This window comes from Cnephaeus nilssonii, assembly GCF_951640355.1.
Source record: "Cnephaeus nilssonii genome assembly, chromosome: 8".
Classification (NCBI taxonomy): domain Eukaryota; kingdom Metazoa; phylum Chordata; class Mammalia; order Chiroptera; family Vespertilionidae; genus Cnephaeus; species Cnephaeus nilssonii.
In genome coordinates, this window is record NC_137079.1 from 49,859,584 (window position 1) to 49,931,672 (window position 72,089).

The window sequence follows — 72,089 nt, forward strand, 5'->3', positions numbered from 1 at the left end:
GGGATCTACATTGCATAACCATCAATATGCTGGGACATGCTAGCTCTCCACCCTGGGTGACCTTCTGTACCGAGCCTATCATTTCTACTGTGTTCTTGTCTGTCTAATTGCCTACTGTGTCAGTTATATGTTAACATTTTTTATAGCCTTAGAGAAATTTAGAAATAATTTCTTTCTTATGATAAATGGAGCCCTGCTCAGGTTAATACATCTAGACTACTGGTAGATTCAATTAATTAAACTAATTGCTGTGAGTAGTGATATAAAATATGCATTTTCTATAAGGAAACATACATGTGCACACACAAAAGCAAGAGTGGCTTGTCAAAGTAGCCCTTATATTGAACTTATTTAGTGTATTTTCTACTCACTAAAAAAATACTTATTTTTTAATCTGCTTTCCTCCATCATAGGAAAACATGGAAAACCAGTTGCTTCTTGTACCACCTGTATGACTACAAGCATATCCAAGAGGTATTTTAAAAATCCACTGTGCTTGTCTGCAATTCACAGTGATAGAATATTTCAGTTAATAGTTAATTATATGAAAACCTTAAAAATAACACAAAAACATTTACCACTCTCCATTCTCTATCCTTGGTATATATATATATATATACACACACACACACACTAAGTGGCCAGATTATTATGATCTCTGAACGCATAATAATCTGGCCACTCAGTGTATATCCTATATATAATAAAAGGCTAATATGCAAATTGTCCTCTCAACCAGCAGTTCGACCAGCAGGTAGGCTGGCCAACTGCCCATGTCCCCTCCCCCTGGCCAGGCTGGCCGGACCCCACCCATGCACGAATTCATGCACCGGGCCTCTAATATATATATATTATACCTCACAATATTCAAAGGCAGTTTTAAATTCTAAGCAGCAAATAGGAATGGCATCAAAATTTGGAATCATAAAATGTATTTCCAAAATAACTCCCTCCCTGTGGCAAACATTGTCATCCAAGTTCATTTATATTGGACTAGTTTTTCTCCTTCATCCACTATGTTTATTAATACAAAATTATTTCCTGATTCCTTAGTGCCAGATTCTTATCTGAGTGCTAGGGATACAAGAAAGATAAAGAGAATAAAAACAAAACAACAAGAAACAGAAACAACCAATGTTGTTGGAGTTTAAATTCTCGAACTTGTACTCTATTGCCTAAACTTGACAGTTCTTTCTATGTACTGTCTTTGTTAAATGCTACCTCATTTCTGCCCTAGCTGGTTTGGCTCAGTGGATAGAGTGTCAGCCTGCGGACTGAAGGGTCCTGGGTTTGATTCCGGTCAAGGGTACATGCCCAGGTTTCGGGCTTGATCCCCAGTATGGGGTGTGCAGGAGGCAGCCACTTAATCCCCAGTATGGGGCATGCAGGAGGCAGCCATTCAATGATTCTCTCTTATCGTTGATGTTTCCATCTCTCTCTTCCTCTCCCTTCCTCTCTGAAATCAATAAAAATATATATATTTTTTAAAAAATGCTATCTCATTTCCTTTTCTACCATCTCTCTATTTCACACTTGAGTTACTGAAATCCCAGTCCAAGCAGTGTTCTTTCCACTGTTTTTCCGTTTTGTAGCCAGTCTACCCTCTTCTACAAAAGTTACATTTTCTAAAAGAAATTTTAATTATGTCAGAACCCTGCTCAAAAACTTTTAATTGCTCCCCAAGTGTGTGGAAATTCCCCAACATTGCTTTAAGGCTTTTCATTTAAAAAAAAATAATTTGATTGTCCAGAGTGTTCTGTAAATTACACCACAATAATATTATTAATACTAATGTTAAGCAGCACTGCTTCTTGCTTTTAGTCTGTCCCTGGGATCTATAGCTTTCATGCCCTGCCTGCTACTGTACATCAGAATTTCTCATTTTTTCCTGTCAAAGTTTTGAACATTTTGAAGCATTGTGGACACAACTTATTCCATAATAGCTTTCCCATCCCCAGTGTAATATTTCTTCTTTCATTTGTCTTCTCACAAACTCCCTTTGCATTTTTATAAGGGGTCTCCCAGTTATTTTTTTTTAAATATCTACTTTACTACATACTTTTAGATTTTAGCATTCATGGATGAGAAAAAGAACTTGGAAGCAGAGGAAATAGCCTCTTAATTCTTACTTCATCACTTATTGGGTAATCTTGAAAATTTTAACATTTCTATCACTCATTTTCTTTTTTTTATATATTTTATTGATTTTTTACAGAGAGGGATAGAGAGTTAGAAACATCGATGAGAGAGAAACATCAATCAGCTGCCTCCTGCACACCTCCTACTAGGGATATGCCAGTAACCAAGGTACATGACCTTGACCGGAATCGAACCTGGGACCTTTCAGTCCGCAGGCCAACACTCTATCCATTGAGCCAAACCAGTTAGGGCTACCACTCATTTTCTTACTGCAAAGAAAAAGTAAATTTCTTTGTAGAAATCATGCATATAGAAGTCAACAAGGTATTTGTATCCACATGTAGACTACAGTTTTAGAAATAATGGCTGTATACACTAGGAGAATAGACACAGTCCTGGGATTTTTCATGGCTGTATAACAGTGCCTGGCTTATATAAGGTATGCAGTAATCTTCGTACAGTGTATCTATTTCTAATAATGCTGATTTCCAATGTACATCATGACTACAAAATGTTGAGTATTGAAATAAAACCTGGAGATTTCAAGTACAAATCTACATAAAATTTGGAATCTAGATTCTTGTAAACAGAGAGTTTTGTTTTGATTAATTTTTCTCCATTTCTCCTTCAGGTTCTCCCTTCCTAGGAAGGGGTGTGTTTATATTAATCCAGGAAAAATAAGTAAGCTATATCATAATGCATTGTCTATTGACTAAACCAGTGGTCGGCAAACTGTGGCTTGTGAGCCACATGCGGCTCGTGAGCCGCGGTTTGCCGCTCTGTTGACTAATGAGTTTGCCGACCACTGGACTAAACTATTGAGTATATTTTATTACTGATGTCCTGTAATCATTCCTCATTATTGTCTTTCAAAAAATTAGCTGCAATGAAAGCTTTAAGGAGATATTACTGTAGGTAAATTTCATATTTAAAAAAAAAATCTTATTTTTCAGGGACCAACAATCCTGCAATTTAAATGTAGAGATTAACTTTATGACACATTTTCTTTTACCTCATAAAATGAAAGTGTCCAAATCCAAAGGAAATAAGACTTTGAGTATAGACAAATGTTAATTAATATAGAAGTTCAACTTACTATAATATTACTTTATGTTACTTTACTGATTTCCACTGTGCATAATGTGTAGTATTTTCAGGGAGAGTTAAGAGAATTAACTTTTTTTTTTTTTTTTTGGAAAAAGAAAGCAATGTTCTAATAATATCTACAAAAATGTTGTAGTTGCACTTGTAAACATTCACAATTTTGAATGCAAACTACTAGAAAAGATAATTTAGCACAGTTCCTGGTAACACATAATTCTCAAAAAATGTGTTTAAGAGTTCAGTCAAAATTTCAATATTGAATATTTATATATGAAGTTTATCTCTCTCTAGAATACCACACACATATAGAGGATAATTCTAAAATTCTGCCAATTCTGTTAAGATATTTTGAACTTTTCACCTTCTATCTATGTATATAAAAACCTAAGTGACCGTTATGATGGGTCGACCCAATGACTGGTCGACTGGTCATTATGACATGCACTGACCACCAGGGGGCAAATGCTGAACACACGAGCTGCCCCCTGGTGGTCAGTGCGCTCCCACAGCCAACCTCCTGCAGCTGGCCAACCTCCCATGGTTTCCCCACCCACCCACCCCTTCCCCCCCTCCCTCCCCCCCCCCCCCCCCCGGGCCGGCCGGCCTCTATCAGCCCCAGCCAGGACTGGGCGAGACAGCCCCGATTGGCCCCAATCATGGGACAAGCCAAGGAACCCCACCTATGCACGAATTTGTGCACCGGGCTTCTAGTTTAAATAAGATTCCCACAATTATTTGAATTTTAACCATTATGAATTTTGATATAGATTTAGGCTGAACCTGTCCAAATTTACAAAAATAAAATCCAAAGTTTTTAGTGGAGAAAATTGACAATTTTCTAACATCTTAATGTTCATTGAATTGAATAATTGTGACCAAAATTACTTTTTTGTTAAGTTTTGTTTTAAAAAAATATTATTAGCTATATTCATGTAGCTTGAGTCAGAGACATCTGAAATTTCAAACAAAACACTCCAAAAATCCTAGAAAATCTTAAGTTTGAATAGTTAAATGCTAGTAAATTATTTTTAAGCCTGATCCATCAATTGGTGAAGTCATACCTGCTTACACATTATTCCTGTAACTAGAATCAAGTAATTATTTGCAGTCACTTCATGTATGAATTAAAAATAGAAGAAGAGAAAGAGAAGAATGAACACTTTTTCTCGTGTCTCGGAGAAACTACTCTTTCACTTAGATAATTAGTTGATTCCCAGATAGTAGTTAACTTAGCATGAGGTCCAGTCACAATTACTACGATTATTTCTGTTTTCAATAATCATTTTTTGACTACCAAACACACCACATTCTCAATCAATTGAATTCTCTATGAGTAAAACAAAGACAAAATGTGCACATGAACCATGATTCCTAAGATAAATAATGAATTCAAATAAATAAATAGAAATAGTGTTTTCTTTAATTGTTTTAGTGATAGCAGTAATCAAGCTACTCAAACTTTTAGCAAAGATAAATTCTAATAGGAGATGGAAAAATTTAGAGATATCTAGATAGTATGGTTTCAATGATATGTATTGATATGAATATGATTAACAGACTAATTAAAATAAAAATAATTCAAAGTGATCAATCTTCAAATCAATATTTGTTTAATATTTTAAATGTAAATATGTTGGCAACATTTCAAGATTAAAGTGATAAGAAACTATAAATTTATATCCCAGTATATTGAAATTATCTAGTTTTTTTGTATATATTTCTTTATCCAGATAGCTTGTGTATTGAGAGTAATTAATGACTAGCTCTATTTTATTGTTCTTTAATATGCATTGCTTGTAGAGTGTCTCCTTGACACTTTATGAATATTAATCTAATAAGACAAGACCTATTCACTCACTTGCTTATTAAAAAGAAAGAATATAAAATCTGGCCACTCTTTTAAAAGGTCAACCAAAATTGTCCAGTTTCTAACAAGGACTACTGTCAGTTGTCAAGAAGTCACACATGTAATGTTCCTGGTTACTTTACCCTACAATGACCTCACTTCCCAGTTGAATATAAAGACCTGCATGTTTTAACAATAAGAGCAACAAAACAGACCTTATACTTGCATTATGATTCTGCTTTGTAAAATGTATTGATTTTTATCAATGCTTATTTCCAATGAACATCATGACTACAAAATGCTGGGTATTAAAATAAAACATGAAGGTTTCAAGACCAAATCTACATAAAATGTGAAATTTAGATGCCTGTCACTGACTTGTCACATATATAATATATCACATATATAATATATTGCTTTACATGGTTTGCTACCCTTTGGTGGCTGTCTTCTCATTTTCAGAAGGCATTTCAATCCCTGCCAGTTTTTTTTCTTTGCTTACTGGTCTCTTTGCCTACAGGACACTAGTTTGTGATATTTCACAAATACAACTATTCCTTCTTGTCAACAAAATCTGTCTGCTGCTGTCATTTCATAGGCATAAATATTCTGCTTAAAAGCCAGCTGAAAAAAAAGTTCATATAAAAATTCTCTATCTCACACAACAAAAACAATATACTGTGTGATTTCATAGTATTATTAAATAATTAGAAATCCACTCACAATCCAGGTCAGTTACTAAGGCAGGTTGCTTTATTGATGACTTGACTAAGTCATTAGATAGTAAGGATGTCCAATTGAAGTTAATGTTCCCTAACTATAAATGTCCATAGCCATGATGAGGCAAAACCTTGTTTGAATGGATGCTTAATAACATATCCTTCATTTATAAATTAAATTAATATTTTTAAAAATCCATTTTAAGATTATAGTATATGTTATACTTAGATGTATTAGTATGAACAGAAAAAAAATCACACAAATTGTTCATAGTGTGCTTTTGAAAGATAAAGATACCTATTGCAAATGTCCAAATTGCCCTATTGGAATCTACATATCCTATATAATAAAAGCCTAATATGCTAAGTGTCTGGATGACAGGTCCGCCGTTCAACCAACCAAAGCATAATATGCTAATGATATGCTAAGGACACTCAACTGCTCACTATGATGTGCACTGACCATCAGGGGGAAGACAGTCAACTAGTTGCTTTCACATGCACTGACCACCAGGGGACAGACACTCCGACTGGTAGGTTAGCTTGCTGCTGGGGTCCGGCCGATCAAGACTGAGCAAGATGGGCCGGACATGTCCTGAAGGCCTTCTTCGGTCCCTCCCTGGCTGGCCAACCTCCTGTATCCCTCCCTTGCCCTGATTATGCACTGGTGGGGTCCCTTGGCCTGACCTGTGCTCTCTTGCAATTCGGAACCCCTCAGGCAATGTCAGAGAGCCAGTTTTGGCTGGATCCTGCAGGCCAGGCCGAGGGACCCCACTGGTGCACGAATTCATGCACCGTGCCTCTAGTAGCTACATAATATGTTGTGGCTATGCTTTTGACATTGCCAGTGTATCTTCAAGGACATACATTACTTTACTTGGTCACCAATGAAATTTTCAATAAAACCTCAGCATTTCAAATACAAAATAAAAGTTAATTCCACATGCATTTATTCATATGTGTTTTTGCAACTAATAAACTGGACTAAATGCAAAATTGTGAATTGATTATGAAATAAACAACAATGAATTTACAAATGTATTGTTTTAAAACATTACATCCATAATCCCTTTTTAAGTTGAAGCTTTCTAATATAAATATAACTATAAAACATACTTTTATAACTATTGACAAATATAATGTAATCAAAAATGGCCCATAAGTATTTATTATACTGTGTGAATATTACAGAGGACCATATGTGACAATATTCGAAATAATTCAAAAATCTAAGTGACCAGGAACTGTAATTCAGCTGAATTAGATTATTAAATTCTGCTTTCTCCAAATGTAAAGGCACAAGGGCTTTCTCCAATTCTAAAAAGGTAATTGTGCCTTTCAAGGACTACAGAAGGAATTCAAGGTAAGATTGGGTGAATACGGAGGAGTGGAGATAAAAATCCTGTAGAGGAATATTCAGCTCAGGGACTAAGGTTAGAGCAGCAGCTGCAGGTAGTAGAGAATAAAATGAGACTTCTGAAGACAACACATCTTAAGCTAACCAATATTCCCCATTTCTTTCCTTCTACTAACGCTTTCTCCTGCCACTGTTCTTTACTTATGATCAGTTTCTTTCCTCCAAATCTATCAAATAATGGAATAGAGTTACAACTACACAGTGTCTCCCCCACCTAAAACAAATCTACATTCTATGTATCTATCTATCTATCATCTATCTATCTATCATCATCTACCTACCTACCTAATGTTGGTAGTGTTAGGAAAAAAGAGATACAGTTAAATGTTTGCCTTTTCTTCTTCAACTATCAGCCTCTCTTTGCATATAGACAGAGTAGGAAAAACAAACAGCACACACATATTCATACACACACACACACACACTCACACACACACACACTAAATTCTGAATGCATGGACTAAAATCTAACAAAAAACAAACAGACAAATAAAAACCACTTACACGACACAAGAAAATATTAAAGAAATATTATCACAGAAACAAAACCCAGAACTTTGCTTTCACATTTGGGGCACTCTCTAGGAAGTGTGAATGAAGAAATGGAGCAGGCGCTGGAAAGCTCCAGGCATGCATTGAGTCCTAGGGCTGGTGAAAACAAACGATAGGAATAGTTCCCTTCTCCAGTTCTTTCTCTTTACTCTCCCCCCCAGTTAACTCCATTTTACCACCAATGGCTCCGTCTTGTACCAACACAAGGAGTCTGTGAGTGCATAGGAGGTAAAAGAAGATTCCTTGGTTGCAGGTTCCCTGCCCCTGATCAGAGTGTGTGCAGGAGGCAATCAATGGATGTGTCTCTCTCACATCGATGTTTCTATTTCTCCCTCTCCCTTCCACTCTCTCTAAAAATTGGTGGACAAATAGCCTTGGGTGAGGATTTAAAAAACAACAACTGGCCGAAACTGGTTTGGCTCAGTGGATAGAGGGTCTGTCTGCGGACTGAAGGGTCCAGGTTCAATTCCGGTCAGGGGCATGTACATTGGTTGTGGGCACATCCCGGTAGGGGGTGTGCAGGAGGCAGCTGGTCGATGTTTCTCTCTCATCAATGTTTCTAGCTCTCTGTCCCTCTCCCTTCCTCTCTGTGAAAAATCAATAAAATATATTTAAAACAACAACAACAACAACAACAACAACTGAACTGAGGTGTCTCTTCTTAGGTGGCTATTTCAAAGTAAAATCATTGAGTGATTGTTGAAATTGTCAGCTTACATATTTCATAGTTAGTGTTGTTTTAAAAATCCACTATACAAATGAATAGTCATTTGTAACTCAAACTTAACTAATTTTAGGAGGTTAGGGGAATAAAAATACCAGAAAAGGACAGAGGGAAAAAGCACACAAATAAATTATTCTTGCATAATATAAAATGCAACTTTCACTTGTACATGATACCTTTCCTATTATTTCTTTAAGTATTATTTTAGGCTTCAAGAGTATGCAAAACAATGAAATTAAATAAAACATAAAATGTCTAACTTTTCAAAATTTTAGTTTTACTAGTACACACATGAATAAAATAAAGTAGAAAAACCATGCTTCCAATAAATGATTTTTCAATTTCCATAAGGACTTTCAGATCATCATATAAATCTTGTAATAAAGATAGGCTCTGCATTAAACAAAATATCAAGAAAAAGGAAAACCAAAATAGTACATAGCAAGTAGGGCACTGGAATGTAAAACAGGGGGGAAAAAAGACCTATATTTTATACACTGAATCATAATCCGCATAAAGTATAAAGTAAAACAAATAATGATCCAGAATTATATAATAAGGGATATTTTGGATACTTAAATATTATAAGCATTTCTCTTTTTAGTAAGTAGTAGAGAAAATACGACGTTCAAATAAATAATTACTCCAAGGAAGAATGTCAAAAATAATCTTGCTGTGACACACTGGAAATGTATCAAACTAGGCAAAACAAAGAGAATCGCAAGGCTAATTCAGTCAGTATTTCACATGGTTTTGCTTTTTTGTCTTTATCTCAATTACATGGCACCTAGTTATACATTATTTATGAAAAGGATAAAAGAGATTTTTAAAAATCTCTCTTTAAGGCAGACATGCATTGACTATATTTACTCACTGTAAACCTTGTCCATTTTCTTTCTGGACTCAAACTATTGTTTGAAATATTAGTATATTTGGCAATGAAATGTGATGATGAGTACATATCGCTGAGATTTTGCTTAGCATCCCATAAATCACATAACAAGCACACATGCAGTTAACAAGGTATAGGCCTCCACTGCAGCATTAGTGAGCCTCACTCTGCCTTGAGAACATGACCAGCGAAGATGAAGATTCTATCTCCTAGATCTTAGTGTTGTTTTCTGTGAGTGATTGAAAGGATAAAAGGCTTGCTGAAAGATTGTGCTGCCCCTTCCTTCAAACTTGCAGCATGTTCTTGTGTGTGCAGCTTATAATGAAAATGTTCACGACGGCTCACAAAATGTAAAAGAAAAAGGAAAGAGGGTGGAACAAGCAACCCCTCCTGTGAAACTTGCATAACGCAAACACGTTCACACATATCATCACCTGAAAACCGTGCTGAAAGGAAACAGTTTGCTTCTTCCGCTCTCTTTCATCTGCAGACACAAAAGGTAAGTTTAGTGCACCAGTTTAAATGTACTGACCATGCAAATTCCTCTGTTGTTTATCCAGTGGAGTGTTTTAGGACATTTTAAAGATACTAATGGCTTTTTAGATGTTGAAAATATAAGGATTATCTATTCACTTTATGATACGTAGATCATCTTATAGGAAATATACTAAATGCAGAGTTTGGGTTTTCTTTTTAACAAAACCCAATTGTAAGGCCAAAAGCATTTTTGTGGCTTAGATTATACTTAAAAAGATAAGCACAAAAATTGTCGATTTTATTGAGGAAAGAATCACATAATCATATTACTACTGAAGAGCTATGATTTTACTTAATAAGCTATTTAAATTAGAATCAGAAAGGAACTTTTAAAGGAAAGAATTACTTATTCATTTCAACATAGCTTTCACAAAATAGCATTATATCTGTGATGATAGAAATAAAAGATTCCAACTTACTAGTAAATAAATTATAACTGAAGAGTATAGTACCAATTTTACTTATTTGTAATTTATTAAGCAAATATACATAATTGCCATATCAGTCAATTAATAGAAAAAAACTGTGTATAACTTTTTAAAAAAATTTTAAAATACTAGACTAATATCAGAATAACTTTTGTTGCATATATGGAAAAACTAACTATTGTAAGTGCAGCCTTTATTTTTTTCATTTAATATATCACATGAAAAATTGGGCAAATGCAGTTTAAACCAAAGTTTTTTTAAAAAAAACTTTGACACAATAAAAATAATTAGACTATTTTTATCACTTTTCTTGATTAAGTCCCATCTGTACTCTCAATTTTTCCCCCATGATGGAAAGTATAAACCAGAAGAACCAAGATGGTGGTGTAGGTAAATGCAGTACTTGCTGTCTCCTACAACCACATCAAAATTACAACTAAAATACAGAACAACCATCATTTAAAGCCATCTGAATCTGGCTGAATTGAAGCCCAACTAAAGAAATAAAGAAGAAATCATATCAAAACTGACAGGAGGGGCCGAGGCACAAAACGGGTTGGTCTGACACCCATATGTAGCTTTTTTTTTTTTTTTTTTTTTTTAAATCAGGAGAGATATCTAGGCTGTGGAGGCCTCCCATGAGGAGAAAGGGGTCGGAGCCCCACACCAGACCTCTCAGCCCAAGCTTCCAGTGCTGTGAAGGGAAGCCCTCCCCCCTCTCCCCCGCCCCCCGCCATAACTTCAGGCTATAAAAACCAGTGGGGATTGTAGCTGAGTGAGGCTGCTGGAGAGCCAGACAGTTCCTCTTAAAGAGTCTGCACACGGACTTACTTGGACTCGCTCCCTCTGAGCTCCAGCTCTGGAGCAGCAGCTTGCGGGGGATCCAGGGACATAGAGATGAATTGGATTGTCTGGCATTGGAGCAAGAACTCAGGGCAGCTTTCTTCCAGACAAGGGTGCTCAAAGCCATCCTTATTTCTATGCTGGACCTCCCCTGCCACAGAGATGACTGACTGAGTCTCAATCGACCTGGCTCACACTGTTTTCTCCACCCTGGTGATTCCCTGAGATCCTGCCCCACCCAATTTGCAGCCCCACCCAAGCTATTTGTAGCAGCTTTTCCATATGAAATGACCTGCCCTGGCTCAGGCTTCAGACTTTCCTAAAATCTCTCAAACAAGTAGCAGCTGGCATCAGAGTGCCCCATGCCACTCACTAGCAACAGCCTTCCATGCTTCACAGCTAGGCCTCTCATGGGCACTTCCAAGCCCAAGACAAGTATCAGCCATCTGCAGATCGCTCTATAGGTCCTGACAAATGGCCCCAGAAAGGGCACAGGCAGTGGTTGACTTTACACCTCTGGCAGGGGGTGGGGGGCGCGCTAGGGGGTGCCTCAGAGCCAGTGCTCCTGGTGGACAGCTTCAGACCACACCATATTGCAACTCTACACATTCATGAGTGACACACTCAAGGGGCAGACTCAGTGAGCACAAAGCCCCACAGAAGTAAGTCCTGCTTCAAAGGGGTGTCTTCTACACAGCAGCTCTTCTGCTATAGTCTCAGCTGGTCCTCACAGCCAGTTGGCCTAAAAGTCAATTCCTCCCAGGGACGCCAACAGCAATAAAAACTCAACTACAATAGGACAGTGCACACAGTCCACACAGGGGCACACCTTGAGTGCCCACTTCAGGTGACTGGGGAAGCTGAGTCATTGGGTCCTACAGGACATCTACTACAAAGGCCACTCTACCAATTCCAGGAGACATAGCAGCTCTACCTAATACACAAAAACAAACACAGGGAAGCAGCCAAAATTCAGTGACAAAAGAACATATCACAAATAAAAGAACAGAAGAAATCTCCAGGAAAAGAACTAAGTGAAATGGAAGCAAGTAAACTACTAGATACAGAGTTCAAACCAATGGTTATAAGGATGCTCAAGGATCATAATGAGAGCTTCAAGGGACTTAGTGAGAATTTCAAGGGAATTGTTAAGAACATCAAAGACATGAAAAAGCACCAGTCAGAAATGAAGGATACACTAACTGAAATGAAGAATAATTTACAGGGACTCAATAGTAGGGTAGAGGATGGTAAGAATCAAATCAATGATTGGGAATATGAAGAAGCAAAAACACCCAATCAGAAGAGCAAAAAGAAAAAAGAATCCAAAATATGAAGATAGTGTAAGGAACCTCTGGGACAACTTCAAGAGTACCAATATTCAAATTGTGGGGAAGGAGAATAGAGAGAGCAAGATATTGAAAAGCTGTTTGAAGGAATAATGACAGAAAACTTCCCCTACCTGGTGAAATAAATAGGCTTACAAGTCCAGGAAGTTCAAAGACTCCCAAACAAGAGAAACCCAAGAGGCCCATCCCAAGACAAATGATAATTAAAATGCAAAGGGTTAAAGACAAGGAGAGAATCTGAAAAGCAGCAAGAAAAAAGCAGCTAGTTACCTACAAGGGAGTGCCCATACTATTGTCAGATGACTTCTCAACAGAAACTTTGCAGGCTAAAGGAGAGTGGCAGGAAATATTTAAAATGAACAATAGCAAGGACCTACAACCAAGATTACTCTACCCAGCAAAGCTATCATTTAGAATTGAAGGTCAGATAAAGATCTTCATAGATAGAAAAAATCTAAAGGGGTTCATCACCACCAAACCAGTATTACATGAAATGTTGAAGGTCATTGTTGAAGAATAAGAATAAAAGAATAAGAATAAGAATGAGAAATAATGAGAAGAAGGAGAAGAAGAAGAAGAAGAAGAAGAAGAAGAAGAAGAAGAAGAAGAAGAAGAAGAAGAAGAAGAACCAAAAATCCTATATAATAAAAGCCTAATATGCAAATCAACCAAAAGGTGGAATGACCGGTGGAACAACCAGTAGCTATGATGTGCACTGACCACCAGAGGGCAGACGCTCAATGCAGGAGCTTCCCCCAGCCAGCAGGCCCCAAGCCAGCCAAGGTGGGTGCCAGTGGGGACCCCCCAATTGTCCCGCCAGTCACCCCATAGAGAGAGGCGACTGGCAGCAGTGGTGGGGCAATCAGGGGGCAGGGCCGGCTGGTGAGCAGGCGGCACCAGGCCAGCCAAGGGAGGTGCCAGCGGGAGCACCCCCCCACCCCCCGATTGCTCCGCCAGTCTCCCCACAGATCAGCCCTGATCACTGGACAGGCCTAGGAACCCTATCCATGCATGAATTTCGTGCATCGGGCCTCTAGCATGAACAATAAAATGGCAATAAATACATATCTATCAACAATTGAGTCTAAAAATCAAAATAAATGAACAAGAAATCTAATGAGCAAAATAAACTGATGAATAAAATAGAACCAGAGTCATGAAAACATGTAACAAACTGATGAATCTCAGAGAGAAGCGGGGAGGGGCTGGAAGAGATTAACCAAAGAACCTATATGCATACATGCAATACATAAGGAAATAAACAATAGGGTGGTGAAATCCTGGAGTGCGGTTGGAACCCGGTGAAGGGGGACTTGGGGGAAGGAAAAGGGGACATCTATAATACTTTCAACAATAAACACTTTTATAAGAGTATGTTCTAAACATTAAAAAAAAAAGAAAATATAAACCACAAAAAGACAGGTGACTTATTCTCTTAGGTGACTATGTTTGTTTTCTACCTGATTGCTAGTTTGACAGTCCCCACCCCCCCTCCTCCCAATAAGAGAAGTGGGCTAATTTGCATAAATTCTGTCCTTGATGCTGAGTTTGGGTTTTTGTTCCACATCTCCTACTATCACTGTTGTCACAGAAACTGGGATTTCATAGGTAGGAGTATGCTTAATAGCTTTGAAATCATTTTTATCTCCAAGGCACTTTCATCATAATATCATTCTCATGAAGCACAATGTGGAGAACTAATTAACATTTTACAAAGAATGAATTAGAAACAACATCATTGTAAACTTTCTTAGTTGAATTGCAAGTTAAAAAGAAAGCCAAAATTGAGACAATAAGTCTGTAAGGGAGGTATGATTTATCTACTTCATAGTTATTCTAGGTTAAGACCAATCAGATTCAGCCAATTCCTAATGTTGTGAGCAACTAGAAAAATGTAAATATAAACATTTTCAGAACTCAAAGTAATGCAAATCAACTATGTTAAGAGTAATCACAATGCACAGCATTTCACTGAATTAAAATTGTCAATGTGTAAAAAGATCAATAATCAATTTAAAATATCTTTGCTTTCCATTTACAGATAGATCCCATACCCTTATACTCCATTTGATTTAGTAACCAACTATGTCTGGCTCATTGCATTACAAAAATTATCAAACAAAAATGCTATTTTATATGCAGTATATGAAAGGAATAGAATAATCTTGACATAGGGATAAGTAAATATCCATGAATTACATTAAATTAAAACAATAGAAACTATAATAATATGCTATGAAATGTAGCCTAACAATAATGTAAAAACATGAATGGTTCCTAGGAATAATTCATTATATAGCAACTTTTATACCAAAATTCTATATCCCTTGGGAAAATTAAAAATTAAGGGAAAAATGTGAGATCCCTCCAAATCCTAGTTAATACATATTGCCACTCCAGTTATAAAACAATGATACTACAAAAATATGAGAACATATATATGCCATATATATAGATAGTACACATACATCCAATGCAACATTTCCAGATGATAAGACCTACATAGAGTTTCAGCAACAGAATTATTCTAAGGATAATATCTAGCAACAGCAGTACCAACATGATCCACTTGAAGAAAATCACCTCAAATGCAATTTTTATCCAATACTTCTAATATTTCAACTATGAATCTAATAGCAATGTTGCAACAGGTTATGATGTAGTGGGATTAAAAATTAATTTAAAGTTATTAATCCAAAAATTTAATGTGATTATCATATTTATAAATTTTTTAATTTACTACCTAATAGACACTAAATTTAGAATTCCTTAAAAGTACTTTAAGGTTTATTATTTTAAAAATTACCTTAGTTTGATCATAACCACATCCTTATGTTCCTTTGTTTTATTGTAGCCCCATTCCATCCACATGGGAAATTTTTTGTTTCATAGAAACATTTTCAAATGGAGAGATAGCTAATATATAAATATAATAAATTGGTAGCAAAATTAAACCAAACATTACTCTTCCCATTGCAATATTTACAAATTTGTCATAGCTGTGGTGTAGGATATGAATAATAATTGTCTAATATAATTTTTTCGCCATTCTGAAGTAAAATTTCAAATAGGTTATCATATATGTCAGATATTGGCATTAGTCAAAATATGTAAATACAAAGAGTATGTGAAAATATATACTGCTAATTGAGTCACCAATACACCTAGAGATCATTTAGGTTGACATTTGCTACACAAACATATATTTTTTCTAAATATTTTAAAATAAATATTATTTATTTTCTTAATCTATGTTTATCTTCATTCTCTGGCATTGTAAGTAATGTTGCTTATATTCATACTACATATAATATACTACATTTTAATGTAATTTTATTTTTAAAAAATCGGCAAATAGAAATTAAACCATATAAAGTTAAATACAATATCTGCACATTGTTTAACTTTCATATAAATAGTCAATTCTGTTAATAGCTATGTGCACATTATAAAATGTGCACAATATATTATATTATGTAATATTTCATCAATATGATAACCTTTATTTTTTCAATTATTTGTCTAAATGTTATCTTTTTTCCAATTCAATAAAAACATGTAATTTAAACAATAGATATCCATACCTACATTCCCACTTAAAAAGCAGGTAAATAGAAACCTGCATATCAGTATTGTTTATAGAATCACAGTGCAGAAGTTTAAAAAGATTAAAATTATTCTTAAAATGATTCATTATTTCTTTTAAAAAGTATTCACTATATTCGAGCATATGATAAAATGGTTCTAACATCCAACATATATGATAGGCTTTATATTTCTAACTTATGGATTCATTTAAAATATAACTGATCTGAATTAATTTTAGTTAAATTTAATTTGAATGCACAAATAAATAGCTACATCAAATTTATGTCAGTCCATGTCTTGTTTTAAATAAAAAATAGTGATTTTATTTTTACATAATAAATAGCAATTCAAATTTTTAAAATGAACATTATTAAGAGGAAACTAATTTTGTATTAAGAAATGAGAGAAAATAGTGGGGAAAAAAGTTTTTTTCCCCAAATACAAAAATTTACTTTCATTTTGATTATGCTAAGTATTTTGTAAAGGTGCCTCTTTGATTCTATTCCTCATAATAACACATAAAGTTAATACTCATAAAATGAAATACATTTTCAAATGTATCATCATATATCTATTGAAATATTTTGATAATATTGATATATCTTATGAAACAGTTCTTTACTATATTTAGTGACTATGAAAGTATATTATTTTACAAACAAAGCATAATATCAATGCATCTTAATGTTTTAATATTATACATTTAATATAAAATGGGTCTTTATTTTAGAAAAAAATTATGAATTTGCAAAAAATAGCTAAGTATTTAATTCAAAAAGTTTATCTTCATTCTCTGGCATTGTAAGTAATGTTGCTTATATTCATACTACATATAATAGACTACATTTTAATGTAATTTTATTTTTAAAAAATCTGCAAATAGAAATTATGTAGTTGTATCCCAATATTCTTTAGTGGGCAAAAATAGTGTCTGAACAGAATTTTGAAAAATATTAATATTAAATATAATGTTGAGTATTTAAAATATGTGACTACAATGTTAAACAGCTTTACATTCTCAACTTATAAACTCTCTAGAATAATGAAGTGACAATAAGAAGTAATTACTTCATTCTCCAAATTTTCATCAAGGTTAAAATAAAGGAAATTTCTATGGAGAGAAGAAATTTATATTTTGGTATCAAAAAAGCTTAAAAACTTCTAAAATCGTGCTGTTGGAGGTTCATAAGTGAAATTCTACAGCCACTTCACTTAAAGCTCTTGTTCTGGGTAAATATTCATATATAAATATATATGATGTATATTAATAATTATCTGTTTTATTTATGACATTATCAATTTTACCTCAAATATGAAGATAAATAGAACTTTAACAATAAATAAAAGTAGCTAAAATATAATCGATGTATAGAAAAGCTTAGAAAAATATGTCAACATATATCCAAAATAATACTCTATTCTATAGTCACGGTACCTTATGACTAAATGCAATGATATTTCAAAATATTAAAACTCTCCCAATGAAATATACATGAGCCAGCCCCAGAGAAAAATGTGTCCTTGTATAGGAAACTGCCCTGAGGAATGTACTATTCCTTCTGGATTACGTTTTCCCTGGAGGTAACATTCTCATTTAAAGGATGAACTGATTTTCTCACACCCAGGGGAAAGCATACAGTGCCCAGAAAAGCTTTCTAAATAGATAAACACCTCACTAGGCTTAAAACACCAGAAACATATCTGTGCAATGCCTGTAAATTTCACCAGTATCTTGAGTAAGGCAGGCTCTGAACAATAATATTAGTGAAAAACAACAATCATTACTCCTCTTAATTATTAAAAACTTTGTCAATTGTACCAACACAACAAAATAGAATTTTATGTCTAAGTGCTCAAGTTTTCTTTCTATTTTTTTTTATCTCAACTTTTTTTAGATAAGTGGACTAAAATTGGAGCCATTTAAAAAATATTTCCTGTGTCTATTATGAATACTAGAGGCCCGGTACACGACATTCATGCACTCGTGGGGGCGGGAGCGTCCCTCAGCCCAGCCTGAACCCTCTCGCAGTCTGGGAGCCCTCAGGGGATGTCCAACTGATGGCTTAGGCCCATTCCCCACAGGCCCATGCCGGCAGTCGGACATCCTTAGCGCTGCTGTGGAGGCGGGAGAGGCTCCGGCTACCACTGCTGCACTTGCCAGCCATGAGCCCAGCTTCTGGCTGAGTGCAGCTCCCCCTGGGTGAGTGTACTGACCACCAGGGGGCAGCTCCTGCATCGAGTGTCTATCCCCTGGTGGTCAGTGCACATCACAATAACTGGTTGTTCTGCCATTCAGTTGATTTGCATATTAGCCTTTTATTATATAGTATATTTAAAATTCACTAGTAGCATATATATTTGTACACCAAGGCACTGAAGAGTCACCTTAGATTCTTACTGATACTTTAGACATCCTTAAAGTTTATGCCAAGGTAAATGGTGTGATAGACAACTTAGGATATAATTTACACTGAATTTACCTCAGTTGGTTGCCATCTATAAATGCGTGTTTGTTAATTCATTAGGGGAGTGCCTACTAAGTCCAAGGTATAGTTCTAGGATCTGATAAGAACAGCCACTATCCCAAATATCTCTTTTTCCTGTTATACCTTTATTCAGATGAATTTTGGCAAGTCAATTAAAAAGAAAAATTACCATCAAAATAATTCTGGGTTGATTAATTCTCTGTTGCACAAATAGGAACACATTTATATACAACAATGTAAATGTTGAGAGATGATATTAATAAGACTTTTTTATTAGGTATGAATGTCAGCTTACTAGAATTTCAATATCATTCAAGACATTATTGTAATGTACTTGAGTTTGTTTTCTTCTTAATAGAAAAGGTAATGATTTAATTATAGTGTTTATAGTGAATTTGTTGTTGCTACCACTTAAAATTCTGAACATTAGAGATCCTTATTTATAACAATCTATGAAGATTCATTTAAGCGTTAGAGGGGTTATTCAGATTGTTACTGAGACTAGAAAATAGCATTTGCAGTGATATTAAAATCTATTAAGACAGAAATAATTTCATTCTTAAATTAACCACCAAATTTAAAGCACCAGATAAAAGAAAATTAGAAACTACCTATATTATTAATAATTAAGTGGGAGAGCAATTGCTAAATTTAGAATATTAAAATTATAAATGCTACATCACATATTTAATCTACCTTCTGTAACTAATTCTGAAATAAAATAAGCCAAGAACCCTTAAATATTGTATATAATAGAATATTGATATATTTTCTGTATTTTATTATTATATCTTAGCTAATATAAAACAAATGTGCCAAACATTATTTGAATTAAAACCAACATAATGAAAATTGCCTCATACATAATCTCAAAATGTGTTCAAAGCAAGCAAAATAAGCCAATGTGAAACAACTACCATTAGTACAAAAATAGCACTCAATTTTTTGAGAAATAAATCCTGATCATATATTTTAGAACTATACTGCAATCACATGCAATCATTTCAAAGGGTAAAAAATGAAGTCAATAAAACTACACTAAGTTCTTTCTTTTTTTAAAGAAGTTGTACATCTAAACTTACAAACAAAGTATCTATAAATGGCCACTTAATTTTGAAAACAACAAACTGTTAATGGAGAAATTGAAAAATACATTTCAAACTATGACCGGCTTTCACAGGTATATAGTGTAAAGAACAATAATTAATTATCATGTTGTTAATTTTTGGAATCACAATTGATATAAGCCCAGTAGAAAAAATGGAAATATAAATTATTTAAGCCCTTCATTTAATTAGGCATTGTATTAATTTTTAAAAATTGAAAATAAGACAAAGTCACAAAAAATTGCAAAAGGACACATCATCTATAATGAAAAAAGAAATATAATTTGGAGTTTTAGAACTATCCTTCTGTCTTGTTCCTATTTGGCTACCATTTGTTATAAAATGACAGTAAATAATATACAACTATTTTGTTATTTCAGGCCCAGCTTATCAATAAAGCAAATCACCAGTAAAAATAAAAATCCAATTTATAATATATTTATATAGCAAAGCTAATTCACATTTTGTTAGAAAATTAATAAAGAAGATGAAATCCAAATTTTTTTATAAAGTGTGTCAGTCTCAAAAAAATGAAAAAAAATCTTTAAAAGTAAACAAGTTGATTTGGACAGTTTGGGAATCTCATTTTATTCTCTCTTAACTTCCTCTAGATATATATCAATTTACTTCCTCTAGATATACATCAAATTACAGCTTATCACTAATAGTGTCAGCAATACTAAAAAATATCTTCCTTCTACTCAGTATTTCATTCTAAGACACTAAAAAAATAGTCTTGGCCATTCTGTTTCTTCCTTGTAAAAAAAAAAACCAACATGGTGCTAAGTTTATTGGATAAGATTTTCCAAGTTACATCTTCCATCTTGGAAGCAATCTCATATTTGATGTTTGACACACTTTCATTGAATTGACCTTTTGCACTGTTTTCAAATACATCCGCAGTTAGACATTTGGAGAAAAACTTCTGTTGTTAGCTGTGATTATAATTTTCCTTCTGTAATAACATACTTCTTCAGTTACTATTGTAGCTGCCTTAGGGTGGCCAGGGGCCTGTGGGAGTCAGGGCAATTTACAATGTCTTTTCTGGGAGACTTCAAGTCACTACAATCTTTAACACTTACATTCACATTTTTAATAGAATACTCATTTATAGTAAACCAGTTTCCTCTGGCTGTAAAGTCATTCATTCTTAATTTTTCCTATATTAACTTTGATTTCTTCATAATATAATCCTACATAGAATTTGCTACTTCAGCTATTATATATAAAGCATTGAGAAACTGAGCTCCTAGAGAACAAGGCCTGAAAATCCATCATTATGGTATATACATTTTAATATCAGAGGAACAAATTTTATGTAAACATGGTTGAAAATGCAAAAGCCCTCATGGTTCAGCAGATAATATGATATGAAGCTGCTAGATTAAGACAATATGGAGGGTGCTTATCCAACCTATAGGCATTCAAATTCAAATTTATTTCCATAAAAGGAAATAAAATTGTTCTGATTAAATAAAACACAGATTTCTCAGAATTTAGCTGTGGATCACCACTTGGCGAGCATTGCTTTAGTATTTATAAGCACACAGTAGAGTTATTTTGTAAAGTATATGAGCTATCCAGTCTTTTCAGCTTTATATTTAGATGCCATGTATTAAAGATGATTATTAATGAGTGATGAGTTCATAGTGACAATTTCATATCCACATCCTCACACTCACATTAAGTTGTGCTTACATAGTATTTGGATTGTTACACTAGGAATGACGTAGGAAAATCATATTTTCATTTAACAATATAAATGGAAATATATTAACAGCTTCTTTTCAATATTTGGGGAAGAAAAACTACTGGAGGTGCAAGAATCAAGCATAATAAAGATCATTTTTAATGTTTAAAATTAGACACAGGGCTTTTAAATGAAAGTGTAAGCCCAAGCTATAATGTCCAACATGACTCAAGCATCCTATGCAAAAAAAAAAAAAAATCAACAAAAACTTCCCTCAGATAAAAATTCTTAAATGAAGAAAGAGTGCACTTTTAACTTAATATTCAATAGATTATCCAAGCCATATGGAACTAGCCATTTCATAAAATGTATAATGTTATACAAAGACACTTTCTAAATGATTTTCAAAATACACAGTTTTGTTAACTTTGGAGAAGGTATTTTAAATATAGAATCCAAGTACTCAATATCCACCTTTCACTTTTTATTCTCATTAAAATTTGTAATGATATACCTAATTTTCACCTAAGACATAACCAGAAACAAAATATAGCATTGTACAGAATGAATGAGTTTAAAGTATAATACGGTGAATGATTTTGAATATTCTCTGACATATATGAGTAATTTACGGATCTGAATTTTCACATTTGTAGTCACCTATGTAAATATGCTAGTCACTAACTTTAAAATTGGGGGATAATTAAAAAATTGAGGGAACTGTTTCAGTGAAATGAAATTTAATTTATAATTTAACAAGTGCTAGTTCATAACTGTTTATTTTAATATTTGCTACCTTGATGCCAAACAAATAAGAAAAACATGAAGAAAAAATATTATGTGTATTAGTGTACTTTAAGGGGACATTAGCAAGGACAGAGTTAAGTAATACAAAGAAAAACATGCTCTGTGAACTTTATACACTTGGGAGTGGAGATAAAGTCAATATTAAAACTCAGGATTTAAACACATGTAATAGAACTTTTCCCATTATTATTAGAACTTTTGAATGTGCAACACCCTTTTGACTTTGGAGTTAAATAGAGCAAAAAAGTCTAGTATTATACTGTTAAAAAGCACGATTTTCTACAGATAATTTTTATAGATATATCATTACAGCTAAAATATATTAGTTTAGTCAAGGAATCATTTTTACATAAACATTTTATATTTAGTATGTAAGTTTTTAGTCTACATGCACCTGACGAACCTCTCATAAATAAAGCATGCTAGTCGAAGTCTGACAAAGAACTTTGCAAATGAAGTAACATGGGGTTACTGCCACCCTTCCTGTTTTATGTAAATAGGCATGTACCTAATTAGAAGTTGCATTTATACACAAATTTTGATTTCAATATCCAATATTGTTTTGTTTTTAATGAACCATACAATAAGATTCTTTTAAAAATGTGTTATTTGGAAACAGTAAAAATCATTACCAGTGGTAGAAATAAATTGTTAAGAAACTTCAAAATATGCATATTCCAAAATACTGAAAAGTAATTGTATTTTGCTCTTGCATATGTATGACTGAATGTCAAAGTAATACAATTAAATTTGAATTGAGTTTATTTCATGATATTTTGAAATATTTCTTAACATGCAATGATCTGTAAAGAAATTTGTCAAAAGTAGACCAAGATATTAATGAGCCTTCAATTCAATAAAGCCACCATTCCATTTCTGCATGTTAAATTAAAAAAGAAAATCCTTAAAGTCTGGCAGGTGTGACTCAGTGGTTGAGCATTGACCTATGAACCAAGAGTCACCAGTTCAATTCCCCCTCAAGATACATGCCCAGATTGCAGGCATGGATCCATCCCCAGGAGGGGCCATGCAGGAGGCAGCTGTTTGATGTTTCTCTCTCATTGATGTTTCTATCTCTCTATCCTTCTCCCTTCCTCTCTCTCTCAAATCAATAAAAACATATTTTAAAAATCCTGGAAAACATTGTTTCATAGTTTATACTTTTAGAAACATATAATTTTATTTTATAGTACAACTATATAATATTCCTTCATTTCACTGATAGAGATACCTAATTAAGAAAAAAAACAAACACCTCTTTGGAAGACTTCCATTCAACCTATCACTAACAATATTACTTTTCTTCTATAGGATCAATTTCTTAATGTTTAACAAAAATGTATCTGATGTACTTAAAATTATGCAATGTATCATTACATTTTTATCTTAATAGTAAATAAAAAATGAGAAAATCAAATCATATTATATTTGCTTTAAATCAATTCTCTATGAAATGTATGTTTTGATTGTCAAAAGCTTTTTAATAAGAAATAATTTAAGTCATTCTTAAACTTAAGGGTAAATATTATTCTTTTAAAATACGGGTACAAAAGCTATTCATTAAAAAAATTGTTAATTGATTTTTAGAAATAAAGGGAGAGGGAGAGAGAGAAACATCGATATGAGAATGAAGCATTGATCTGTTGCTTCCTGCCTGCCCCCTACCAGGAATCAAGCCCACCACCTGGACATGAGCTTGAATCCAACTGGCAACCTTTTGGTTCATGGGAGGACACTCAACCAACTGAGCCACACTGGCCAGGGCCAAAAGCTATTCATTTTATAATACTGGTACAATTACCATGAAAAACATATGACCTGTGTTTGTAAGTCAAATGATCTGCTATAAACAGAGGAAGAAAATCGTATTATATTATTGTCACAATCAAATATACTGCATACCATTATTTTCTTTATCCCAGCCTAACCCATAGAAAGTATAACTTAAAATAATTGTAAAAATTTAAATATAGCCCTGGCTGGTTTGCTCAGTGGTTAGAGTATGGGCCTGTGGACCAAAGGTTTGCAGGTTCAATTCCCAGTCAAGGGCACATTCCTTAGTTGCAGGTTCCCTAGCCCCAGTATTGGCATGGGCAGGAGACAACCAATCAATGTGTCCCTCGCAGATCGATCTTTCTCTCTCTCTCTTCCCCCCTCCTCTCTCCCTTCCACTTTCTCTAGAAATAAATGGAAAACATATCCTCCCCTCCAGTGAGAATTATTATATATATGTATATATATGTATATATATATATACATTTTAATATATATGCATATATATTAAAATGTATATATATACACATTTTAATATGTGTGTGTGTATATATATATATATATATATATATATATATATATAAAACACTAGATGAAAAGTATGAAATACTCTCTTTGATAATAGATATGTCACATACATGCTACATATAATGAGGGAAATATATATAATATTTATAGAAAGGTATTAAATTAATAATAAAATGCACAGTTGCCAAATGTAATATTAATTACATAAGGTTCCTTTGAATATAGATGATAATTATTTTTATGCACATGACTAATGGCAATCCAACTACTTTGATTTTATTGTCATATATTTGTATTTGAAAAAATGTAGAGGACTTAAAAGGGTTTGAGGAACATTATCCATAAGTTAGTTAATTCAACAATAGTTTAATTACCACTTTCCCAACATTTTATTCCTTTAGAAATAATTAAATGTTCCTTTGTTCTAGCATTTAGATTGGTTTTTATTGTTTTTAGTTCTTTCTCAGTGTAAAATTTACCCTTAAAATTAATTATAGCAAATATTTTGCCACCCCTGAAAATATTTCAATTTGGAGGCATCTGAAAAGTACAAATGGGTATTTCCAAAAAAAAAATTAGAAGCCTATTTGTGGTCTGCTTTATTTTCCTTAGTTTGGAGTTATGTGACTTTGGAAACAATCTATTGAGCTCTTGAAATTAAGTAGCCAGATTTTGGCATTTCAAACAAGGACTGAACTATTCTCACTCTTTCCCTTGACCTACTGAAAAATAATGAAGAGAAAGCATAAGAAGAGGGAAGGAGGAAGGAAAGGGGAAGATCTAAAAAAAAAAAAGAAGAAGAAAGAAAAGAGGAAGTAAAAATGTTAGATTATGGAAATAAAACTACATATATTTAATGTGAATCATTTGTTAACAACATAACTTAGTAACAAGACTAGAACTAATGATATAGGGCAAGAAACTGGTATATTAGATTAAGGTCTTAAATTCTAACTTTTTCTGCAATATGTGCAGATGTTTTCATTATCCAATAGTTTGATTTTCTTAATTGATACTGAGGGAGCAGTAGTGGACTGACTTGGATATCCAGGACATTCACCAAAATTTTCCACCTCACATATTTAAAGGTGATACTCTTGCCTAAAAAAAAGATGTGTTCCAAGTATGATATTTATGCTAAAGTTGATTAACTCATCAGGTTTGGCTGTAAATGATTTTGACTATTAGCATACAAATTATCCACATTTATACAGAATATATTTATTTTCTCTGAAATAATTTAACTATTTACACTATAATCATTCATAGATAAAAATAAGATTTTATGATATCTACCTAGAAATATATCTGTATGAGATTACACAACATATAAAATAGAACAAGAACGAAAACTAAGCTTAGTTTGCATCCAAATTTTAACTGATGCCTGAAACATTACATATGTTGTTCTCCAAAATTCTATGAAGAGAGTGTATGCAGGGACTATTACTCCAATCATATACCACTGATATGCCCAATTTATCCAGTGAACATTCTTGAAAAACAAAAATAAAATATTTAAAACCACACAACTTACGTTCTATTGTATATGTTACTGTATTGGCAGGAAACCATGTAAAGAGAAAAAAATAATTCGTTTTTAATTTTATCCAAGTTTCATGATTGTACATTTAAAAATTTTTTTCAAGTATATTAGAGAAATTATGTTTACTTTATCTTCTTAATACATTTGGTAAATATAATTTAGAAGTTAGAAGTAACCTCTTTTCATAAATCATATAATTATTTTTGAGATTTAAAATAACGCTGGGCACCTTAGGATCAATAGAGGTATAAATAAACCAACTAAAAAGAGGGTATGTGACAAGATTATATACTATAGTGCTAGTTTGAAATATTATTTTGTAAATCTTTGAAATGCATCACAGAATTTTTTGCAAGTTACATCTTTAATTTCATGTAATTCTTATTTCCTATTTTATGCATTAATTAAGAGAAAAACACCTAGTTACATGGAGGTTTCCACTTTGCATTTTATAATTTATACAACCCCACCATATCTACATATACTAATATTGAGGAAGTGATTTTAACACTTTTAAAAGAAAAATAACTCCCATAATGAAGATAAATTAATTACAGCTTCAACTGTGAAAGCAAATGCTGCTACTTATATTTCTTTTTTAATCCTGAATTTAATGTGGCGGAGGTAGATGAAAAGTAAGATACATTTTTAATTTTTCATGATATCACATGGCATCATTAATCTTGTTACTTTCCCTTTGAAAAGAATTTGGAAAGGAACATGTTGCACAGAATGGGGATAGTTTACTTCACTTGGCCAATGTAATATATATATATATATATATATATATATATATATATATATATATATATATATATATATAATTTCCTCGGTAAAACTATTATCACCTGTTCAACCTGAATCCAAGCAGTTACTGTCAATTTACTCATGGGTGAATGCTGCCTCTTTGTGGCAGAATGCCATGGAAAATGCTCCTTAAACATAGAGTTCATGAACAGTCCTTGATATTGCACACATTTCAGGTGAGATTATGGGAAGACCCACCAATAGCAATGAAGCACAAAGTTCTTTAAGTTTTAGGCTAATTCAAACATTTCCTTCCCTTAAATATGAATCTCAGTTCACTGGCAAACCTTACTCAGCGGTGGACGGCTTATACCTGCCAACATTATGAACATTTAGGACATGGATAAACTGGAGATAAAGTATCCTTCATAATTATTGAAGGTAATTTTATGCAAGTAAAATTATGAAACTATGGAAACCTGTAGACTGAATAAGTAATATTGACATGACAAAAACACACAATATTGGAAGAAAAATGAATAGGCAATATATTACTTACCATGCTCCATGTATTAGATGAATACTTCAATAAGGAAAAGAAGTATACAATTAAAATTTCATTAATAAACACTTTAAATGACATATTTAGAGAAACATAATTCTGTGAACCGCCATAGGTGTAATAACATCTATATATATTTTTTAATTTGATAATTAGGTTTTTTTTTGTCCTAAATTGTTAATAATGGAGGTTCAGTCACTCACACATAGCTAATTCTTTTGCACTTTAAGTAATCATTACTTCAATTCCTCATATTTGACATAGTTATCAAGTGTTTATTCAGAAACTATTTAAAAAATTACATGTGCTGGGATACATATAAGACTGTAACAACAATAGCCCCATCTTACAGAGATCCTGTTTGTGGTTATCATCATTGCTTGCTGCCCAGAGGGATAAAGACATTGTATAGGGATTTGTACAGTCCATCATTTGGTCTTCTGAGGTGCTAGAACACGTGGATCTGTACAAATGCAACGGTGTTTGGTTAAACAATCAAAAATCGGCTACAATAGTAGTCAAATCAATACATCATTTTGGTTGACTAATAAAAAATACTTTGAAATCTTCTCTAATAAAACCCAAAACTTGCACCTGATTCTCACCCAAATGGCCCAATTAATTGCCCTAATATTTTAATATATATTGGGATACAATCAGTTATTTTTTTTAAATTACCGATCCAATTGGGTGGGTTGCACTGGCTTTAAAACTTTGTCATTAAGTTCTCCATATTTTGAGTGGTTTAAAATGCCTTCCTGATATCACTTCAATTTTGGAAATGCAGCTTCTAATATAGTGCGACACCTCTGTGGAAATCATAGGCTAAATAGTGAAGGAAAGAGAAATGCTAAATGTGCATATAAAAATAGGTGCTACAATAAAATATTTGTATATTTCATCAATAAGTTATTTTGACTAATCAATTATGGATCATATAGCTCTGTAATTTTAATGATTTGTCCACATCTATGGTGATCCTTTCAAGATCACAATACTTTTGTTTTTTAATTCAAATGTCCAGAATGCATACAAACACATCCTTTTAAAAGAAAGAAAAGGAATGAGAGAGGAGGGGGCAAGGAAGCAGAGAGAGGAAGGGGAAGGGAGAGAGAGGAAAAGAAGAGAATGAACTTTCTATTAAAGTTGGGGTGTGCTAATCTCTCCACAAAAGCCATTGAGACCCACCCGCGGCTTAAAGGGGAAGAAGGGGAGGGGAGAAGGGAGCAAAAGAGGAAAGAGTAGAATCTACGCGCTGCCACCTTCCACCATTCTTAGCACTTCCAACCACTAGGAAAACGACTGCTACCTTTAATATAAGTCACCCGTGCGTCCAATTGCCTTCCCCCAAACCCCTACTCCTCTCCTCCCCCACACGCAAGAGAGAGTGATGTGCCCTGTTTACACAAACGTTTCCCCACGTGTAAAATGAAAAGGAAAGTGCACACCCTTCCAGTATCTTCCGCCGAAGCTAAGAATCCCGTGCCAAGGCACTTCACTCTAAACGTCGAAACAACAGAATTAATCAAATAGGTTCGCCGCGTGTACCGGCTTGCTCGTTTGTTTTTTTGAATGCAAAAGCTCCCAGGGAGTTTCTCTCTGCTTTTCAGAACTGGCTAAAGGTGGTTTGTTTTTCCAGCACTTCGAGGTAGTCCGGCTCAACGTTTAGTTTTGCTTTTAACTCCAGATACTCGTTCCGGTTGGGTTCTACAAAGACGGCGCTGGGGGGGCTGTAAAGCACCGGTTCCCGCAGCCTGCCGTCCCCGGCCCCCGGGTGCAAATACTGGTGGGGGCGCCTCAGGTCATAGTTGGGGGAGAACGTGTAAGCAGCCGGGCTGCACGGGAATTTGGGGTATTCCGGGAGGCTACTGCCGGCGGGGGTGGTGGAGCAGCGTTTGTCTGGTTCTAAGATGCCCCGGTAAAAGCGGTCGGCGTCCTGCACCGGGGACAACAGGTCCTCCCGGGGCTCGATGGTGCTGACGCTGTAGGCCGGGCTCCGCAAGTGGTGGCCTTCCCGCCTCTCCTCCTCCGCCGGCTGCAGCTGCAGCTGCGGCGGGGGCTGCGGTTGGGGCGGCGGCGGCGGCGGCGGCGGCGGCTGCTGCTGCTGCTGCTGCTGCTGCTGCAGGTGGTGGTTGCCGCTGTAGGTGACCTTGAGCTCGTGCAGGTCTTTGTAATCCTCCACGGAGTTGCCCTCTCGGGAGCGGTAGATGGGGTTTTTGCACATGTGGCCCAGGGGATGGGGGATGTACTCGTACACGTGGCCCGCGGGCGTCTTCACCTTGGGCAGCGAGGGCCCGCGGTGGTGCACGTGCGCGTGGGGGTGGCCGCCCGCGCCGCCGCCGCCGCCGCCGCCGCCGTACACGCTGTACTGCATGTTGAAGGAGCTCACGTCGGAGTTGTTGGTGCTGGTGTGGTCGCTCTGGTTCTTCTTCCTGCGCTTCATCACCAGCACAAAGAGCCCGGCGGCCACGAAGACAGACATGATGAAAACCAGCAGCAGGCTGAGGATCAGCACCGACAAGGGCACGGAGGACGCCCCTCCGCCCGCGCCCAGGCCCGCGGGGCCCCCGGTGCCGTTCAGCCGCACGGTGGGGGTCACCGCGCTGGTTCTGGAGGGGACCTGGATGGAGGAGGGCGTGGGCGTGGAAACCACCACGTCGGAGTAGTCTGGGCACAGCAGCTCCGACTTAATGGAGCGCATGTCTGTCTCGGCGAAATTCTTGGGCGCCTTGCAGATGACTTCGTCCACCAGGACGCCCACTTTGAGCTGCTCGACCCACAGCTTCATGCCCACCACGTCGCAGGTGCAATCCCACGGGTTGTCGTGCAGGTCGATCTGGAGGAGGGACTTCAGCTGGTCCAGGACTCCGCTCACGGGCAAGGAGGTGAAGTGGTTGCTCCTCAGGTTCAGCCTGAGGAGGGTCAGGCTGGAGAAGACGCCGGAGGGCATGGTCTGCAGGAGGTTGTTGTTCAGAAAGAGCAGCTGGAGGTTTGGGACCGGGTCGAACGTCCCAGGCTGAATCTCACGAATGAGGTTGTATTGGAGGAAGAGATACTGCAGGCTCTGCAGGCCATAGAACAGCTCCGGGCTCAGCCTCTCAATCCTGTTGCCGTTGAGGTACAGGCGCCTCAGGTTGGTGAGGTCTCCAAAGGCGTGGTCCTGGATCACGGAGATGCGGTTGTTGCCCAGGTGCAGGAGGTCCAGCCCCGTGGCCTCCAGGAAGTCGCTCCTGCGCACCGCCGCGATGTAGTTCTCCGTCAGATACATTTTCTTGGGGTTGTAGGGCTTGGGCTGCAGCTCTGCGATGCTCTCGATCTTTCGCTCCTGGCAGTTGACGTTGAGGCCCAGATCGGAGATCTGCAGGTTGCAGTAGCACTGGGTGGGGCACTCCAAAGGCACGGGGGATTTGGTCTGGTAGGCGATGCTGGGGCCGGAGTTGCTGTAGCTCAGGTCTTTGAATGGCTGCCTAGAGGTGGGGCGCACCCTGGGCTTGTTGGGTTGGCGTGTCCCCTTAGGGGTTTTCAAGGGAGGTTTGTAAACAGCAGAGGAAGAAGTGGCCACGGAGTTCACCGAAGCTGGGGTGGTGTGTAAGTACCCCGTGGTGCTCAAAGGCGTCTGGGGCCTCATCTCGTAGTCTGAAATAAGTTTCCGGGGGCAAAGTTCCTGCTTGGACACTTCGTCCAAGTCCCGCCCATGTAAGCGGAAGGGCGTCTCGCAAACCACATCCCCCACCAGGGCCGAGTAGGAGATGCTGTCCAGCCAGTCCTTCAGGGAGATGAGCTCGCAGGAGCAGTTCCAGGGGTTTTCTTCCAGCTGTAACTCCACAACTTTATCCATGTGCTGCAGCAGCCCCACGTAGGGCAGGAGTTTCAGCCGGTTCCCCCGCAGGTCCAAGTGCGTTAAGGGCACAAAACGGAACAGGTTGTTGGGTAAACTGGACAAGAGATTGTCATTGAGGATAAGCACCTGCAACAAATGCAGTTTCCCGAAAGCATTGGGTTCGATGACGCTGATGTAATTATAATCGACCTGTAGGTACTCCAGGCTCTCCAAGCCAAGGAATATATCATCTCGCAGAAGTTCCAGCTTATTGTTGTTCAAATGCAGTCTCCTTAGACCCCTAAGCCCATGGAAAGCCCCGGTCTCAATGTCCTGGATAACGTTGCTGCCCAGATGCAAAATCGAAGCCCCGGTGTAATTGACAAACTCGTTGGGATAGAGACGGTTCAGAAGGTTTCCCGACAGCAAGAGGTGGTAGACTGGGAAACGGGGAGGGCTGATTTCAGAGAGGCTGATGATCCCTCGGTTTTCACAGCTCACAGTCAAAATGCCGTCCTTCTCCTCACAAGGACAGGCATTGTCACAGATTTCCCCATAATAATCGATGGTTTCTGCACACGAAAGGACGAGAGATGTTAGAGCAAATGCTAGAGTCTGCAGCATCCAGCTATGCATTTTCCTGTGCAGGTCCTGTTCCAAAGTTACCAGGGGGCAGCTAGTGTGCATTTTACCTCCTGCAGGGGAGAGAGGAAAAAGGAAACAACAGGATATGACAAGAATTTAAGGGATCACTCAGAAAGTCTCTTTTCCCTTATACTATTTCTCTGAAATGCAGTGGGGGAGGGGGCGGGGGGGACTATGAATGACACCTCCTCTCCAACATGGACATTTCCAGGCTTCATTAAAATCTGACAGTCATTTTGATTTAAATGTTGATTTCATTTCCTAATGAGTACAACAGGAAATGCTGCTCTTTACCAGACCAGGGCAGGTTAGATAATGTCCCATGTTAGTGTGCTTCCTAGCCCCCTCCCCCCCCTTTTCAAAGCCAACCCATAAGTATACATAAAATGGCTGTCAGTTCAGTTTCGTGGCTCTAATTTAAGAGAAGAAAAAAAAAGCACCATTTTACAACGTTCCCCACCTCACCGATACCCAGCCACTCTGCCCTTCTTTCAGAACCTCTTCAGTTCACAGTGCACAGTGAAGGTCTCCCATCTCCACAGAAAGGCGGGGAGCCACAAGATGACAAAGGTGGGAACCTAAAGAATACTTTTCAGAGTCATAAAGGATGTGAGACGATGCATCAAAAGGACCCCAAAAGAAGCTCTTAAACCCCCAATTGTCTGCGGGAGCTTTCGTGGAGAGAAAGGAGAGCGTGCTGGCGGCTTTGATGGTGGACTTCACGACCCGAGCTATTAGGCACATCAGCATCCTAATTGCATGCACGGTGCCACTTAACAGAGCTTCTCAGAGAGCGCCCTGCATCCACTTCTCATTGATCATGTCAGCGACGACGCTACCAAACCGCATCCCTAAGCCACTGAAATAGTTCTGCACCGTGGGTTGCAAAGAGCTCTGCGAAGGCATCCGCAATCCCAGAACACCTCCCCATACCTGGAGTTTAAAGAGGACATTCCAACTGCTTACCCGGAATCAGCTAAAAGTAAACCAAGGGCCAGCGCCCCCCTCCCGCCCTTACCTGGGGCTACACATCTGATTGCCATGGTATACAAAATTAACCCTATTGAATTAGCAAGATTTGGACTGAACTACGACAGTGCCAACATCCCCATTTTTTGGAGTTGCTTACTACATTTAATTGTCAATGCTTTACCCCCGTCCCCCCGTCCCCCCCCCCTTGGGAAAAGGGCACTTGGGGCTGATTAAAGACAAAATAGAAAGGAGGGAAGAACAGCAAGTGACATAGGTCAGTGCTTACACATCCGAGTCTCATTTCCCCAAGGAATCAATCTGATCCCCTCCCCCTTTTCTTCTTCCTTGCTTTCTTTTTGTCCCCTTAAAGGCTTCCTTCGACTTCCTACTTCGACTCGACAGCAGTACTCATAAAAGAAAGGACATAAATGGAGCGGGTGTGTGAATGTGTGTGAGTGCGTGCTGCGCTGGGTGGAGGGAGGGGGCGTTCGGTGGAAACCCGCTGCTGGGGGAACCAGTGCCTCTCCTTCGGTCACCCGCGCCTTTGCCACACCACCACCGAAGTCGGAGGTCCAATCGCAACCCAAGACTATAAAGCCAAGACGTTTCGGAGTCATGCGTTCAAGAATGGAGATGTCGGTTCGGATGCCCGAGCCGGATCCAGCCCAGGTTATTACGAGCCCCCCGCATTCACACGCACAGGTGCGAGGGTGCCTGCGAACCATTCACGTGTGGCCACCCAGACGTGGAGAGAAGAATCGGAATCACAGGGCACAGATACTCGCAAGTATCCCCGACCTCCCAACGCAACGGCAGACACGTCCCGGCTTGAAAGCCGAAGAAAAAACACCCCCCACTAGGAAAGCAAAATGTTTACCTTGAAATTTCGGTTCTCCGCTGGATCAAATCTGCACCTCCATTCAGCCCGGGTTGGGTCCCCTCCCCCTCCCTCGCCCTCCCTCCCGGCGCCTTCCCGCCCCCGTTCACCTCCCACCCCTTCTGACAGCCCGCGGCGAATGGTGTCCAGCCGGTGTGAAACTCGAGCGTCCACAACTTTAATTCAGTTCTGGTTAGCCAGGGTCGAAGAGCTTCCTCTCACCCCGCTCCCTTTCTCCTCCTGCTTGCCGGCCAAGGAGCCCCACAATTTGAGAAAATAAAGTTGAATGAGCGGGGAAGGCTGGCATTCTGACACGGGAACGCACCTTCGATGTAAATTCGCGGGTGCGCTGCACATTCTCAGAGGATCAGATTTTTTTTTTTCCATTTGGAGGGCGGGGGCGGGGGCGGGGGCGGGGGGGTGCTGTGTTTGCTTTCCCCCCAAAGAATTGAGACCGCGGATCATCGCCCTGCACATCCCCCTCAAGCAGCTCTGGAGCCTCGCGGGCTGGAGCCCAGCGCCCAGGCCGGCCCCGCCGTTCCGGGCACAGCTGTTCCCACGGCGGCCCCGAGGCAGAGGCGCCCGGAGTTCCAAGACGAGAGGCTCCCCCTCCCCCACCCCGCCCCAAAGCTAAGGAAGGAGAAGGGGAGGAAGGAGGGGAGGGAGGGAGAGGGAGGGAGAAAAAAAAAAAGCCACCCCGTCGCCACACACACACACACACACACACACACACACACACGAGCCTCTTTTGCAAAGTAATCGGCCGACTTACCCCGTCTCACATCTCCAGGGCCCCCTCATGGCAGCCACCCTTTAAAAAAATAAAATACCTCTTTGGGGTGTGCGCTGGGTTTCTCCAGCCTAAAAGGGGCGAGTTGGCGCCGAGGAGTGCGGTCCGCGCGGCCAGAGGAGAGGCGCCCGAACGCCGCCAGCCCGGGGCCGCCGCCGCGGTGGCGACCGCGGGCTCCGGGGCTCCCCAAACGGCTCTCCCGGTCGCTCTCCGCAGTAGTCGGAGCGGGCCGGGGGGGGGGGGGGGTGGGTAGAGGGGGGCGATCGCGAGCAGCGGGCCGGGGAGGGAGGGGGAGGGGGCGGCAGAGGACCGCTGTAGAGGCGCCGCGCGGTAGGGGCGGTGAACAGGGGCCGGGCGGGGCGGGGAGGGAGCTGGGGGAGGAGGTGCGGGGGGGGGGGGGGGCGCGCGGAGAAGGCTGCCTGGCCCCGCCGACACCTCCAACGTGACGGTCAGCCCCGCGGACCGCTCGCACCCGCTCACACTCACGTTCACTCGCACACCAAGACTCCCAATCGCGCCACACCGCGATCGCGGGGTCCCCCCGTATCCTTCACCGCACGCCCCGGGCGGGTACTTACAGTTGCCATCTGCATCGGGGGCAACTTTCTTCCAGCCAGCCGCCGCCGCCCCCTCCAGCCGCCTAGGGCTCCTCGCACCCTCCGGCCAGGGTTCGCGCCGGCCGGCCCGCCCCTCCCCCCTCGGCTCTCCTCCGGAGCGTCTTCACCACATTCCCCCCTGGTCAGTGGCGCACGCTCGGGGACGAGCCGGAGGGAGCGGGGCGCGGGGGTGTGCATGCATCGCCCGCCTTCTTCTTGCAGCGCACGCTGTACATGGTAGTGAGGGGGCGAGTGAAGGTGGCACCGGCCCTCCAGCTGCTCCCCCGGCGGCTGCGGCTTCCTGCACGGTCCTCGCCCCCCCCCCCCTCTCCCCACCCTGCGTAGTCTTCCCACCCCCCTGCGTAGAGGCGACCACCGCGCCGGGATGCTGCCGCCGCTCTCCGCGCGCTGAGCCCGCTGCAGCCGCCGCCGCCGCGGTCCCCACTTAGTATTTGTTCGGCTCCCGCATCCTCTTGGCGGTTTCAGCGCTTCCGTTGGGTGCAGGGTATTTTATATATATATATTTATATATTTTTTTCCTATCCCTTTCCCCGATGCAGCACACGATCGATCGTCATTATTTGGAACTCTCTATCTCCGACATCCTTTGGGTGGTCTGGGGGGACAGGAACAGTCCTTGTTCTACGCCGGTGGCGTGTCCCGGCAGCCCGGCGACTCTAAAAAAAAAACACAAAAAAACTCAGAGAAAGTCGCGTCTTCCCTCCCGGGCGCCGAGGAGGTGGCAGCGCGGTGAGCATCGCCGGGGTCTCGGAGACGCCTGCTCCGGGGCGGGCGCAGGGCCCCGTCCAGAGCGCTTGTTTATGGTCGCGCGGCCGGTGCGAGCCAAGCTGCAGCAGACATGGTGGGCCCTCGGCAAAGCGGTAGCTCCGTGGCCGGTAGGTGGCAGCCGAGGGCGGAGGCGTCCCCGGCGGGGCTCGGGCCGGCGCGCGACCGGAGCCCCCCTTGGATGTCACATTTGCAGGAGACAGAGGAGTCTTGGACCATGTGCGTACCACGAACGCGGGACTGTGCAATCCTCGGATTGGGAAAGGGAGGAGGGAAAAGAACCCCGACAGCGCCAGGCTCGTCGGCGGTCGGTACGGACGGATCCCAGCCCGGTGCTGAGCGCCTGCCTCCCCCCTGCCGTTCAGAATAACGCAGCCCCTGCTGCTGTCTCCTGTACACACTGTAAAGGACCCCGGAAGAGGGAGTGGTTCATCCTAGCTGCAAACAAGGGCGCTAGATTTTTATTTTTTTTTAATTTTTTTTTAAGAATTACGTTTTATAGGTATGTGTGGGCGATACAAGGGAATAGCAACTACTTTCAGAGAAAATATTTCTGAATTTAGTTGGTGTGTGCTAAAAAGCTGGAAACCCCTAAGTACATGCAGTATCGATAGGAAGCGAGTTTCTTGAAGAGTCACCTGCTAAACTCCACTAGATTCATCTCTACAGTAAGTATTCCTGGCTCTTTCCGTGAAACTAGACACCACCCTCCCCAAAAGGGGGTCTTTATATCCATAAGGAGTGCATTTCCAGTGTTAGTAATATTAAACCTGCAATCCATCCCAGGCATAGAAAAAAAAAAAAAGTTGATCATAAGTAGCCCAATGCAAGCTGTGTTTTTTCGTAATTGGGTAGTTTTACCATTTAAGTATGTTTAATCCATTTTACTTTGGAATGAATTATGTAGTATCTTTTGCAATTATCTTAACCCTGATATCGTCTCCTCCTTGGTTACATTTTGGATAAAATTGTGGTTTTGAAATCCTGATTAAATATAAGATTAATCTGGAGTCTGATGTATAAAGCCACAAACGTATCTTCCCACATCCTCTGGAGGTGATGAACATTGCAGTCTCCTGAGGTTTTGCAATATTCTTGAAATTTCTTCTGACAATGTTCTGCAAATATTTTTAAGTTAAGCCATACATACTTTGTTGGGAACAATTTTGTTTATTTTGTTAAAATTCGGGACATGCAGGAAAGAGAGAAAAGAAGTAATCCATAATATCAGGTAATGAAAATAAAATCTTCTAATACAACTTCTTGTTAAATTTAGAAACCTTTGGCCTAGGTGTGCTAGCCACTTGCTATAGCTACATTGTATAAACAGGCAACTTAAACTGCACTCATAAAAGGCTTGTTACTAGAAGAGTATCACCTTGAGATACTCTTCTGTCTTTAATAATAGTGCATTTAGTAATATGGTCCCATTGCATTATCTTCTAACATGATTGAAATGTTTTAGAAAATTGATTTTTAAAGTATTAAGTCACTTTTATATTTTCAAAATGAAAGTTTTAAAATGTCATAGTTTTAAAATTACATATAAGTTACAGTTAGACACTTTTGGGATATAAATATTGTTCTATGACAGACATAATTTTCAATGTTGATAAACAATAGGATTTCTGAAAAGGTAAAAATGCCTTAACCAATTATTGGACTTATTTTTAGTTCATTATTTTATGACTTACCAAAATCTTCACAGCTGCAATAAAATATCAAATTTTAGTCCAATTTATGGTTTTGTATTTTTATTTTAAATATTTATTATTCTAATTAAAATAAATTTTGTTGCACTAAAAAGTATTAAACATGTTTGCAATTAAATTAGGTTAAGTTTTGTTAGAAAACTGACACTGAAACTATTTCAGTTTACTCCTTGTGGTTCAAATAAATAAATGATGTCAACTTTCTATCATTAAGTCAATATTAAGGATAGCCTGCGAAGCCACTATTACAATTTCCCACTAGGTGTCTCTATAGGCTCCTCTGCAGGAAAGGGAATTTTGAGAAAATACTCTGATATGAAGAGACCACAGAAGAACTTTGGGGCTGGGGGCTGGGGGTGGGCATCATAGAAATAAGGAAAAGCCTCATTTACTAGTCTGTAGACTCCTGTTTTCTTTGAATATTGACTATTGCCTCAAAATGAAATACATGAATCGTATAACAGTGACAAAATCTGAGGCTTTAACCACAAGAATAAACATTATCTATGTTTCTGTCCATACTGAACAGTATACAGTCCTATGATATGTGTACTTGCTTTCATACAATACTCAAATAAATGCACCTGATCACATAAACACATTTGGAAACCATAAAATGAAATGATTGATCAAATATAGCTCTCCAAAATTAAAGTCATTAATACTAAATTAAACATTATTTGATTGAGTTGGATGTGAAAAGCTGAGAATCATTGTCCAAATGTTTATGCATATATTTATGTATGTTATAATTAGTTCATGATGTAGTGGCATCATAAATGCATTTCATACATGGACATAATTTGATTCCTGCATATTAAAATTTAAATTAAACCACAATTAGCTTATTTGTCACTTGAAATTGAAATATGTGAAATCATATTTATTATTACCTGGAATTATTGTTTTGGTGTTTATGGTTCTTTGGAGGAATTCTTATGTTATATACATTTCTTAAAATATATTACATTTGTGTTACACTGTGTGGTTTGTTTAGAATATTAAAATAGTTAAGAATTATAGTTTCTCATGAAGCAAACTAACAGATTATAAACAAGGATATTCTTTGGCAATAATTTTGAAATTTCATAAGAACTAATCAACATCATTGAAATTTAAATCCAGTAGACCTTGGATTTCTTTTTGTTAGTCTAATTGGTGAGATGAGATTATAGAATTTCAATGCTAGATTCCTCATTCCTCTAAAATTAGCTCTATTAGGTTACATTTATGATAGTAATAGCTACGAAATCCATAAAATATTTATTAAGTGACAGTTTTTTCAGAACTAAATTATATTTTTATTGACTTTGACATTGAAGTTATATATACCACATATTCATAAAGGGAGAAAAGTTTCTTCTGGATGGTAAAACATGAGTTATCATTTATAATTGTTTCTCCATGCAACTGCTAAATTAAATAACCATATAGCATATGTTTTTGCTCAGTCTGACACATTTGGAATTATAACAATCAAATATTTAATGCAATGATGTTTATTAAATCCAAAATGATCATTATAGACTTAATTAGTTATTTCCAGGCTTAGAGTATGTTCTCAGAGGCATAAGAGGAAGATGTGCATAAAATAGTCAATTCTCTTCCTTACTTCATACAGTTCCTTGTAAACACATCCTGATATTCTTCTGCCAGAATTACGTTTTTTTTAGTGTGTTTTTAAAAAAATATATTTTATTGATTTTTTTACAGAGAGGAAAGGAGAGGGATAGAGTTAGAAACATCGATGAGAGAGAAACATCGATCAGCCGCCTCCTGCACACCCCCCACCGGGGATGTGCCCGCAACCAAGGTACATGCCTCAGACCAGAATCGAACCCGGCACCCTCCAGTCCGCAGGCCAATGCTCTATCCACTGAGTCAAACCGGTTTCGGCCAGAATTATGTTTTAAAACATTCTCTTTGGAGGAACAATTGGACATATCTACCAAAATTTAAAATGCACATGTCTTTTGAACAATTATATTTTCAGAAAGTAGTCTACAGGTGTACTAAAAAGTGCACAAAACAATATGTAAGAAGGTAGTCATTCTAACAGTGGTTTGCATTTGTAATTGGCTAAGAACAGCATCTACACCTTGAGATACTCTTCTGTCTTTAATAATAGTGCATTTAGTAATATGGTCCCATTGTTATTAATAGTGTATATAGCATCATATAAAATATGATGGAGAGAGGGAGAGAAAGAGAGAGAGAGAGGACCTTTTGTGGAAAGATACATAAATACACAAATTCAGTTATGGTAGTTACATCTTGGGAAAAGACTGGGGAGTTTTGAGTAGAACGGAGTAGAATGGAGATTTTTTTTTTTTTTTTACCATACATTCAAATTTTTAGTATTTGAAAATTTCAGTTTACATACACAATTTAGTAACACATTAGCAAGAAAAATATGTATTTGAAAAATAATGATATTTGAAAGAATGATATGAAAGATGATGGAGAGCTGGAGATGGCTTTACCAAATTACTTTCTGTCCCATAATTTTCAAAACCATTGCCTTTTTATGACACATTGCTATTAATGGAGACACTGAATATGTTTTTAAATATATAAATGTACATGTGTTAAAATGTTTTTTTTTTCTTTATAGTTCTTATATGTGACATTTACTTCTAGTTGCCTATATTAATTATCGGATTGGTAATTAATATGAGCTGGCTTCCGTTATCTTCACTCTACAAAACCATGCTGTGCAGTTAGTTTTATTTGATACTCTGGTGGATGAAGGGAAAGAGCAAAATGGTTCTCTAGAGAAGACAAGTGATTATACTTGAAATTGTCAGCAGCAGATCTTTACTGCTATCTGCAGGAAAATGAATGAGTGTGTAATTGTGACATTTTAAATATACAAACTATCATCAGGCCCTGTTAGAACAAAGGCTGCTGCCATCTGGCTCATACTCACATTGAAATATGTACATTCCACTGGAAAAAGGAAGTTTCATTATATCGCTAGATTAACTTTTCTATATATCCTTCCATTAGAACTGGGATTGTCTCCTGGGATCTACCAGTTCTTGATTCTTTCATATCTTTAGTCATTTTGGGGAAATCAATCCAAAGAGGCATCATGTTATACCTGTATTTTCTGTTTTTTCAAAGAAAAACAATTATTCTAAAGCACAATTTTATCACAACATTTTTCAGAAGAACCATTATGTGTATGTGAATGACTAACTTGACCATACTCTAGTCAACTCCCCCCAAAACAGTAGCTTTTTATTTCCAATCCAGAAACTGTTACTTTGTTCAACTTTTTATCAACTGAAAACCTGTATTCAATAGGAGATTCCCATTATCTCTCTATTTCCTCAAAATAAATCAGCCTTTCTCTTCACCCCAAAACTTTGGTTTATACTGCCCTTTTACCTAGCTAGCTTTTTACTTTTCTTTTAACAATTGTTCTACAGAATTTACCATAAATACTTTCTTCAATACAAAAAATCTTTCCTATTCACTCTAACCAACACTGAACTTGCTCATCTTAAATATTCTCTTGCATTATCTAGCATTTGATCTAGCAGAGTTTCCTATTCCCTGCTTAAAGTTGTCATTTTCTTCTGGCCTATGTTATCATTCCTTCTTGAGAAGAGAATATTATTGTGTTTGTTACCCCTTAATGGTGAGAAAAATGACCTCCAAAAATCTGTGTATGGAGAAGAAATACTTGTCTCTTATGAATTTACTAGAGGCCCGGTGCATGAGATCTGTGCACTCGAGGGGTCCCTCAGCCCGGCCTGTACCCTCTTGCAGTCCGGGAGCCGTTGGGGGATGTCTGACTGATGGCGTAGGCTCGCTCCCCATGGCCTACACCATCAGTCAGACATAGTGCTGCCGCAGAAGCAGGAGAGGCTCCCGCCACCACCGCTGCACTCGCCAGCCGTGACCCTGGCTCAGGGCTTCTGGCTGAGCGGCCTACCCCTGTGGAAGTGCACTGACCACCAGGGGCCAGGTCCTGTGTTGAGCATCTGCCCCCTGGTGGTCAGTGCACATCATAGCAACCAGTTGTTCTGCCGTTCGGTCAAGTTGCATATTAGCCTTTTATTATATAGGATTTATTCAACAAATATTTATTTAATAGTTATATTGCATTAAACCCTATTACAGTGATGGGCAACCTTTTGAGCTTGGTGTGTCAAACTTCGCCAAAAAACTGAGCATAACTCGGGTAGTGTGTCACTTTGAGGAAAAAACATTATTTGCGATATTTATCGTTTAAATAACATAAATGTATAATTGTTTTATATAATTGTATTTAATAAATCAAAAACTAAATATTTAACTTACCTGCTTAGTGACTTCTTTGTTCATCCGTCAGTCGGTTTCTTTTGTTGGTCTTGATATTATTTAGCTTGTGTGGGGTGCTGTGAACTAAGATAAGTGAGGGGGAGGAGGAATTCTTTAATTAACCTGCCTATTAGTGACTTTTTTGTTGCTGAATTTCATTGGCTAAATCTTCAATTGAAGATTGGTATTTTGTACACTTCAGGCCCAAGCAAGCGCTACTAACTTCATCTGTCAATCTGTTTCTTTTGTTGGTTTTGATATTATTTAACATTGAGAATAAGGCCTCACAAAAGTATGTAGAGGGAAAAATTGTGAGTAAAGCCATTGCTATATTTTTCAGGGTGCTAAAAGTGTCTGGTAGTCGGTTCCAGGAACTCCAAATTTCCTGTTCGTAGTGGCACTCCTCTTGATTCTCCAAGCGGCACCTTTCCAGATTCTCAAGCTTTGACCTCAAGTCGACAAACACCTGAGCCCAGATACTGTCTTGAAATTCTGCAAGTTGCATCTCCAAATCATCAATTTGCATCCATTGGAAACCATTTAATTCCAAACTACTATAGACTACTACATCAGGATACTTAATTATTTTCATGGTCTGTTCTAGACTTCTAAATTGACTAAATCTATCACTAAACTGGTCAAGTAACGAGTCTAAAACATGCTGGTACTTCATAGGCAAGAGTTCCATTTCATTTTGTACAGCTGCACTGGCCTTCTCAAAATACTTTGTTACTCGAGGAAAATACTTATAAGTTTTAGTTTCTACATCTCGCTTGAAAATTTTAACTTTACTTTCAAAAGCTTTTATGTATCCAAACATAATGTCAATACTTTTGCCAAAATCTTGTAACTTTAAGTTCAGTTCATTAATATGAACAGAGAGATCTGTAAAAAACATCAGGGTGTTGACCCACTTATCAACATTAAGCTGAGGAAAGTTTCCCAGATCCTTATCGTCAAGAAATAACTTAATTTCTTCAAAGCACTCCACAAAGCGCTCAAGAACTTTGCCTCAGCTCAGCCATCTTACATTATTGTACATCAGCAGTCCACTGTAGGTGGAATCAACCTCCAGTAAAAGTGTTGAAAATTCTCGCTTGTGAAGGGGGTGATCAGCTATTAAATTAACTATTTTTGTAACAACTGACAGTAAGTCGTTTAAGTCGTTGAATCCTGCCTTGGCACATAAAGCCTCCTGATGGATAATCCAATGAAAAGGCACAATCGGATGTCCAATAGCTTCTGTAAACAATTTGACAAATCCGACTTTTTCCCCCACCATATTTGGTGCCCCATCTGTCATCACTGACACAACTTTAGAGATATCAATGCTTAGGTCATGTAATGTTTGTATAACAACCTTACATATTTCGCTTCCTCATTTACTTGTTGACATTGATACTAACTTTATCAACTCTTCTCTCATTGTGAGACCATCAGAATATCAACCAATAATGGCCAACTGAGCATGTGATGTGACGTCAGTAGTTTCATCAAGAGAGATAGAAAAATATTTACACTTCCTTATGTCTTTCTTTAATTGATGTTGTACGTTTGTGTTCAGTCTCATTATTCGGTCTTTTATGATATTTCTACTGAGTGGTAATTCATATATTCTCTTAATAATTGCATCTTTATTCTGCATATCGTGAAATAGAACTGGTGCACATCTTAGGAGAGTTTCTTTAATAAATTCTCCCTCACTGAGCGCTTTTCCATGCTAAGCTATAGAGTGAGCAATGCTCAAACTTGCAGATGTTAAATTTGTAGAGCCTTTCATAAATTTAAGGATGGAATTAGATTGGCTCTTATAAAGGTGTAGCTGCCTGGAAATGTATTCCTTCCTTTCATCCTCACTTTTTTCCAAGAGCTGGGAATGATTACTTTCAAAATGTCTATTTATATTCCATGTTCTGCTTACTACCGTTTCAGTACATAGAACGCAAAATGATCAGCCATTTTTTTCTATAAAGCCATACATCTCAGTCCATGTCTCTTGAAAGGTCGGCCACTACTACTACCACTTCCTTTACTTAACCTTAGTTTTTTATTTTTTGGGTTCTCCATCAGGGGGGCAGTGACAGAAGATAGAATTATAGATAGCTTCTTAGGCCTGCAGGCAATTAGGGGTTAACTAGCCTAACTAACCACAAAATGGTGCATATAACTGTCTTTTAGGAAAGGGCAGAGTTAATAAGCAGAAATAGGGGTTAATAAGGATGCACAACAGTAATAGCGGTGAAATGGAATCTGCACTATGGAGCAAGATGGTGTTCCTCATGTGAATTAAAATGGCTGCCGCTATTTCTAATGGCGGGAAACGGCACCCATAGCACGCCACAAACCCTCGCCTCTCCCAGCCTCCCCCTCACTTATCTCAGTAATGATGGATTAGAAATCCATGACACCCCAGAACAGTAGATAATGGTTGCTGTGGTTAACTGTTATTTGGTTACTGGTAATGGCAGGGCCCCCAGAGATGCGTCCCCCTCTGCATTCCGCTGCTCCCTGCTCTGCCAGCGGAAGTGAAGGCAAAGATCCCGGCTTAACCGGAAGTCCCAGAACTAGACGCTCTGTGCCGGACTTCTGTTGTTTTGGCCTACAGACCTCTGGCACAGAGTGTCTAATAGGGGAGGATGAAGCAAATGTTTCATCCTCGGAGGTGGCCACGTATCATCAGAAATGGCTATGCGTGTCAGTGCTGACACGCGTGTCATAGGTTCGCCATCACTGCCCTATTATGTTTGAGATAAAATAATTAGTTAATTCATGTTAGGGTAGCTGGATGATTTCAGAGACATTTTGACTTTCTGATGAATCACCTGTGTTCTCTATTCTAAACAAATGGACTCTAATATGTAAAAATGTTATTGCATACTGCAATACTATTTCTTGTAGCATCTATTTGACAAGCTTCTAGAACAGTTCTCCAATAGAGCTTTCCGTGATGATGGAAATAATCCATATTGGTGTTGTCAAATTTGATAGCCATCAGACACATTTGACTATTGAACAATTAAAATGTGGCTGTTATGACACAGGAAATACAATTTAAAATTTAAATTTAAATTGCCACATGTGGCTAGTGACTACCATATTGGATAGTGCAGATCTAGAATATAAGTCCCCACGAGGCTGAAACTGTGTTTCTTGTGCAATTTTTGGGATTCCTTAGAAATTTAATCAATATGAACGGCTACACTCATAAGTAATGTTGGCCCTTATGATGCCCTCAATAAACAAGGAAAATTATGATTAACATTTGGCAAAAGGCCTGATTTGAATTCTATTGAGGGGTTCTAGTCAATTTTTTAAAATTGCATTCCTTTAAGGACCTCTACCATTCTTTCAACAAATTGAAGATATTTTACAGTCATTTCAAAATTCCTATTACATTCTCATTATACTCCTATCAAGTAGGAAAGGTAGATTATTTTATTATCAATAGACTTTTATTAGAAGTCAAATGCCTTTTTATGCATGATAAAGTGCTTTCTAAAGTGCTTTTCTCTAGATCACACAGTGGCATGTTAGTAAAATTGGAAAGGAAAGTCCTAAATGGGTACTTTGCCTCAAGAATTATCTAGAATAGGCTTTTTGTGCAGAGAAGTCTGACAGTCAGTGACAAACTGCACTTGAACTCTTGCATTCCATCTATTTGAATACAAAAGCTCTATGTTGAAGTTTAGTGGTGTTTTGTACAACTAGAGTAGGCAGTTTAGACAGCAAATTGTAATTGATAATTTTTTAAAATGCAAATATGGCCTCTAAGTTCCATGAAGACCTGAATAAATCTTAGTTTAAATGAAATTATATTTATATATTTGAAACAAAGATGTAATAGCTTGGTAAACAGTCCCACTTATAACAAATTATTGTAATTTTTTAGATTAATTATTGCTTGGTTTTAATCAATGTAACAAGTATTAGTAATAAAATTGACCTATATTTTTATTATTATACTTCTTTCTTGGGCAAAATCAATATATATTTAAAAGGTGCATTGATTGCTTAAGGGCTTAAGTCCAAAAAAAAAAAAAAAAAATAGGAAATCACCTGATCCAGAGTTGTACAGTGCTGTTATAGATCTCAACTCCATTCTTAACTCTTTCTTTACATTGTTTGTGCACTTGCATTTATGAAGACACCTATCTTGGTAGATCATCCTATATAATAAAACCCTAATATGCAAATTGATCAAACAGCAGAACGACCAGTTGCTATGACATGCACTGCCCCTGAGAGGAAGTTGATTGGCAGCAGCAATCAGGGGGCAGGGCCAGCCAGCAGGTGATGCCAGGCTGCCAGCCAAGGCGGGGGGCCTCTGATCGCCCTGCCCACTGTTTACCATCAGGAATCGGCCCTTATCGCTGGCCAGGCCTAGAGACCCTACCCTATATATTGGGAACAGTCTGTTAGATTTAAAAATTAAAACCTGGCAAGGCTACTCCAACACTGAAAAAACAGGATGATGCAGTAATGACATGCATGGACTCTGGTTTGCACATTTTGTGGTCAGCCCTGATTCTGACACTTATAACTGTGTCACAAAGCCAACCACTTAACTTCTCTCTGCTTCAGTTTTTTCACCTAAAAGTTGGGGAAAATGATACTACTGCCTCAGAAGGATCATGTTATGTGCTACTTTTTATAATCAGGGCAAAAACATGTAGCTGCCCATACAACAGCAAGATGCCTTTCACCTGTATGCAAAGTATGGTCACTGGTGCATGCAGCATCCTGGATTGTGAGAGGGATCGGGCCTAAACTGGCAGTTGGACATTCCCCAAGGGCACAGGCTGGGCTGAGGGACCCCCCCCCCCGCCACTCCCCATGCACGAATTTTGTGTACCAGGCCTCTAGTATATTTTATACGTATATAAAGAAGTCACACAGTGGAATGCTACTCAGCTATAAAAAAAAAGAATGAAAAAAAAGAAGAAAATCTTACTCTTTGTAACTACATGGATAGATCTGGAGAGCATTATGTTAAGTAAAATAAGCTAGTTAGAGAAAGACAAATACCATATTATTTCACTCATATGTGGAATCTAATGAACAAAATAAACTAACAAACAAAATAGAAAAAGACTCATAGATACAGAGAAGAGACTGATGGCTCTCAGGGGGGAGGTGGGTTGTGGGGCTGTGTGAAAAAGGTGAAGAGATTAATCAAACACACACACACACACACACACACACAACAACAACAACAACAACAACAACAACAATTCATAGACTCAGACAATAGCATGGTGGTTACCAGAGGGAAAGAGGGATGGGGTGAGGTAGAAGGCAAAGGGTGTATAAATGGTGATAGAAGGAAATTGGACTTGCGCTGGTGAGCAACATTACTAAATGCAGATGATGTATTGTAGAATTGTACACCTAAAACTTATATGTCACCCCAATAAATTAAATAAAAAAGAAGCTACTGGGCTTTCTTTTCAATGGATCATATAACTATCACACTATTTAATCTCATGATAAGTATTAAAATATGTTCTCTAAGAAAAATACATATAAAATTATTCTTAAAATAAAGGTTTTAAATTCACCTAATCTTAAAATGTAAAGTTATTTGCATTTAAACAAATATTGGTATTTTCATTTAAACAAATATTGCTAATTTTTGAATAGTGTACCTTTTGTGGAAAACAAATTCTGGCAGCTCAGTTTTTGTTTAATTTTACATAATGCATTTTTTATCTCATGATCAAAAACATTGCATCAGTCTAATGAATCTTTTATAGCGATACTAGATTGATAGTTATTGCCATGTGACATATTACAATGTATGCTGTAATTTTAATTGATTTTACATATCCTAATGAAGAAATAACCAATTTTAATTTAAATCACCAGTATGAGATGCACAATTCATTGTGCAATTAATCTACATCCTTAATTGCTCTATTATCTAAGTAGTGACTTTTATGCAGACAGTTTGATCAATGACTGTACTGCCACTTACTGGTATGAAGACACTCATGAACTTAAACCCAGGTATTTCTATATTTAAAAGTATTTCATTGTAGTATTGTAATGGTAGCATTTAGAAGTAATCTAGTATATACTAGAGGCCCAGTGCATGAAATTAGTACATGGATGCGGTCCCTAGGCCTGGCTAGCGATCAAAGCTGGAATGTCTGGCATGGAAGGGCAGATACCAGTTGATGTCTGGACCCTGGGCAGTACCTGGGCCCCTGGTTCCCCACACGGGCCCTCTGCCTGAGTCATCATGCCCCTGCCTGGTTCCCTCAGTGCCTGGGAGCCGGCCGGTGGCCCCATCCCCTGCCGTCGTCACTGGTCATCATCTGCAGGGTGATGGTCGGGTGAGTGGGCCCTGCTCACACCCGCCTTGGCCTGGTACTGCCCATTCACCTGCTCCACCATTCCACTGCAGTCCCGCTCTCGTCGGGACCCATCAGGGCCAACAGCGCCTCCACTGCCTCATCACCGATGCCCACCATGTTGCACGCCACCTCCTGGTGGTCAGTGCACATCATAGCGAGCGGTCGAACTCCTGGTCGAACTCCTGGTTGAGGGGACAATTTGCATATTAGGCTTTTATTATATAGGATAGAGAGGGAAACCTAAATTGATTTTTCCCAAAGAATAGGAATACATTTGATGAAAAATTTCAATTTGTATTGTGATTTACCAGCCACAGTTAACACAACCATTGGCAGGCAATTTATACATCATTTATAATTCAAAACCAATGGTAAATAAACTGTAGGTATACAAACAACACAAATATAACCATTTATTATTTGCTGGCTAGTTTATTAGATTGTCTCCTTTCATGTAAGTATTACAACTTTATGAAGTGTTATTTTTCTTTACAGATGAAAAACTGAGTTTTGAGGTAGTTGGGGATATTTCATATTTCATACAGATGGTACATAGCAGATCCAGACTATGATATTAATTACAAAGACTCCCAGTATCCATTTTTTGACTTAACTGCTAATTCAAATACACACTTTTGGCCTTCCACCTCAGTTTAAAAAAAAGTGAAAATAATGTATATCAATTATTAATAATTAGCTTTAATGAAAATACTTTCTAAGTGATTCATCATTTATATAATGTGAAATATTCTTAGATGATCAACAATAGAAATCCATTCTAAATTACTAATACTACATAGTACTGCTCTTTTTTTTTTTTAATATATTTTATTGATTTTTCACAGAGAGAAAGGGAGAGAGATAGAGAGCTAGAAACATCGATGAGAGAGATATATCGACCAGCTGCCTCCTGCACACCCCGCACCGGGGATGTGCCCGCAACCAAGGTACATGCCCTTGACCGGAATCGAACCTGGGACCCTTCAGTCCGCAGACCGACGCTCTATCGACTGAGCCAAACCGGTTTCGGCATAGTACTGCTCTTTTAAATATTATAGTAATAATATGTATCTTAAACTATAAAATATACTTATACATAAACTGACTCTATAGTGATCTACATTAAGGATATCAGAGACATTATTAACTACCAGAAATTATTGACACAGTAATTGAACTACCTAAGGTCCATAAAGCAATCTTTTGAATGTATACAGTATACTTTTTCCTAAAGTAGAAAATGTTGCTAATAATATTTTTTCCCTAGTTGTAACTTTTTGATTAGTTATTTGATTTTATTTAAATTTTTTAAATTTATTTTTATTGATTTCAGAGAGGAAGGGAGAGGGAGAGAGAGCTAGAAACATCAATGAGAGAGAATCATTGATAGGCTGCCTCCTGCACGCTTCCCACTGGGGATTGAGCCCACAACCTGGGCATGTGTCCTTGACCGGAATCGAACCTGGGACCCTTCATTCTGCAGGCTGATGCTCAATCCACTGAGACAAACTGGCTAGGGCAACTAGTTATTTTATATTTAATAAACTAGTAGTGGAAGCAAGCTTTATATACCTCCCAGGAATCATATCAGTCTTTTCTTGCATAAGTTGAGGGATACAACCCCATAGCCCTTTGGGACATGAATTTGTTCTTTAAATAACTTAATATTAAAAATGGAATGACATATTTTCTAAAAATTTTCAAAAGAATACACACAGTGAGATAATCTCATAACTAAATTTCTTAATTAATAAACCACTTTAGTTGATGAAAATATGAATTACAAATGACTTACATTCACTCCCAATAGCTAAATTTATTATATAATCTTTCAATATTTGACCTTAACCTTATTGATCATCCCTGTCAAATAGTCCAATTTCATTACAAATACAACATGAGTATCTCCATAAAACTTAAAATATTGGAGTGTCTGGGTATGTCGGTATTTATTTTCTCAATGCAAGTAAAATAATACATGGGATAATTTGACATAATTATGAGTCTCCAAATATTCCAATTTTGTAAATATGAGATTCATCATTGACTGTCACTTTATCTATTTATGACTGTGCTGAAATCAGTATGTGTGTAGAAAGAATACAAGGATCTGTCCACGTTAGCAATTCATGACGTTTCTGACCACCTTCTCCTAATATGCACTCGGAGAGCCTGCAGCAGCACTTGAGAATGCATCTTGGAGTTCTTCCAGAAACTGTGTCAAAGAGCCATGTCTGCATTCACAAAGAAGCATTCACAGCTGTCAGAAGTTAAATGTCCATGAGACTCATAGTACAGCTGCAGTCCTTCCAGCACACTGACAATATCTGTGGAAACTAGAATTTGATAACTAGTTCTTCCATGGGAAAAATATCACAGAAGAATGATTAATCCTTGCCTGACTGATAATAAATAATTATGCATTCACAGCAGAGGAAGTATCATAGTCCTGCATTGCTTGGCCTGTAGTGCTTTTGCAGCTAATTTTCACTCCAAGGAAAGTACTCTTGCTGCAATAAACTGTCAATGAACTTCTTGTAGGCAAACACCTGCGGACACCTGCTAGCAGCATGCATAAGATTTAGGATCACAGAAATTCCAGCATAAACCAAACTCTGCAAAGCAACACTGAGTGTAAGTAAATGTGTGAGAGCATGCATGACCAAAGAAATGCACCCTTGAACACGAATTTTGTGTTTCCATTTATACTTGCCAAATTTAATAGACTTATTTTTTTTTTCTGAAATGTGTAGTGTAGCTGAGCAGAGTAACAGAAAAGCAAGCTACATTTGCAAATAAGGTTTTCAATTTGGACAGTCTATCCCAATTTATTATCAGGACAAATGATTACTATGCTGAAAATGTTTAGCCATATACCCTCTATGTCAATGTGGAGATAAGTCATTCAGACTTTGAATCAATTAAAAAAACAAAACAAAAATGTTTAATATATTTTTAGAAAATATCTGAAAAATTCTAAAGGATATGTCTTTGTTTCTGTAATAGATTAGGTAAGGTCTAAATGGAGTGAGTGGATTAGCTCATCTTTGTGTAACTATTCAACTTTATGGTTGAATGGAGAAACCCATTTGAAAATCTATCAGTTTTTAATTGTTGAGTCATTTAGGAGGTCAATAGTTCATAAATATTAAGTTCTGGTTCCCAAAATCTAGTGAATTATTGAAGATTTACTTCAAGGAAAAATTTTTAAATCACATCCAAAAGGAAAATCAATGAGAAGTATTTTTAATGTCAGTTTTTGAGTATGTTTCTGGAATTGTGAGTACGAGAACTAATGAATAAAAATGGAAAGCTTAGTTGCATTAAATTTTAAAAGTGTCAGGAGGGGCTGTAGGGATCATGGAGTAGTACATACTAATTTAAGGGGCCCAGACTGTATGAATGCTTTAACCAAAGTGCATCTCTGTTTATTGGAGAATTAGATACATCTCACAATTTTCTGATTATTTACTCAGTGTACATTAGCCTGAACAAAAGTATAAATTAATTTGATAAATGACTTATTCTGAAAAACATAAAATAAAAATACAACACTAACAATCATAGATTCCACACTCCTCTGGCATTCTATGTCATTTGAAAAAGAACTTCATATACTGAATGGATTATCATAGTAAGTCAGCTTGGTTTATTGAAGAACTTTTTTATACAAGGTGAGTAATAGGTAAGTTATTAAGTTGTAGTCTGATCATACATATTCACTGATAGTAAAAATCAAGCCGAAAGGCTTGTTAACTTTATGGGAATAAATAAAGTTTGTGATGAAATGTCCTACAATCCTAGTTACACTTGCATTAATTTATGCAAGTTAGTTAGATCATTACTAACTGCTTAGGGTACCTTTATTCATATTAAGGGCTCATATCTGATATCAACTAATCCTATATAATAAAGGGGTAATATGCAAATTGACCCTCACACAAGATGGCCACCCCTATGTGGTCAAAGATGGCCACCACAAGATGGCCAGCAGGGAAGGGAAGTTAGGGGCGATCAGGCCAGCAGGGGAGGGCAGTTGGGGGCAATCAGGTCAACAGGGAAGCAGTTAGGCATCGATCAGGCTGGCAGGGGAGTGGTTATGGGTTGATCAGGCTGGCAGGCAAGCAAGCGGTTGGGAGCCAGCAGTCCTGGATTGTGAGATCAGGCCAGTGGGATCGGGCCTAAACCAGCAGTCGGACATCCTTCAAGGGATCCCAGATTGAAGAGGGCTGGACTCAGGGACACCCCCCTCCCCCAGCCCAGTGCACGAATTTCATTCACTGGGCCTCTAGTACACTATAAGAACTTTATATTTCAGGAGGTTTTTTTTGGTTAATCTTCACCCAAGGATATTTTTCCATTGATTTTCAGAGAGGGTGGGAGGGAGAGGGGTGGGGAGGGGGAAAGAGTGAGAGAAGGAGAGAGAGTGAAAGATCGATGTGATAGAGACATCAACCAGGGTCAGGGATTAAACCTGCAACTTATGTATGTGCTCTTGACCAGGAATCAAACTGGCATCCCTTAGGTCCCTGGGCCAACACTCTAACCACTGAGCAATGTTGGCCAGGGCTATATTTCAGATTTTTTTGTGTGTGTGTGAATTTGATAACAGAAGACATAATTAAAATGCAGAATGTTTCCCCAAATGGCATTCAGGGTAGGTACTTTAAGGACACTGAACAAAAATCTGAGGTGTATAGTGTTTTTTAATTCATTATTTTTCATATCATTGTTTAGGAAAAATGGATTTAAAGTAAGACATTTTTCATTGCATTTTTCTCAATAATTTTTATTAAAATATATACTTAATATTTTCAAACACAGTTAGGGGCCCTTTTAGATTGCATTGTTGCTTTTTCCTATATTTGATGGAATTATTCACAAATAATACAGTGATTAAAAACAGAGATTTGGATAGCATTCCCTAGAACCCCAAGTCGCCTCTGCCTTTTAGTGACTGTCTAAAATATTGGTTATTTTATTTATATCAGATAATGTACTTTCTTGTTGTGAGGATCTCATGAGATAATTTACACAAAATGTTTAACACACATCCCAGCACATTGCAAGCACTTAATAAGTGTTACCTATTAATTCTGTTTTGTTGTTATATTGTTAGCTGTTACAGGCACTAACATAGTTTTGAGTCCATGCAGTAGAGCCAAGAGTTGGAGAAGGCTACATAGGATTGCAGCAGAGTTTCTTTTTCCCAGAATAGATATTGTTCGGGACAAGTTGTATTCATTATCAGCTGATCTTGATTAGTTATAGATTTATAGCACCAAGAGTCTGCCATAGATTAAGTGGTGCTGGCTTGCAGATTTCACCAGCTCTTTTGGCTACTGGAATAAGAAAATGGGAGTGCTCGCCAGACTGCACTTCCTATGATGAATTTTATAAAACTCATGCATGTAAATTGTTCCAAAAGGCCTGGAGGACAGAATAGAGGAGAAACTACAGTTTTGTGTCTTGAGTTTGCAACATCATAAATAATGAATAATTCTAATGAGATTGTTTATGAAGTCAGGTTTGAAAGTGAAATATACTTTGATACAGTAAAGAAATTATAAAGGAATTCTTATAACTGCCTTTCTGATGAGTATATAATTTACATATAGTACCATAGTTTACATTTAGATATGGAATTGAAGGTTAATTTTATAGAAAAAATACAGGACAGCCAATTGAAGTTACTAGGAATATTAAACTTCAATACAAATTAGTTTATCATGCCTGTAGAATATTATATATGCATACCATTAATTCAGATTATTATTCTGCTATATTTTCTACTAATTTTTGTCAGTATGTATGCATATATATTTTTGCTTATATATTTTGAATGATTTTTGTCATCCTTGAGTTTACATTTTAAGTGTACAACCTTACTAACTTTGATTTCTGTTATTTAATGTTTATTTTTTAAGTGCACCTATTAAGGTACTTTTGTTAAGTGCAATTTTAAAGCCCAAGATTATGACCTTCCAAGTTACATATAAGAAAAGAATGTGTTCCTTCTAGAAGAAAATGTTTGGAAGAAAAATTCCACAAACATTAATTTTGGTTCATTTGACTTAATAGATACTACTTTTTACATGGTAGCAAGCTGTATCATAACTTTTGCACTCATAGCTGTGTAGATGGAGTTTGTACACACACATATAAACACACTAGCAGAGAGTGAAAATGATAAATGTAGATTCCATATGTGGAGTATCCAGTTTTCAAATATCAGAACATAATAAAATGCACTCACCATGAATGTCATCCTGAAAGCAGTGATTTTTTTTTTTTCTGCTGCCAATTTCAAAAAGCACTTACCACATCTATACAAAGAAACTCCTCTCACTAATCTGAAATTTCCTTGATGACAGGTAGCAACTATCTTGTACTAATATTTATATCTCTCAGCAGCTAGGCTACTTGTCAACTGACTTTCACATATAGATTATAATCTACTAGAGGCCCGGTGCACGAAATTCGTGCACGGAGGGGGGTTGTCCCTCAGCCCAGCCTGTACCCTCTCCAATCTGGGACCCCTCAAGGGATGTCCGACCCCTCAAGGGCAGTCGGACATCCCTCTCACAATCCAGGTCTGCTGGCTCCCAACTGCTTGCCTGCCTGCCTTCCTGATTGCCCCTAACCGCTTCTGCCTGCCAGCCTGATCACCCACTAACCACTCTGCTGCCAGCCTGTTTGCCCCCAACTTCCCTCCTCTGCCAGCCTGGTCACCCCTAACTGCCCTCTCCTGCAGGGTTGATCACCTCCAACTGACCTCCCTTGCAGGCTTGGTCCCTCTCAACTGCCCTCCCTTGCAGGCCAGGTGCCTCCCAACTGCCCTCTCCTGCTGGCCATCTGTGGTGGCCATCCTGTGTCCACATGGGGGCAGGATCTTTGACCACATGGGGGCAGCTATATTGTGTGTTGCAGTGATGATCAATCTGCATAGTACTCTTTTATTAGATAGGATAGAGGCCTGGTACAGGGGTGGGGGCCAGCTGGTTTGCCCTGAAGGGTGTCCCTGATCAGGGTGGGGTTCCCTTGGGGCGTGGGGCGGCCTGAGCGAGGGGCCTGTGGTGGTTTGCAGGCGGGCCACGCCCCCTGGCTACGCAAGCGGAGGCCCTGGTATCTGGAATTTATTTTCCTTCTACAATTGAAACTTTGTAGCCTGGGGCTCCCTCCGAGGCCCGCAGCCATTTGTGTTGGGGTTATAATTGAAACTTTGTTGCCTTAAGCAGGTGGGCCTGGCCAGGGTGTGTGGAAAGCTTTGCTTCCCCTGTTGCCGGCAGCAACCCTGGCCTGCTCTCTCAAGCTCCATTCTGCCGCCATTTGTTTGAATTTGTTTACCTTCTATAATTGAAACTTTGTAGCTTGAGTGGAGGCTTAGGCCTGCAACGGCTGGCAGAAAGCTTGGCTTCCTCTGTTACCTAGGAAACCTTGCTCTCTGTGGCTGTAGCCATCTTGGTTTGGGTTAATTTGCATACTCGCTCTGATTGGATGGTGGGCGTGGCTTGTGGGCGTGGCTTGTGGGTGTGTCGGAGGTATGGTCAATTTGCATATTTGTCTATTATTAGATAGGATGCTGTCCACTCATTTCAAATAATTTTCATTACATTCAAATGTTAGACACTTTTCCTGGGAGAAAATACAATGATTCATATTTCACTGCATTTGGGGGACTTAGATTTTTATAAAATATTTATATTACTTTGATTATATATGCCAATGTCATATATTGGGGCAATATTTAGATAGCATGTTTAGGCATAGTTTCTAAGCCTGTTTTGTCTATTCCTTGCTATCTTCTAACACCTGAGTTGAAAGATGTCTCTGTATTTATTTATTTATTTTAATTAATTAATTAATTTTTAAATTGTATTCCTTAAAAACCCTGCCATCATTTTGCAGAATGCCAAATATCCCAGGGCTCAGAACTTCAGCACACTGAGGAGGAGGAGCCTGGGGCCACAGTAGCTATAGCTTGTGGGGCCCAAGGATTCCTCCAATCATCCAGAGGACTCCTGCTGGGAGAAACCCTTCAGAAATAGATAACCATGTAAATCCCGATTGGTTGACTAGGTAGATTGAGGATCACCATTAAAACTGCTCTGTGCTAGCTTTAAACGGCTACAGAAATCTCTTGCAGCTGTTAGAGCAATTACTTCTAGAAACTCTTCCTTGTCCCTAATAGCAATGGGTAATTCTAAAGTACTCAGCCCTCCTGGAGTTCCTGAATTTCCAGTGTAAATTGTTAGGAGAGTCTGATAAATGTTTTCACAAAATAAAACTGAAATAGGTGTGGGTTTGCTTGCTGCTTTTAAAACTCTTTTCATTGTGTGATACAAAATGAAATTGGGTGGTTGCCAACATGTGACTATATAAAGAAACTTGTCAGTAGGCAAATGTATTATTATTATTTTAAAGCAATCTATTACACTTGTATCAGCAAAAGATAATGCAGTTTAGGAGCAAACAATGATTATAAAAGAAGTAAATTGGGGTAAATTCACAGTTCAAATTCAAGATATGCTCAAAAATTAGTTGAAGTAGAAATGATAAATATTTAATCTTTCTAACATGGCAGTCCTAAAGCGCTGAGTGCATATTGCCTAACTTAGAAGAGGGTGTCCTAGGGAGAGTTTACTTTTTGCTCTCTCTGATTTTAGTATAAAGCTCCTAGGCTTCATATTAAAATTGTATTAAAAGCCGCTCAAACCCCTATATTTCACCCTTAATCGGACCTCATTTCTTACATTTGCTTTTAAGGGCACATTATACAGAAACTTTCTTAGCATCTGATGACACTTGCAAACCCCCACCAATAAAATGAATAGTTATTTCATTTCCTCAATAAAAATATTAAATGATCCGAATACTTACTTACTTTTAAATTATGTGTTATGTGAATATTGCAGTAGGTTTTATTTATAATTGTTCATGAGAACAATGCCAAATCTACATAATAGTTCATGTGCTTTTTTTCTAATTTTGTCTTATTCTCTCTATTTTTGTAATTAATAAAATTTATAGTTTTAAATTTTAATATCTGCATTTTTATTATTATCTACATTTCAGTTGGATGTCTTTAAGTATCTTCCATATGAGTTGATTTGATTAGATATATACTGTTAATAGGTACTTATGAGTTTTATTTGTGAAATGAATGAATAATATTCTTAGTATATGAGTGTCTCAAGTTCCAATATGCTCTTTATCAGTAGCCTGCTTATTTATGTGTTTATATTTTCAAAAATTAAATTCTCTAATATACTTCATTATTTAAAATTCATTTACCAATTCTATAACACATGTAAGGTCTTTTGACGATTTTCAGAAACAAATAGAATCAAGAATGATAAGACCTCTCTTTCAGGGAGTTCACAGTCTATTAGAGAAACACATAAAAATATTAAAAATGTGAATTATGTACTGATAATTCAGCAAATACGAAAAAAGTTAAGACTTTTGAGAAGACAGTGAGTGAAAAGTAAATCTTGATTATACCTTTCCTAATTATTAAAAAAATATTCCAATAATTTATAAAACAATAGAAGAAAAATATTCTGTATTCTGCTATAAATTTAATGTGACTGTGTTGCATATTTGAAAATTGCTTAAGAAAGTAGATATTAAAAGTACTCATCACAAGAAAAATATTTTAACTCTGTATGGTGATCAGTGCTAACTAGACTTATTTTGGTGATCATTTTGTAATATATACAAATACCAAATCATTATGTTGTACACCTGAAACTAATATAACGTTATTTGTCAATTATACCTCAATTTTAAAATTAAAAAAGAAAGAAATTCTGGGGTTGGGTATTTTAGGAAAGCAGAGCCCTTGCTTTTAACAGGATTGAAACCATCTAGTGAGCATCGGAGGACGTCAGTTGTTGATGATACATATACTTATAAATCACGATTCTGGAAGAGCCAGATTTTTAGCTTGCATTTTAAATTAATTTGTGATTTATTTTGAGAGAAGCATGCTATTTTGTTGAGAGTACAGTAAATTCTTCTTCATAAGTAATTTAAGATGAAAATAGCTCACAAGTCCATCAGGAAGCATTAAAAGTTATTTGTGGATGGTAGCTGAAAAGTAAATCAGGGTAAATAACAAGGAACAAGAGAAATATAGCAGCAAATTCATAGAAATTCAATGAGACAGCAGATATCTCCACCCTCTGCCCCCTCCACCCTCTCCCCACACCCCTGCCTCCTTATCCCTCTCCCTTTCCCATCTCTCTTTCCCTCTTCATCTCCATCTCCTTCTTTTCCTTTCCCCCTCTTCTTCTCTAGTTGCATCTCCATCTCTATCTGTATTTCACCAAACCTCAGATAATGGATTTTGGCTCTTGCTTGATCTTAATGGAAGTGTTTACACAACTTTCTAAAAATAGTCATCTAAATGATAATGATCATAAGACATGATTTACTGTAAAATACACTCTTATTTTTCATGTTGTAAAAATGTAAACAATAAATAAAAAAGTTGCCCTTGCTGAATACTTCAGTTGGTTAGAGCATCCTCCCCATGTGCCAAGGCTGAGGGTTCAATCCCAGGTCAGGGCATACACAAGAAATAATGAATGAATGCATAAAATAAGTGGAACAACAAATTGATGTTTCCCTCTCTCTCTCAAATCAATTTAAGAAAAGAATTGATAAAAACATATAACTAAGTTGAATCTATGCTAGAAATTAATACCCAGGCTCTAAGGGAAAGGTTTTCATGCCTTTTTATATACTTTCAGCTTTGTCCGTGACACATCTTTATCTAGTTAACTCTTCTGCTCAAATGTCCTTCAAAACTTAAAGTGATCAACAACCCTGAGAAGATTTTCTCTGATCTTTCCATAAAATTTACATCTGTTTTAGAAAAATAGTGCATGCCTCTGTGATTACATTTGTCACATCAGGACATGATGGTTTATTTGTCTCAGTGCCTTATTCTAACATAAGTTCTTTGAACTTTAAAATTTAATGAAAAATGTGTTTCCAAAATCAAGTATCATATACAAGCAGCTTACAATAAAGTATCAAATAAATATTTGTTTAATGAAAATTCAGTAAATCAGAGGACAAGCTGCGAATGTTAGATATGTTTATTACCATTTCACAAAAGAGCAAACTGGAGACTCAGGGAGGTTGGATTATTTGTCCGATAAATGGTGCCAAGACTCAAACCTACTTCCTTTGTATTCTAGCCCCAGTGCTTTCTCCATTGTTCAAAACTAATGTCCTGTTTTCCTCTTTCCTATTTAGATGACACCAAATGATCACACCCCAGATATTGACTTAGGAACAAATCATGACAGAGAAGAAACCATTTTCAGAATTAATGTTTTGGCAAATTAAGTTGTATGTGAATGTTGGACAATTTCGTCCACAATATCCATGGCAATGAACCTGGGTGTTGTACATAGTCTTAAATGGATGGTCATTTAGAGATTAGTCTTAGTGATTTCTATCATGTAAGGCTTATTTTAAGAATATGCTTTGGGCCCAAAATCAGATATTGGAATACACTGACAGCTAGATTTGGAACTTCTTTTAAATAATAAACATCAATAATTTTGATATTACTTGATATCCTATCTAATAAAACAGTACTATGCAAATTGACCGTACCTTTGCTATGCCCACAGCCAATCAGAGCGAACAAGATGGCAGTTAATTTGCATATTCTGAGGGAGGGAGGAGTGAAGAAAGCAGAAAGCATGGCGGCTGCGCAGGTGGGCGGTGGCGCAGCTGTGGAGCACGCGGCCATGGTGACCTCTGAGGCGGTGGCGGGCAGTGTGAGCGGCGGCGGCGGTGGGCGGGGCGCGCAGTGGAGGCAGCAGGCGGGGCATGGCGGGCTGTGTGCGAGGCCCCCGTGGCCTTGGAGGCGGTGGTGGCTGCGGGCGGGGCGTGGCGAGGCAGGTGTCACGTGGTGGGGCAGGTGGGCAGGTGGGGCGCGCAGCAGCAGTGCGTGGGGCTGAGGAGGTGGAGGCAGTGTGAGCTGCGGGTCGGGGTGATCAGAGGCGGCGGCAGTACATGGCCACAGAGGCAGCTGCGTCAGCGGGCACAGAGGGTCGGGAGTGCGGGGCGAGGTGGGCTGGGTTGGGTGGGCGGGATGGGCAGGAGGCGCCCCACCTGTTCGGCCTGCCCCGCCCTGCCCGCAGCAGCAGGAGAGGTGGGCGGGCGTGAGGGAAGCCCGCCGCCAGAAGTCTTATAGGAAATATTCCTGCAACGGGTCCCTAGTGTGTTCTATAATTTAACCTGAGGTTGCTCCTTGGCCTTGGGCAGGCCTGCCTGTTCCGTCCCCCTGTAATGGTGCTACCCACTCTCCTGGAGTAGTTACTGAAACTTAACAAATAAAAAGAAGCAGCTCTGAAGATTATAAATTGTGCACTGAGAACGCCACAGGCTGTGGAGGGCCATGCAGTCCATGGCTCTAGGATCATGTATAGCAACCTCCCATGCCCCCTGGTCCCTCCTGGCTCCCGCTCCCTACCCGCCCGGGGCTTGGGCCAAACCCTGGGAGCTTCCTGTTTGCTCTCACCTCACACCTCACTTTCCAGTCCAGCCCACAAGTGCCCACAGCAAGCTAATCTATCGGTCAGAGCATCTGCTCCCTGGTGGTCAGTGTGGGTCATAGCGAATGGTTGAGAGGTAGAACTCCCAGCAGAACTCCAGTCGAGAGACAATTTGCATGTTAGGCTTTTATTATATAGGATTGTATTCCTGAGCAAGCAGCAATACCTCTTTGAAAACTCTTGAGGTTTCCAACTGCATAAGAAACACATAAAAATTACTAGAAAAAAGTGAAAAATTTTACTTTCATGATAAGTTTCATATAAGTTATAAACATCTTCCATCATAATTATCCTTTTAAACAAGCAAATGCAATTCATGGGATAGTTGTAACATTAGCTTTGCTTGCCTTATATGAATTAATATACATAGGTCCATAATACATTTTAAAAAATATATTTTTATTGATTTCAGAGAAGAAGGGAGAGGGAGAGAGAGATAGAAACATCAATGACAAGAGAGAATCATTGAACTGCTGCCTCCTGCATGCCCCTAACTGGGGAGTGAGCCCACAACCGAGGCAAGTGCCCTGACCAGGAATCAAACCTTGACTTCCTGGTTCATAGGTCAACACTCAGCCACTGAGCCATGCTGCCTGGGCTATAACACATTTTTTCAACATGATCATCAACTCTTACCATTAATATGATAAATTATATTAATAAAAATTTATAGAGTGACATGACAAAATATTTTTGAAAAATATAGATTAATTATAATTTTGGAGGTTTTGTACATAATATATAATTTTAAAATATTAAGTAAAGCAACATTTTTTCAAAATTTGAAAATATATTATTACCACAAAAAAATGTGTTATCACCAGAACAAACAATTAGTATCAATGACACATTTTTATTTACCAGTGTCATATATGAACTCACATTTTTTTTTTATGTGTTACATCTAAGAAATCATATCAAGATGTGGAAATAAAGCTGTTAATACATTAAATTTAAAAGATCATTTTGGATTGATTTTTGCTTAAAAATGTAGATTTAGTATTAATAATTTGTGAATAAAAAGTTTTCACTCTCTCTTGAAAAATATTTCTGGAAACTACGCCAGAATTTAAGTAATAAAAATGAAGCCCAGCTTGCATTTTGTATTAGCAAATACATAGGCCCCCTAGAGCTCTATGAATTTTTATTGAATGAAAGCAATTGAAAAAATGTAGCCTTCCCTGTTTTGGTTAAATAAAAATCTGTGATTGCAATTTATATCTTAAAGTGGCTGTAGTTAAAGTTCTCTGGTTGCATTCTAAAGGCAGTAAAAGATTCCTTAGCCTTTTTACAAGAAGAGTAAATTAAGATTTCATAGATTAATAAAAAAAAACCCAGATATGTAAGAAGGCATCCTATATAATAAAAGCCTAATATGCTAAGTGTCTGGTCAACCAGTCAGCCGTTCAACTAATCAAAGCGTAATATGCTAACGATATGCTAAGACTGCTCAACTGCTCATTATGACGTGAACTGACTACCAGGGGGCAGACAGTTGACCGTTTGACCAGTCGTCATGACACGCACTGACCCCCAGGGGGCAGATGCACCAACCGGTAGTTAGCTTGCTGCTGGGGTCTGGCCGATTGGGACTGAGCAAGATGGGCCGGACATGTCCTGGAGCCCTCCTGTGGTCCCTCTCCAGCTGGCCAACCTCCCAAGTCTCTCCCCGACCCCAATCGTGCACCGGTGGGGTCCCTCAGCCTGGCCTGTGCCCTCTCGCAATCCAGGACCCGTTGGGAGATGTCAGAGAGCCAGTTTCGGCCCTATCCTGCAGGCCAGGCTGAGGGACCCCACTGGTGCACGAATTCATGCACCTGGCCTCTAGTGTTTTATATATGATCAATGAAATCTAAAGCACTCAAAATGCTGACTACATATATGAATGCTTTATTTGTGCCAGAGGACATTTTCTTCTAAGCTGTATTAGCATATATAAATACAACTCATCATTTATTAAACCAAATTGAAATTATGTTCAGGGTATAAATTCCATATATTATATTTATCAACAATAAGTATTTTAATGATGTAAGCGCATATTAACATTTGTTATTGAAAATTTTAAACATGTACCTATAACTCATGGCCTTTTCATAGTTTTAATAACTTTAATAATTATTTTTCATATAGTCCCCTACTCATACAATCCTAAGGCTTATATTACTGTAAATATCACACATTTTACTTCACACACAAATATTTCAAAATGCATCTTTAAGATAAAGATTTATTTTTTAAAGTATGACAAAAAATCATTTCATAAACATTAGCTATAATTCTTTAATGTCATCAAGTAACAAAAGTTCACATTTTTTTGTAGTTTTTCAAATTAAGATTTAAAAAATGTTCATATAAACTATTCATGTATAACAATTTGGTAATATGCTTTTAAACCTCTTTTAATCTATATGTTCTTTATCCTCTACTCTCTCCTGGTCTTTTCCTTCCAAAATATCTGATGAAGAATTTGAATCACTCTCCTGATTTGGATTGCACTAATTATCCTCTGTGGTACCATTTAAGATGCTCTCTGTTTCCCTATATTTTTCTAGATAAATAGTTGAGAGGCTGATAAGGGTTTTTGAAAATCCAGTGATATCCTATATAATAAAGAGGTAATATGCAAATTAACCCTCATGCCCTCACGAGATTGCTGCCTATGACCAGGCTGGCAGGGGGGTTAATAAGGAACAACCAAACGACTGAACAAGCAGGCTGCATGGGGTGACCAGGCCGGCAGGAGGGTTAGTGAGGGATGGCCAAACGACTGAACAAGCAGGTTGTGTGGGGCGACCAGGCCAGCAGGGGAGCCATGAGGGATGACCAGGCCAGCAGGTGGGCACAGTTAGGGGAGACCAGGCTGGCAGGGGGGACAGTTAGGGGCAACTAGACCAGCGGGGCGGGGGGGGTTCAGTTGGGGGCTACCAATCCGGCGGGCGGGCTATTAGTGGTGACTAGGCTGGCAGTGAGGGGGCAGTTGGGGGCAACCAGGACAGCAGGGGGGCATTTAGAGGTGATCAGACTGGCACACAGAGGCAGTGAGGGGCGATCAGACCGGCGTGGGGTGGGGCAGTTAGGGGTGACCAGGCAGGCAGGCAGGTGAGTGATTAGGAGCCAGCAGTCCAGGGTTGTGATGGGGATGTCTGACTGCTGGTTTAGGATCCCCAGGATCGGGCCTAAACCAGCAGTTGGACATCCCCCGAGGGGTCCTGGATTAGAGAGAGTGCAGGCTAGGCTGAGGGGACCCACCCCCATGCACGGATTTCGTGCACCAGGCCTCTAGTTAAGAATAAAAGGAAGGAAATGTATTAGTGTAGATTAAAATGTTTTAGATGCAAAAGAGAAGCATAGTTCAATCACCATGTTTTACAGATGAAACTAAGATCCAAAGATATGTCAAATTTATACAGCTTGTAGGTGGCATAGTTTCTAATAGAATCCAGGTTTCCTGCCCTAGCCGGTTTGGCTCAGTGGATAGAGCGTCGGCCTGCGAACTGAAGGGTCCCAGGTTCAATTCTGGTCAAGGGCACATGCCGGGGTTGTGGGCTCAATCCCCAGTGGGGAAGTTGCAGGAGGCAGCCGATCCATGATTCTCTCTCATCATGGATATTTCTATCTCTCTCTCCCCCTTCCTTCCTCTCTGAAATCAATAAAAATATATTAAAAAAAAAAGTTAAAAAAGAATCCAGGTTTCCCAAATACAGAAGAGAGGAATACAAATTTCAGGACACAGAAAGTGCCCTGCACCTAATAAAGAGCAGTAGGATATATTTGTAAGTAAGTGGCATTTTGAATGAGATTTTTGTCTCCCTTACTATAAACTGACATGTAACATTAGGCAAGTTGTTGATATTCTAAACCTATTGCAGATATCAGAAAAGTTTTGACCTGTTTTATAGCAAACACACAGAGATAAATATTTCATCAAATGACATTCAATTGGCTATTAAAGGATGTGGTGAGGTGATCAGGCCTGCCAGGTCCCTGGATAGGATTTAATCACTGTGGTTCTGAAGTGCAGCTTCAAGGGTCTCCTAAAATCAGCCAGAGCTAGAGCACCTCCTACAGTGGGCTTTCCTGAGAGGCCAGAGAGTCAACTCTTGTTAAATTTTGAGGTGTACTGCGGGGTTGGGGGGGCGGGGAGCTGCTAGTTACAGTTCCAGGTGCAGATTTTGTTTCTGTCATCCGCTCTTATTAAATCAATTTATAACAGTAAAACATTTAGTTAATTATAACTAAATGTTAGGTTGAAAACTTTAAGGCTGATAGAATTTTTCCTTTCAGATTTCCTGTTGGATGAATTTCCTTAGCTGGATAATTCTTCTGGCCACCTTAAGACATACCCATTGCATAAATTGCCCCATGGAACCTCATTTTCCTCCTCTATCAATGAGGAAGGGATGCAAACTGAAAACACTCTGTTTACTGTGGTTATTATCACCTCTGCTTTCTCACCAAGTAAAGACTATCATGCTGGTGTGACGAATACAAAATGAATAACTCAATAAATAACTCAAGGACCATTGTTTGTAAGAGTGAACTCTGGAATGTGAAAGGTCAAAAAGTCCATTGCCTCCAGGTATTTTCCCCAGTATCTTAAAATGAAGGCTAAAAGATTCAATAATTTATTTTAAGGTATATCTTCCAAGAAAAACCATGTTAAAATAGAAATATTTGCCTAGAGCTCTTGTCACTGCTTATATCACAATAATATTATAGGGCATTTTAGCTTTTATAAATAAAAACTTGGTCTCTGGAGACACAGAAAGTGAAAAATGACTGAAAGATGTTATGTTCTTACAACATGTGTTCCCCCTGTTCAGATAATTGGATGGCACAAAGTATATGTACAAAGTGGATTAGGGAGGTTGCCACATTGCTGGTAAAGTTTATAAAAAAGTTATTTTCATCAAATTTACAAAGAAGTTATTTTAATCAAATTTGTCTACTTTATATAACAGTTTTAAACTTTAAAAAAATTCTTACTTTTGTGATGATATTTTTATTGATTTCAGAGAGGAATGGAGAGGGGGAGAGAGAGATAGAAACATCAATGATGAGAGAGAATCATTGATCAGTTGCCTTCTGCATGCCTCTTCCTGGGGATAGAGCTTGCAACCTGGGCATGTGCCTGAACAGGAATTGAACCACAAATTTCTGGTTTATAGGTTGATACTCAACCCCTGAGCCACACCAGTCAGGCTTATATAACGTCTTAAAATCTAAATCCAGGCTTTACCTTTCTAGAATCCCTTGTATTAATCAGAGCTGACTTCATTGACAGCTTGCTCTGGTTAATTACTATGTTTTAACTGAATGCCCCACAGTATTGATGTAGTCAAGGACCACTTCAAGCCTCAGGACACTAGAAAATGTTGGCAAAACTCTGGAGACAGTTTATCAATATCTAAGGTATTTATTGTTTTTTTAAAAAAACTACACAAAAGTCTATAGATACATGAATAATAATAATAATGCAGTCTTAAACAGTATGGTTAACTGAAGATTTCTTAAAAACTAAAAATCTTCAGGCCACACACATTGAACAACTATTAATTAATGTATGCTTCTAACAAGATAAAGCTCTAGTAAGTATCCTATATAATAAAAGTGTAGTATGCAAATTGTCCCCTCAACCAGGGAGTTCGACCAGGGTGCGGGCCAGCTGGGAGGGGAGGGGGATCCCGCCGGTGGCTCTGGCAGGCAGCTGGGGGAGGGGAGGGAGTACTCGGCCAGCAGCCTGCAGCCATTAGGGACCCAACCAGTGCACACATTTTGTGCACTGGGCCTCTAGTCCTATATAATAAAAGCCTAATATTCTAAGTGTCTAGTCAACCAGTCGGCCGTTCAACTAATCAAAGCGTAACATGCTAATGATATGCTAAGGCCGTTCAACCTCTCGCTATGACATGCTCGCTATGATCACCAGGGGGAAGATGCTCCAACTGGTAGGTTAGCTTGCTGCTGGGGTCCAGCCAATCATGACTGAGCAAGACATGCCCTGGAGCCCTCTGGTGGTCCCTCCCTGGCTGGCCAACTTCCCACATTCCTCCCTGGCCCTGATCGTGCACCGGTGGGGTCCCTCAGCCTGACCTGAACCCTCTCGCAATCCAGGACCCCTCAGGGAATGTTGGAGAGCTGATTTTGGCCCAATCCCACAGGCCAGGTTGAGGGCCCCCACTTTTGCACGAATTCGTGTGCCGAGCCTCTAGTGTTATATAACAGTCCTCAGAATTTTAACATTAAATGTAGTATTTTATTTTTAACAGTTATTTGGTACACTTAATTGGGAAACATAAATCTTATAGTATATGAGATTCATCCTTGGCCAGGGCTCCAGGACACATAAACTTGTAGTTCACATCAACTACTTGTGATCTGTGTGATTTCAAGGAGATAGCTTGGTCACTGTGAGAGACATTTTTACTCCTTACCTGAGAAAGCAGCAGGCTCTCTTGCTTGTCTATCCAGGTTTATGTCCCTTCTTGCCGCCTGCCATTTGCCAAACTCTAGGCCACAGTATTTCAGTTTCATAGCGTGACTTGTGATTGTCTGATGTGGCAATGCTCTCTTTTGCTTTTATGCCTTTGAATCTGCTAATGAATGGGAAGTTTGGAGGCAAGATCCTGGAGCACTCTTTCCCTCTTCTCACTTTTTCCCTGATTATATGTCACTGTATCCTTTAGTGCAGTCACTTCCTTCCTAAACTTGCCCTGACTCCACTCTAGGCTATCTCCTGGGGTGATTATGTGAGCTCTCACAAAATAGGGTGAACACAAATCTTGTGTTTTCAGATGTAGTCCCCATTTATATCTGTTTTCCTAACTGAGTTATTAATAGTGACCTCTTTTACTCTCAAGTATCCCATTTTGTAAAATAAATTATATAGATGCACAACACAGTATTCTCTGCCTATTCCCATCTTTCCATTTATGACTTTGTATTATTACTACCAATTTATGTGAGTGTTGTCGCCAGAGGAATGTAAGATCTTTAGCATCACATGAAATGTACCTTATTTGTCTGAGTATCACCAGAATGCACAGTTAGTATCTAGCTCTTGAATCTAAATACCTAGGCATGCAATAATGTTAAGGACTGGACTTAAAGACTTATAACTCTCAAAATTTCTGTTGTTGGGAATTAAATGATTTCTAAACTTCCTACTTATGCTGGAAATCAGAGTCATATTGATTAATCCCCATCAATAAAAAAAATGTGTGCTTAGTATTACTGTATATATTTAATTGCTTACATTTTATATTAAAGTATAATCTATTAAATATGATAAACATTACAAAATCTTATATAATGAAAGGCTAATATGCAAATTGTCTCCTCTGGAGTTCAACCGCTCACTATGATGTGTGCTGACCACCAGGGGGCGGCACAAAACAAAGGAAGGCCCCGGCTGGCAACTGGCAGCTGGGGGAAGGAAGGCCCGGATTGGCCCTGATCAGCCAGGCCTAGGGACCCTGCCCATGCACAAATTTTGTGCACCAGGCCTCTAGTATATTTATAAAATAAATTTAAAAACATCAAACAAAATTAATATACATAGTGGTTCTATTTTTCCTATTCCTTAATGATTCATACTTAGCCCCTTTTAGACTGGGACTATTGAACAAATGATCAAAGAAAGTGTATATAAAAATGCTCTTTTTGATAGAAAAAATTATTCTGAGTGGAGGATTTGTCAAAATGGTTGTGTTTATTTTTTTTAGAAGTTTTTATTTTTCTCTAACTATAATCTATAATAATAAAAGCGTAATCTGCTAATTAGACCGACCTCCTTCCAGATGACCTTCCAGACGAAGCTAGGGCTGTGAGGGAAATCAGCTGTGAGGGTTCTGGGTGCCTGCTGGCGGCTGGAGGGAAACCCAGGTCCTGGGTGCCAGAGGGAAGCCGATGCCGTCAGCTAGGGGAAGTAAAGCCTACTCTTACAGAGGAGGTATTATTATTTCTCTTTTTTAAAAATTATTTATTGTTAATCCTCACTTGAGGATATTTTCCATTGATTTTCAGAGAGAGTGGAAAGGAGGAAAGAGGGTGGGAGGAAGAAAGAGAGAGAAAGTCAGAGAGAGAGAGAGAGAGAGAGAGAGAGAGAGAGAGAGAGAGAGAGAGAGAGGTGAGAGAGACACATCCACTGGTTGACTCTCGCACTAACCCCAACCAGGAGCAGGGAGTGAATCTGCAACCCAGGTACATGATCTTGACCTGGAATGGAACCCCCAGCTCTTAAGTGCATAGGCCAACACTATAACCACTGAGCACACAGGCCAGGACTCTCTTTTTATTTTTTTGTTGACATTAATATCAGTTTCTGACATTGCCAGAGTCTTCTCCTTCTTAAGCCAGTAATTCTTTCACTAACCCTTTGCATAAACAATTATTTAAACATTAGTTAATATTAATGTAGTCCTGAAGTACTTAAAAATAAAAGCTTCTCATTGTTACTATTAACTATAGCCCTTTACCTCAATTCTTTAATACTCATGACATTTGTAGTAAGTTCAGGTATGAGTACTAATTAGCTCTAACCACAGTTACACTACCTAAAAAGATATAAAACAGTTCCTTAATGTAGAGCTTCAGTGATTGTAATTGCAGAAACACTAGAAAACTTTTTCTTTTCTTGACTATCCACTACATTTTCAGAGATATAATTCATCATTATGTGTACTCTAATGTTAAGAATGTCTTATTGGGTTGGAGGAGTGGGGTGACTCATGTTTTTCTTTCTCTTGCAAGGTTCTCTGAACTCAACCTGTTTTCCCATGAAGAAAACATTTTTTAAGTTTCTTTTTTTTTAAAGTTTATTTCTTAATATATACTGAATACAATGATAGCTTAAGTCTTACTTATGGTTATTCTTTTGCATTAAAGTAGGGACAGATGTTTTCATGCCTTGTGAAGAGCTGTTTTTTATCAAGTAGAATTTCCATAACTTTTTTTAATCTTTACCAGAGGGTATGTTTTTATTGATTTGAGAGAGAGAAACATTGATGTGAAAAGAGCAACATCAATTGGTTGCCTCTCTGCCAATGTAAAGGTCAGGAGAGTGTTTGTCGTGTTGTGCTGAAATTGCACATGTCATTTCAATGTCCCTCCAAAAACACTTAGTAATATGACATACTAAGCTTCCAAAAAGGACAAACATGTGTCCAACTGAAACCTAGTGATTCAATTATCAACAAAGGTAAGAATAGATGTTCCCGAAAAACCAGTTACTTCTCCCACAATACAAACCAGTTCTTGTTTCAAATTGTAAGTTTGGCACCATTGGGAGAATAGACTGGAAAGTGGTGGACAAGAGTAAAGTAAAAACAGATGCCCACATCAGGAGGCAATTTAAAAAGTCTAGGATGCAGTTGGTGGTGGTTTGGGCAAGATGGTAACTGTAGAGCTTAGAAATAGATTTTTGGATTGAGTAACTAGGTATAGATACAGTGTTGTGATTATTGAAAAGAGAACACATTTTATTGTAGAGTGGAATTGAAATCTATATTATTTTTCTTACATGTTAATTTTCTGATGATTCCTTGGCATCTAAGTAGAAATGACAAGTTGAAAGTTGGTTAAATTGATTTAAAACTCATAGGAAAAATCATGGGCAGGGTTTTAAATGTGGAGTCATTAGTATATAAAAGCTTTCAGTTGAAATATCAAAAGGCTATAAACTTGCCTAGGGAAACTCAGGTTAACAAAAATCATTGAAGAAGAAAATAATGCAGAGCAGCGAGGACCAGCAAAGTGGCTGTTAATTTAAAAACGACAGGAAGCCGCTTGAGTGGCAGAAACCCTGAAAGGATGAGAGAGGAAAAGAAGACTGATGCTACAAGGCCCTTTTCCTTTTCTCTTACTAGAGAATTAGGTGTGCTCATAGGGATAAATACCGGGTGGGGCAAAAGTAGGTTTGCAGTTGTGGGTACACAAAACAGAGTTTATTTTTATATTTTCTTTATTAATTATTGTATTATTTTCCACCCCAGCAACTGTAAACCTACTTTTGCCCTACCCTGCTGCAAGGATTTTACAGAAGCTCCGTGATTTGCAATGGCGTTACCTGCTGAAAAACCCATCATTAGTTGAAAATATTGAAGCTTGAAAAAACACATTTAATACCCCTAACTTATCACACATCGCCTAGCTGGTTTCTACTGAATGCATATGGCTTTTGCACCATCCTAAAGTCGAAAAAAATCTTTAAGTTGAACCATTGCAAGTCAGGGACTGTCTGTATTTGGCTAACATACTAGAACATTTTTTTATTACATTTATTCTGTTTTGTGCTTTATTCTGTCCTGTTCTTCTTCTCCTTTAGTTCTCTGTTTAAATGATCTCTTCCTCAGAGAGGATTACCCTGCCTATCCAGCATAAAAAGGTTTTCTCATTATTCACTCCCATAGAATCTGTTTATTTTGTAAGATTTACTACAATGTAAATTTTGTTCTAATTTGCATATATACTGTGGAAAATGTCTATCCTATGTAGATTGAAACTTTTGCGCTTTGCATAACATTCAAACTTTTCAAATTTGATTCAGGACCAGTGAGTATGTTTTTAACGTTTCCTCTTCGTGAACTTCTCTCCAATAACACACTGCTTGCTGGCTGTATAATGCAACAAAGAAGGGACCCTGCCTAAGAAGATTGAGAATATGTCACTCAGTCTGAGCCTCTAGAGACTCAAGGACACATAGATTTTTCTTTTTTGTCTTTGGAGAGTTCTTCCTTAGGAACAGTTTTCCCTGCTGTCTTTTCACCATTAAAGTCAGAGTATTCGAAGAACCATGATTAGAGCCAAATACTGTGGAAAAGGGGTCAAGAAACCCATTAGTCCTGCTTTTAGTGTTGTTCTTTGTTTTAAATTGATCTTATTTGATTGATTGATTTCACTGAGTAAAGGAGAGGAAGAGAGAGAGAAACATCAATGATGAGAAAGAATCATTGATTGGCTGCCTTCTGCACGTCCCACACTGGGGATCGAGCCCACAACCTAGACATGTGCCCTGACCGGGAATCAAACCATGACCTCTGACTTCATATGTTGACACTTAACCACTGAGTGAAGTCGGCCGGACTTAGTGTTGTTCTTGAGCTTGCCAGTAGGCTAGGCAAAATGAGTTCTGAAAGCTTTAAACAGACTAAGCCGACTCATGAGGCCACTGGAACTTGGACCAAAGCCATAGCTAGTAATACAATTTGTGTATTACCTGCCTCTATCTTCTGGTCATCTACTTTTTCATTCTTCAAAC

The 72,089-nt window shown here is 38.3% G+C and overlaps 1 protein-coding gene across 2 annotated transcripts; it reads right to left on the reverse strand.

The window, feature by feature from the left end:
- Positions 1-28,989: 28,989 nt before the first annotated feature.
- Positions 28,990-35,319, reverse strand: SLITRK5 (SLIT and NTRK like family member 5; the record flags this gene model as incomplete). 2 transcript variants are annotated; one of them, XM_079779647.1, is made up of 2 exons in its annotated part: positions 28,990-31,898; positions 35,253-35,319. In XM_079779647.1, 2 exons carry the CDS (start codon positions 35,317-35,319, stop codon positions 28,990-28,992), a joined length of 2,976 nt encoding a protein of 991 aa, XP_079635773.1. The 2 variants fall into 2 exon arrangements, with proteins under 2 accessions (XP_079635773.1, XP_079635774.1); XM_079779648.1 differs by lacking the exon at positions 35,253-35,319 and adding an exon at positions 34,470-34,591.
- Between the last annotated feature and the right edge of the window lie 36,770 nt (positions 35,320-72,089).